The 72,089-nt window shown below is 36.0% G+C and overlaps 4 protein-coding genes across 7 annotated transcripts in view; 2 read left to right on the top strand and 2 right to left on the bottom strand.

The window, feature by feature from the left end:
* Positions 1 to 17,464: 17,464 nt before the first annotated feature.
* On the top strand, positions 17,465 to 19,243 carry LOC136220325 (chitinase 10). The gene is made up of 2 exons (XM_066008135.1): positions 17,465 to 17,941; positions 18,732 to 19,243. Exons 1-2 carry the CDS (start codon positions 17,493 to 17,495, stop codon positions 19,099 to 19,101), a joined length of 819 nt encoding a protein of 272 aa, XP_065864207.1. The 5' UTR covers positions 17,465 to 17,492; the 3' UTR covers positions 19,102 to 19,243.
* A 7,250-nt stretch (positions 19,244 to 26,493) lies between these two features.
* LOC136220519 (auxin-responsive protein IAA30) lies at positions 26,494 to 27,566 on the bottom strand. Its single transcript, XM_066008338.1, has 4 exons — positions 27,362 to 27,566; positions 27,022 to 27,197; positions 26,833 to 26,929; positions 26,494 to 26,718 (listed from the first exon to the last, which is right to left on the bottom strand). The coding sequence occupies exons 1-4, from the start codon at positions 27,523 to 27,525 to the stop codon at positions 26,667 to 26,669; spliced, it is 489 nt and encodes a 162-aa protein (XP_065864410.1). The 5' UTR covers positions 27,526 to 27,566; the 3' UTR covers positions 26,494 to 26,666.
* Positions 27,567 to 33,569: 6,003 nt separating this feature from the next.
* LOC136217228 (protoporphyrinogen oxidase 1, chloroplastic) lies at positions 33,570 to 38,392 on the bottom strand. The gene is made up of 9 exons (XM_066003823.1): positions 37,826 to 38,392; positions 37,530 to 37,715; positions 37,345 to 37,429; positions 36,223 to 36,370; positions 36,060 to 36,140; positions 35,770 to 35,941; positions 34,404 to 34,563; positions 34,175 to 34,278; positions 33,570 to 34,033 (listed from the first exon to the last, which is right to left on the bottom strand). The coding sequence occupies exons 1-9, from the start codon at positions 38,228 to 38,230 to the stop codon at positions 33,734 to 33,736; spliced, it is 1,641 nt and encodes a 546-aa protein (XP_065859895.1). The 5' UTR covers positions 38,231 to 38,392; the 3' UTR covers positions 33,570 to 33,733.
* Positions 38,393 to 71,065: 32,673 nt separating this feature from the next.
* Positions 71,066 to 72,089, top strand: part of LOC136217229 (meiosis-specific protein ASY3) — an 8,127-nt gene continuing 7,103 nt past the window's right edge. For 2 of the 4 annotated variants that reach the window (XM_066003824.1, XM_066003828.1), the window contains exons 1-2: positions 71,066 to 71,236; positions 71,853 to 71,933. In XM_066003824.1, the coding sequence (XP_065859896.1) occupies positions 71,901 to 71,933 (33 nt within the window). In that variant the 5' untranslated portion in view covers positions 71,066 to 71,236; positions 71,853 to 71,900. Of the gene's footprint in view, positions 71,237 to 71,363; positions 71,525 to 71,852; positions 71,934 to 72,089 lie in introns of all 4 variants that reach the window. The other 2 variants (XM_066003826.1, XM_066003827.1) reach the window with 2 other exon arrangements.

Raw genomic sequence — 72,089 nt, forward strand, 5'->3', positions numbered from 1 at the left:
AAAACCTAATCTAAGTCACTTGTATTCAAGGCGATTAACACTACTTACCCTCCTGAAGTTCCTAGTGCGTGATTCCCTTGTAAGGCCGAAACTATGTCTAAGGCTCAGCAATTTGGGCTTAATCAACTAAGAGGTCGTCAATCTCCTAGGCTCTGACTAGGTCAGATTCAGCTCACAATATGTGCCTACTCGATTTTGGGGCTTTTGAATGAGTTAAACCAATTGAATAAAGCGTAAGACAAAGATTAAACAATTAATCATAGAACAAAATAAGAGCTAAAATATTATTAAAGATGAATGATAATGTCACAGGATACAATTAGCCTAGGATTCATAGACTGTATCAAAGAGTAAAAACAAGGAAAAGTAAAAGGAGATACGAAAATCCCTTTCAAGGAACATGTCTACTCTGCAATCGGCTTCCTAGGTCTTAAGGACCGACCTTGAATATTCCTCGAGAACAGCTTTGAAGGAGCTTCAATGGAGGTTGATGAAGATGGAGGAGATGGAGAGGAAATTCAAGGGGAAAGCTAAGATAATTTACAAATAATGAAAGATGCTAATTTACATTGGAAAAACTCTATTTATAGGCGTGGCTCGGCCCTCTTTTTGACCTATTTTCGTGTCCTTATCCAGGTAGGAAGTCGTGGGGTCCGTCGTGGCATCGTGGGGGCGGAATTGGTCTTTTTGACCAATTCCCGCAGGTCTGCTCGCCGAGCAGGGCGAGCTGCTCGGCGAGCAGGCGCTACTCGCGATGAGCAGCGCCCTGCTCGGTGAGCAGGCCTCTGGTGGCCTGCTCGACGAGCAGGCCTCTGGTGGCCTGCTCGACGAGCAGGCATCCTGCTCGCCCGAGCAGGCCTCTGGTGGCCTGCTCGGTGAGCAGGCATCCTGCTCGCCCGAGCAGGCCTCTGGTGGTCTGCTCGACGAGCAGGCCTCTGGTGGCCTGCTCGGCGAGCAGGCATGGCGTACGGAGGCCCGCTCGTCGAGCATTCTTGCCCGGTGTGCTTTCCGACTGCCGTCGATGCCTTTTTCGTCCAAACTTATACCTGCGCATGTACAGAAACTCCAGATAACATTAGTCCAAAGGCTAAATTGACCCGCCAATCGCTTATTTTGAGCAAACGCTTCATTTGGTGCGACTTTTGACGGACCAATTAGCTTCAAAAGATAACGAAATTATACTATGCATGCTATTTTGGCCGTAATTGCCTAAATTGGTCATAAAACGAGCCTAAACAACGGAAAATAAATAAAACGTTTCCAATTCCTAACTAACTCACACAAAAGCATTTAAATGCGAGAAATGCTCGCTTATTAACTAAATAATGCTAAAACCCGTCCTAAAACCGTACCCAAAGATAGGGGTTTTTGACCCCTATCAATGGTGCATGCATCAAAGACAGCAAAATGCCAACTTAAGGAGAGGAAGGAAGCTAGAACCTACAATGGGGGTTCCTCATCTACCAACTCTAATTGGAAGAACCGATGGGGAAGTCAAGAGAGGGGAAGCAGAAATCCATCCAAGTTTGATAAACCCACACCTAAGACAGATTCCACTGACAAGAATAAGCAGAAGGTAGAGGAAAAGCCGAGAGCAAGTAAAATTCAATGTTTCAAATGCTTAGGCTTCGGGCACATAGCTTCTGAATGCACGAATAAAAGAGCTATGGTGATGAGAGGAGGTGCAGTGGTCACTGATAGTGAGAGTGAGTGTGAGGTAGATGAAGATGAAGGGGAATTTGATTCTGATGAGGCAGACGGCTACACTAAAGCCGAGAGGGGAGAATCACTAGTCATCTTACGACTATTGAGTGCTCAAATGAAGATTGCCGAGGACAAGAAACAACGGGAAAATATTTTCCACACTCGATGTCTCGTGCAAAATAAGGTATGTAGTGTGATTATTGATAGTGGTAGTTGTGCTAATGTAGCTAGTACTACTTTGGTAGAGAAGTTAGGATTGCCAGTAACAAAGCACCCACATCCTTATAAATTGCAATGGTTAAATGATTGTGGGGAAATAAAGGTTAATAAGCAAGTTTTAGTGTCACTCAAGATTGGGCAATACCAAGATGATTTGCTTTGTGATGTAGTTCCTATGCAAGCCGGTCATATTTTGCTAGGTAGACCATGGCAGTTTGATAAAAAAAAATGTTATGCATTTAGGGAGAAAGAATCAATATAGTTTTATGCATGATGGAAGGAAAATTATTCTCGCTCCCTTGACACCAGAAGAGGTCTATGAGGACCAAATTAAGCTCAGAGACCGCAGTGGGGCTGTTTCTAACAAGGCACCTGAGTCCATTGATAAACAGAGAGATTTGAGAGAAAAGCATAATCAGAAGAGTGATGGTAAGGGGGACTTGGGGAGAGAAAAGCCAAATCTGGGAAAAAGAGAGATAATTGATATTGATGTGGCCAAGGAGCGAGAGAGTCGAGGTAAAAATAGTTCTGAGAGTATAAAAGGAGAGGGGCCACATGCAAAAGGAGAGTCAAGAGAGAATAACAGTGTGGGGCGGAGTAAGGTCAATTTCTTTGCAAAAACCAGTGAGGTTAAGTATGCTCTTTCTATGAATAAGCCTGTGTTATTACTTATTTATAAAGACGCGTATGTAAATCAAGCTGACAATGTCTTGCCTAGTTCTTGTGTTTCTCTTTTGCAGGAGTATCAAGATGTGATGCCTGAAGACTTGCCTGAAGGGTTGCCACCCATTCGAGGCATCGAACACCAGATCGACTTAGTACCTGGAGCAGTTATCCCTAACCGTCCAGCTTACCGGTGTAACCCTGAGGAGACTAAGGAATTACAATGCCAAGTGGAAAAGTTGCTTGCTAAGGGATACGTGAGAGAGTCGATGAGTCCATGTGATGTTCCTATGCTTCTTGTGCCTAAGAAAGACGGGAGCTGGAGAATATGTGTTGATTGTCGAGCTGTCAACAACATAACGGTAAAGTATCGTCATCCTATCCCTAGGTTAGATGATATGTTGGATGAATTACATGGAGTTGTAGTGTTTAGTAAGATAGATTTAAAAAGCGGATACCATCATATTAGAATGAGAGAAGGGGATGAATGGAAAACTGCTTTTAAAACTAAACACGGTTTGTATGAATGGCTCGTTATGCCTTTTGGTCTAACTAATTCACCATCAACTTTTATGCGCTTAATGAATCATGTGTTGCATGCATTTATAGGCAAGTTTGTGGTAGTTTACTTTGATGACATATTGGTGTATAGCAAGTCATTAGAAGACATATAGTTCACTTGAAGAGTGTCTTTGATGTGCTTAGAAAGGAAAAATTGTATGCTAACATGTCTAAGTGTTCTTTTTGCACGGATCGAATTATTTTTCTTGGTTATATTGTGACTGATAAGGGAATTGAAGTAGATGAGGAAAAGGTAAGGGCAATTCGTGATTGGCTTGCACCTAGTAATGTGTCTGAGGTCCGGAGCTTTCATGGCTTAGCATCATTTTACAGACGATTCGTGAGGGACTTTAGCACTTTAGCTGCTCCCCTCACAGAGGTGATTAAAAAAACAGTTGGATTTTCATGGGGGGTAGCACAAGAGAATGATTTTAATATTCTGAAAGATAAGTTATGTTCTGCTCCTGTCCTTGCATTACCTAACTTTGAGAAAGCGTTTGAGATTGAATGTGATGCCTCCGGCATAGGTATTGGTGCTGTTTTGATGCAGGATAAACGACCGATCGCTTTCTTTAGTGAAAAGCTGAGTGGGGCTGCACTTAATTACCCTACATATGACAAAGAGCTATACGCTCTAGTGCGGGCATTGGAGACATGGCAACACTACCTCTGGCCCAAAGAGTTTGTCATTCATTCTGACCATGAGTCCCTGAAGCATCTCAAGGGACAAGGGAAATTAAACAGGCGGCATGCTCGGTGGATGGAATTCATTGAGACTTTTCCTTATACCATCCAGTACAAGCAAGGTAAGGAAAATGTGGTGGCCGATGCACTATCGCGCAGGTATGTTCTTTTAACTTCATTAACTATTAAACTCTTGGGTTTTGAACAAATTAAAGAGTTGTATCATGGTGATGTTGATTTTGGTGACATTTACTCTTTGTGTGGTAAGTCTGCTATGGACAAGTTCTATATACTTGATGGATTTTTGTTTCGTGAGAATAGACTTTGTGTCCCACAATGTTCATATAGAGAATTACTTGTTAGGGAAGCTCACAGTGGTGGTTTAATGGGGCATTTTGGGGTTAGAAAAACTTTAGATATTCTGCATGAACATTTCTTTTGGCCAAAAATGCGTAGGGATGTCAATAGGTTTTGTTCTAGGTGAATCACTTGTAAAAGGGCCAAATCTAAGGTTTTGTCTCAAGGTCTTTACACACCATTACATGTACCCAAGGAACCCTGGGTAGATATTTCCATGGATTTTATTGTAGGGTTACCTAAGACAAAGAAAGGTCACGATTCTATCTTTGTCATAGTTGATAGGTTTAGTAAGATGGCACATTTCATTCCTTATCATAAAACCGATGATGCTACTAATGTTGCCGATCTTTTCTTTCGTGAGGTTGTTAAGTTACATGGAGTCCCTAAGACTATAGTATCCGATCGCGATGCCAAGTTTTTGAGTCATTTTTGGTGTGTTTTATGGAGTCGACTATGTACTAAGCTTTTAAACTCTACTGCTTGTCTTCCCCAAACGGATGGACAGACTGAGGTCGTTAATCGAACCCTTGGTCAAATATTGCGTACGGTAGTTGGTAAAAATCTTAAGAGTTGGGAAGAGTGTTTGCCTATGGTTGAATTTGCATATAATCGTAGCATTCATTCATCTACTTTGTTTTCTCCATTTGAGATTGTTTACGGACTTAACCCTCTTACTCATATGGATTTGTTACCTTTACCAGTGGATGCAAGGTCTAGTACAGATGGCGTTGAAAAGGCTGAGTTAGTGAAATCCATTCATGAGAAGGTTCGCAAGCATATTGAAGAGAAGAATCGACGGGTTGCTTCAAAAGTGAATCGACATTGTAAACGAGTTGTGTTTGCTCCCGGTGATTTAGTGTGGGTGCATTTTCGAAAGGAGCGATTTCCTGGACTTTGTAAAAATAAGCTCCAACCTCGAGGAGATGGACCATTTCGAGTTTTGGAGCAAGTGAATGATAATGCCTACAAAATAGACCTACCTGGTGATTATAATGTTTCTGCTACTTTTAATGTTTCTGATCTATCCTTCTATGATGCAGATAGTGATTCGTGGGCGAATCCTCTTGAAGATGGAGGGAATGATGAGAATGGAAATCAGAGTTCAAACTTGGGATCTCACAACACTCAATTAAAGCTTCCCAATGGACCCGTTACTCGAGCAAGAGCCAAGCAGTTCCCAGGGGTTTTCTTCCGTCTCAATTTATCATTCGGGTTTTATTCTTGGTTGTTGGAGATTGGAATTGGGTCTTTGCAACTCCGTTTTACAAAGGTTCTTTTCTATCCAACCATGATTCGTTAGCTTTCTTGGGGATCAAATCTAGTTGTTGGGTTTTCGAGGCACCGTTCCTCATGGGTTCGCATCAGTTCCAATGTTGCAAATTTTTATAATGTAAGATATATAATACTTGAATTTTTCTAAAGTTTTAATTTGATATTTTCTTGAAATCTAACTGTTACTACACTATATGTAGGGCTCTCTATGATGAAAATGCCGACAATTTAAGTTTTCAAAATTTCTTCGGATTCATGTGCCCGAATAGGATTTCAGCATATATGCAAACAAATAAGTTTAATGATAGTATGTCATAAATGACAAAAGCGATGCAAGAACACAGCTCCAAACGATTCATCTTCTGCCCGTACCATGAAAGGTATAAATATTTTATTTATGTTTTATTTGAGTTGTTTCAGTTGATTATAATATTAATTTGATCGTACATCTAGGAATCATTGGCTTCTTCTAGTCCTTTGTAATAGCACAAGTGAGGTCTATGTATTTAGTGGCGAATACAGAACTGCTCGGTTGGGGGTGCCAATTTAACACCAAGCCGAGCCGCCCAAATACGGATGACTTGAGGCAGCCCAAAGCTGGGCGCCTCAAGTCTGGGGGTGCTAATTCAGCACCCCCAACCTTAAACAATGGAGACAGGGGAGCCGGAAACCACCCCTATTTAGAGTGGTTCCGGCGACCGGAGCCGCCCCTGTATGTATTTGATTCTAAGCGGCCACCTCCGACAAAGAAGCAGTCTCTAATGATTAGGTTGACACTCTCCAATGCTTTCCGAATCTACAAATCATTAGGAGCCGGAAGTACATTGACATGGAATGACGCAGATGTATGTATAATTTTCCTTATAAGTGATATTTAGCATCTGCGTGTATCATGTGATATTTAATTATTTATTTATTTTTACAATTGAAATACATGCAGTGCACTCAACAGAAAGCGTCAACTGAGTGCGGATACTATGTCATGCGGTACAATTTGGAAATAGTTAATTCTTACCATAATAGTGAAAAACTAACTAAGGTATTTGTTGATGTTGTCATTTCTAATTTATCAAAATACTTTTAATTGTATGTGCTAAACCATCTTAAGTATTTACACTTCACTTTTTGCTTTTGTTAAGGTTCTTAAAAGAAGCACACCTTATTCCATGGAAGAGATAAATGTCGTTAGAGCTATTTGGGCGACGTATTTTATAACCAATGCGCCAATTTAAGATTCAGTGAGGTTAGAGACTTTATTTTTCATAATTCAGTGAGATATTATTTAGGAATGGCTTTTGCTTATATATTGTTCTTGTTTCATGATTTTTGATTGACAGGTCGTAGAAATGGACTGTATTTGATTGATGAACACCAAGTCAAAATGTTACGAGCGAAACTTGACTCTAATGATTTCTCATCCAAATAGAGGTGAGTTGGAAATTTTTTACACGATTTTACAAAAACAGCTAGACTCACATGACACGGTTATAGTTTTTCTTGCTTTATACTCCCTCCGGTTTCAAATAAGTGTCGTTTTAAAGTTTTTCACACAAATTAAGAAACACAATTAATATGCACTTAAATTAATAAATTTACATGGATTAACTAAATAAAAATTCTCTCTCCTATAATGGTTGGAGAAAAAACTTTGAAAACTTAAAAAACACATAAATCAAGACAAAAGTTAAATGCTTGGACCAAAAAACTATACTAAATTTTATTGAAAAACGAAAACGACACTTAAAAAAGAACAAAAACAATTATCTAAAACGACACTTATTTGAAACCGGAGGGAGTATCATATAATATAAGAACATGATTTTGACATGATAACATGATAACATAAATGAAACTTGAATATTCACAAGGAAAATTAGTCAATAAGATAATTGCAGTGTAGATGAAGAGATACTAACTACATTTATATGCAGTTGAAGATTTCAACTATCTACCCTTCAAAACAATCTAGGGGGAAATCATAAGAAAAAAACAAGTACCAACAAATTGACCAAAAAAACTTAATACTGAATGAAACATGTTCACGAGCTGTGTTAGGCCGAGTCTGTACAAGCCAGGTTCTAAACATGCTCGACCCAAACTCGGACCTTATGATATAGCATCTTGTATTTTCTTTAGGACCCAAATTCAATGAACTTGGGATGATTTTCAATATTGTTTCTGTTGCAGATGTTAATTTTTCAATTTTCACATGATAAGGGCTCGTATGGAGCAAACCCCTCAAATGTTAACTTCCCTGAAAAATATTTACTTGTCATTCATTGGATTTCGTCCAAAATAAATAATATGGACTTGTATTTTTTGCCTAGTGCTGACTACATATGTAACTGCTGCCTAAAAGCATCAACTTTGGCCTGCAAAACTAATTGCAAGCCAATTGCAAATGCTTATGTGGTGTTTTTTGGGTATAATTTATTATGTTTTATTTAGGAATGGCTTTCCTTATATTAATTGTTCTTGTTTCATGATTTTTGATTGACATGTCGTAGGATTTTGCTGCAATTTGAAGGGTTGATTGTGCATTCTGTGTTTTTGTTTCATGTTAAAGCTAGAGTGAAGTCATTCTCCTTTTTTGTAAATATAACAAATTTCGTAGCATTTTGCTGCACTAGAATGAAGTGGTTTTGTTTTTTTGTACCAAAAACATGGAAATAAATAGTAACCTTTTTGTTCTTATGAAACTATATTAATTTGTTAAAGAGTACTGAAATGATGCAATATATTGATTTAGTATATTTTTTCTTCAAATTGAACAACTGAATACAGGATAATGAAAGGCATGATATTAAAATTAAATTCTGGATAAATAAATTTATTTGTGCAAATAAATTAATTATTTGCGTCGGCCCTTAAATATGGCCGATGCAAATGATTGTGTCATTTAATGTGGCTGACATATCATTTGCATCGGCCCCTTACAAAGTGTCGATGCAATAGAGGTGGCCATTTGTGTCGACCTCTTTAAGGGGCCGACGTAAATGACCACCTCATTTGCATCGGCCAGCGGCCGACGCAATTGCATTTTCATTGAGGGCTTTTGCATCGCGTTGCGGCCGATGCAAAAGTGTTGGTCCCTGGTAATTAGTTTCAAGGGGGGGTTAGGAACTAATATAACTTTTTCGCGTTTTAATTAAGCTGACTGGAAGTAATTTTGAGAGTTTATTAACTCAGCTTTTGGTCAGCTTGGTGAGATATATTTCAAGACAGCTTTAGTCAGATGTTGACTAAGGTTGTTTTCTTGTGAGTTAAGAATTGACACTCTTGGAGGTCAGCTTCTAACTCAGCACCACTTATTTACTCAAGATCAGCTTAGGCAATTTATATGCTGAGTAAATATAGCAAACAACACATACAATATAAGAGAGAGTTCAGAGATTACTCAGTATCACTTATCTTGGTTCGGCCTCTCTGCCTACGTCCAGTCCCCAGAGTCCTTCGGGCTTTTTGAATCCAATAATGAGCTCTTTAAAGGTAGAGCACAAACCGATTACAAGGCAGTTGAATATGCAAGAGTACCTTCCTCTATTCGTCTACTCAACTCCTACTAAGTGCTACAACCCAGCACCTAGATTTCTCTACCACTGAAATGCTTACAACCAAGCACTCAGCTTAACACTCTCAATATTCCTATTGATCACAAACTTGTTCTTTTTATGCTAAAGAACACTTTAGATGATTATACAATAATCAATCTAGCATTTACACAGAGAATGAAAAGTTGGTGTAAGATCTTTTTGTATTTGAGTGCTTTCAAGATTTTCTCTCTTTGTATTTTTCTCTTTATGCTTCAGTGATGATCCAAGGTTCTTCATTGTCCTTTTATAGAAGGAAATTACAGATTTGGATCTTGAATTGTTGTTACCGTTAACACCAAAACGGCTCTTTTGGGGAACAATTTCTGGTCAGCTACATACTGCTCCGCCATTCCCTTTCTCTGTTTTCTTCAGGCGTCAGATTTGTCTTCTTGCGTCTGGCTTGTCTGTTTGTGCCAGTTGTCTGTTTCCAATAATCCAATGACCCATGACTCTTGGAATTAGTCTTTTATGTGTCTTCGAGGTTCCAATTATTGGTGCAGAAGATTTGCAGACTTTGTCCTTTAGTGAACGGATCCTTCATGCTGTCCTGACTGTCATTCAGCTTTCTTCGTAATCTTCGGATGTTCAACTTCTAAGCTGAGTTCATTCTTGGTCAGCTCTGCTCTGTGTAACCGCTTCTGAAGAAATCTTTAACTTTAGTCAGCTTCGTTTTGCTTCTAAGTTCTACTCTACTCCGCTTACATTCTGTCATGCTGAGTTCCGTTCTACTCAGCTTTGCTTGTGCTGACTTTTGTCCTGTCTTTACTTTATATATATATTTTTGCACTCAATATTGAACAAACACATTAGTACAATTAAATCAAAGCATTTAAATTTAATTGCCTCTTAATCATGGATGATTTTGTCAAATCAAAATCTTGTGGAAAGGTGTTTCAACAAAAAGGCCCTAAACGGTCGATGCAAATGGCCATTTTTCCACTAGTGCAAGTTGTTGAAATTCCCAAATGGATATGTTTCGAATTTGGCTAGATGTGTTGATGAAAGAAAATATAGATTGTTTGGGATGAGTGTCATGTTTTTATGCAACGTTTACTACCAATTGCATTTCGTGAACTAATTCCAAATAAGGCGGGAATCTATTACAGAATTGAGTTTGTTCTTTAAAAGCATAAATGCATCTGTTATAACTATTGAGGATATGGAGCGGCTTGAAAAAGAAATTACAGTTATCCTATGCAAATTGGAGTGTATATTCCCACCAGCCTTTTTTGATTTGATGGAGCATCTTCCAATTCGCTTACCATATGTGGCTAAAGTTACTGGTCATGTTCAATATAGATGGATGTATCCTTTCGAGAGGTAATCTTTCTAGTACCTCTATATTTTATCCTATTTTTTATATACATACATTGTTCGTGTTAAACATCCTAAAAGTAAATTCTTGTTCATTGTGTGCAACAATATATCTTCGACATTTAAAGATGAATTTAAAGAATAAAGCAAGAGTTGAAGGCTTTATTTGCAATACTTATTTAGTTGAAGAAGCGACAACCTTCTGCTCACATTACTTTGAGCCACGTGTTCACACTCGTGATAGAACATTTCCTCGAAATGATGATGGGGGAGATGTAGATTATGTGGAATGGAATCTGTCTATATTTACTCATCCTATACGATTATATGGGCCTTCAAAATCTAGATGGTTGACCGATCAGGAATTGAAAGCAGCTCACATATACGTATTTTTAATTTGTGATGAAGTCAAACCCTTTATCAAGTAAGTCCATTTATAATCAACCTTGAGACAATATATTTCCATTACTACAGTTACCATAAAAAACTTAGAAATTTATGATGTAATCCACCATATGGAATATATGGATTACTTGGAAGTAATTTCTCCTGGACTAAGTGTGGCGGAAATGAATTCACAAGTTGAAAAACATTTTCCAACATGGTTCCTCCAATACGTAAGTGTTGCATTCAATTTGTAGTATGAGTTATATATTTATTATATTCGAATCACAATAATGGGTTTATATTAATTTTTCAATGTATACAGGTAATGCTTGATGGGTTTCAAAATCAATTTTTACGTGATTTAGCACAAGGACCGCTTAAACGTGTGAAGTCTTATCCGGTTTATTTTACAAATGGATATAAATTTCACACTAAATCTCATGGTCAAAATAAGGCAACATCAAATAGTGGAGTCTGTATCACAGGGCCTAGTATTGATTACTATGGGGTGATAAATGAGATAATTGAGATTGAGTTTCCCGTGTTACCGATTAAGAGGATTGTTCTATTCAAGTGTGAATGGTTTGATCCGAGTAGTGTTGGGATAAGGGTCCACGAACAATACAAGTTAGTTGATGTTAATCAACAACGAAGATTCAACAAGTTTGAACCATTTGTTTTAGCAATGCAAGTAACCCAAGTATATTATATGTCACATCTGAGTTTGAAGCGAAATATGATCAATTGGATGGATTTTTGTAAGGTCAAGGCAAAAGGTGTTTTTAAAGTGTCTGAAGATAAGGCCTTATAAGAAGATGAATTCCAGGTTGATTTTGCAAACAATGATCAGACAATGGATGACCTTGTTGATCTTTCTAATCCAAGTCATGACCTTGATGATTTACCAGATGATGATGAAGAATTTGATGTAGATGAACCCAAATTTGAAACTGATGATGAAGAAGAAATTGAGGAAGATGATGATTTGATTGATTTAGAAGATAGCGATTTAAAGTCAATTTGTAGACTTAATTTGTCAAACTTTTTCATTTTGTTGACTTAATTTGTACACTTTTTCATTTCGTTTTATTATTGGAACTAGTGGACTTGAGTTATAAACATTTTCAATGTGTTATTTTAAGAATAATTTTGTATGTATATTGCCAACTATTATGATTCATGTTACTAGTATGGTTGTTTGTGTCAGGTATGAGATGTTAGGAAACAGAAAACGACCACCTCCACCACCATCCCCTCGTGGTAAGAAAAAGGTCAGCCTTCCGAAGTGGTTGATACAGTCAAAATTCCGCAACAAACATCTAGTGGAGAAGCAGATGTGGAATTAGAAGATTTCATCATGGATGATGGATCAACTGATTCAAATTCTCAACCCGCATCAAATCCACCCATGGATGAAGTAGCTGCATCTGACCAAGCAGTAGCTCCGATTTCCCAACCAGCAACTCCAATTTCCCGACCAGCAGCTCCAGTTTTTCAACCAGCATCTCTAATTTTTCAACTGGCAGCTCCGATTTCCCGACCAGCAACTCCTATTTCTCGACTAACAGCTCTGGAAACTCCGATTTCCCGACTAGCAACTCCAATTTCCTGACCAGCTGCTTCAATTTCCCAACTAGCAGCTCCACAAGGTCTGATTTCCCGACCAACAGCTCCAATAGGTCAGACTACCCAGGCAGCAGATCAAACTGCCCCGTCATCAGCTCCAATAACAATTCCACAACGATTAGATCCACAAAGCTCAAATTCACCCTCATCATCCTCTACTCCAATGGATTTTTCAAGTGAGAAATGATTAACTATATGGGTTGAGGGAAAAAAGTAACTTACAAGCATTAATTTGTCAACTTGTTGAATTTTAACATTAATCTCATGATTCATCTTGTTTGATTACAAAACATGATATGTCAGCATTAATTTGTTATTTTATTGAATTTCAACATCAATTGCATATCTTCATTGATTTCAAAATAGGATATTGTTGGTCCCGTGTAACGTGACATAGTTAGTTCTAAGGGGGGGGGGTTAGGAACTATTTAAAATTTGCACGTAAGGCTGACTTATATTTTTTGCAAAGACTTTTACTAAGTCTTTTAGCACAACGATACTGAGTAAGGCTAGAGGCAAGCTTAGTTAACTGCTGACTAAGACTACTTCTATCGTGAGTCAGGAGATAGCACTTAAAGTCTATTCCTGAACTCAACTCTCATATCACTCAACTTAGCGTATGTTCTTTTTAGCGTTTTACTAGGCAGTACACAGCAAGCAATATATAAAGGAGTAAAGGGTTAGAGATATGTTACTCAGCAGACTTATCCTGGTTCGGCCTCCTTGCCTACGTCCAGTCCCCTGAATCCTTCCGAGCTTTTTGAATCCTCTACTGAGCTCTTTAAAGGTAGAGCACAAACCATTTACAAATAACTACTGAGTATACAAGAGTACCTTCCTCTTCTTCTACTCAATACTATAACTACTGCTGAGTGCTATAACCGAGCAACTCAACTTCTCATTTCTATTCTCTAGAAATGATAAAGTGTTTGTTCTAAACAAATATAAAGAACACTTTAGATGAATGAATCACTCTAGACTTTTACACAAAAATAAGAATTGGTGTAAGAATTTGCTTTCCTTTTCAAGACAGAACTTCGAGTTGGTATTTGGTCAGCGTTTCGACTTAATGAAGATCTGCATAAAATGAAGCATTTGAGAGACCTATTTATAGTGACATCTGAGGCACCGGTCATTTCGAATTTCGAAATAACCGTTGGAGGGAAACGGCTTCCTGTCGCTTTCACTCGGTCAGTGCTCAGCGTCTTCGGCCAATGAGAACGTTGCATCTTCTGTCTTCGTCAGGGATCAGTTGTTTTTGCGCAGGCTGGTCAGAGTGTCTCCACATTTGAGGAAAAGTCTTTCAGACAGCTTTCTGCCTCGTCTGAATATTTCCTTAAGTGGAAATACTTTGTCTCCAAGTTGTCCAGGCCAGCTGCTGACCTGACCTCCTTGTCGCTTGTCTCAGCAGCTTCGTCTTGAAGCAATTTAGAAGGCTTCTCGATCCTTCTCCCTGCTGGGCTCCGTTTACTTCCGTTGGGCCGTGTGGCTTTCAACTGTTGACTTGGGCTTAACTTTCTCTTGTGGGCTTTTGGGCCTTAAACTTTTAATGTCTTGATTCTTATAAATCAATTAGCTCAACATTGAACAAACATAATAGTATTAATAAATCAAAGCATTTAAATTTAATGTGTTGGAATATTTTATCATGGGAATTAACTATACTTTAAATAATTTTGTCAAATCAAAATCATGTGGAAAGGTGTTTCAACAGATATGTCCTTCAGATCAAGCATCTAGGATTTTAAGAGAATCTTTCCAGATGAAACTTGAATCGAAGGGATACAAAAGTAAATTGGTATCAAAACAAACACTTGAATTTTATTGGCGGCAATTTCAGGTATTATACTCTATGTAGCTTTAATGATTTATGATATGAGGCAATTACTAGTAATTTAAAGTTAGAGATTTAGTGATTCAGTTCACATACATTAATTACATATAATAGTGTCTTTGTAGAAGCATTGCCAATAGGAAGAAGTTATGGATTCATTGGTAAAGTTGGCTTACCCTAGCTTTATGAGAGAGACTTGTAGAAAAATGGTACACAGATTAAAAAAGAAAGGTAATGTATGCTGGTTATATTAGCTAATTATAAATATTAAAATCAATTTCAATTGATTTAACATGTAAATTCTAATTCTATGAAGAACGCAAACAATTCATGACTAAAGAGGTGTATGATAGTTGGGCTAGATATTGAAGGACAAAAGCTGCAAAGCAAATATCCGCGAAAGCTAAACTTTCACGACATGAAGCATATTGGTTGTATTCATATATCATATTCACAAAACTCAGATATGTCATTCATACAATTGGACCTTCTTTCACGTTTTTATTATTATCTACTTTAATTTAATTTTCACTTAGCAAACGACCATCATCCAAGTTACCTGTTTTATCATGATTAACATCTTCATCCATATTCATATGGATATATGTTTTAGTATCATCTTTGTTTGACAATAGACCATCTTCAATGTATTCCTAGGGCTGTAAATGAGTCGAGCCGCTCATGAGCGGTTCGGTGGTCGGCTCAATAAAAGCTCTGTCACACCCGACCCTAGACGACCTCAATCGGCATCGGGTGTGAAATAGAAAGATCATAATCAATACTTAGGAGTCTCCAATTTAACCAAATATCATTATATTACAATTGCAATACCAAAGTTCTAACCATAATTCTAACAATAAGCAGCCAACTTCCAAACTTCGCCTAAACGGTCGGTAACCTTCTCTATATCCTGTACTTTCTCACCTAAAAACATTAAAACATTTAAAAACGTGAGACAAAAATCTCAGTAAGAAACTATCAGCTACAAAAACCAACTTTACTTAACATAGCTACACATATACATTAATAAAGGGATTTAATCAAAACCTTATAAAATATACTCAAAACTTAAGTTCATATATAGTCAAAGTAGTAAACCAAAACCATAAAAATATATAATCTTATATCCATTCTTGCGTTCAAAACCTTATAAAATATTGTAATCAAATAAGTGTTTTATCAAACCAACTCGTATTTAATCAAACATAAAACCTTATATCAAAATCAATCATAACCGAAAACATAAGCCAAATGAACTTAAAACATTGTATCCATCCTCGAGTTTCTTCCCTTAAGTATCAATCCATAACCACATATATAGTCGAGACGTCTCTTAACATTGCCTATCCCATATGGTCTTACCCAACACTTCGCTGCCATACCGAATAGGTCTTCAGACTGTGTACACAGGCCATGTCCCTCACTGAACATGGTCTTCAAATATAAAACCACCGATCCGGATAACTCTCGATGGATATAAAATCATAACGTGCTCAAATTTCCTTTCACAATCAAATTTCAAACTATTTCATAATCATAAATCATTTGGCTTCAATTAGCCCTTTTGTATCATAAGAATCATATTTGGACTTCAAACCAAAATAATAACAACAATAACCGCAACAGATTTCTCAATCCACAAACAATTCGTAAGAAATCTTCAAATTCATTTTGTTCAATATAGATATATATTGAAACCAAAAACATATATGTATATATGTAAATCAACCAAATTAAGCCTTAAATCAACATAATCAAGTAAAATCTGAAATTCACATAGAAGCATAATCAATAGCTTCATTTGAACCTTAATTTCACAATAAAAAGCAAAATCATGAAAAACCCTAATTTTACAAAATTCCTGCATAACCCTAAAATATCAATTTCTGAAAAATCTTTGATATATATTTATCTTTATACATAAAACTCAAAATATAGTTGATAGTTACTTACCTTGGTCACTAATTGAACAAAATACACCCGATCGATTCGTCGTAAATTCTGTCCCCATTTTTACCTGGGTCCATTTTTATATAATCTTTAAAAATTACCCTAAACTTTTTATTTACACTTAAAACCACCGAATTAACCCCAAACTTTTTCTATAACACCAAATTAATATCACACACCTAATAATTATAATATATATTAATATCAAAGTATAAATTTTAGAAATTTAGACACGGACATGACAAGCTCGGCTCGACTTGGCACGATTTGTAAACGAACCGCTCGTGAGCATGATTTACTGGCTCGGTTCGTAAATGAGCCGAGTTTGAGCATGCCAAAGCTCGGCTCGAAAGCTCGCGAGTAGGCTCGATTAGGACATTTATGAATAAATTTTAGTTTTGTAGAAAACTATATAGTTTTGTGTTAGTTCACAAATATCTAAATGTAATATTATTTCATTTGCTATTAGATGGGTTTGTTTCCAAACATAATAAATAAGTAATAGACGAACTATTTGTGAACTATTTGTAAATATCTTGTTTGTTTATTCACGAACTTTGCTTGTGAGCTTGTTTGTGTACACAATTAAAAAAACTATTTGCGAGCAAACTTCATAAATATAATTAACAACTTACGTACTCACAAACAATTCATGGTTAGATAATTTTCTTAAGGAACCAAGTTCAAAGAGGATTTTGGGCTCGAAACAAGCTCGAAACTTGGTCCGAGCTCGTTTATTTCTAATGAGCTGAGCCGAGCTTTAGCAAGTCAAAACTCGGCTCGGACTCAGACTCGTTTATTTTATAGCGAGCCAAACTTAATCAGGCCAAAGCTTGACTCGATTACAGCCCAATCATAACTTCTTCGTGCAACTTCATCTCTTTCTTCATCATTAGTAAAATCTCCATTGACATCTCTTGATAATGTTACAAACAACTGTTGCATTAAAAAATTTCTTGAAAAAACACATGGATCATTAATTAGTTAAGTATATATAAATAGATATTCCATAAAGGAAGCTTCTTCTATAGTTAGAAACACAATTCTGAATGCAAAACATAAGATATTGGTGTCCAATCACTTATTTAGTGCCTTAAAACCCTCCCCCAAACATTAATTGTGCTGTGTGTCTCCACATTTCCACTTTCATTATAATCATATCATAATATCCCAATTCACGAACCTTGCGGCCGGCCAAGTCAACTCTTCTTAACTAGTCAAAGTAGTTAAATCAACCCATAATATTAATCCAAATTACTAATTTGATCTCAAACTTATATATATAATCAAACAATTGTTTGTTTCAAACACATCCAATTACTAAAATGGCAACTCCATCTCCTTCCTTAACCTTGCTAATTTTCTCATTGTTCATCCTAATTTCCTACACAGAATCCAGGAGATTAACCTCCATCTCTTCTCTCATTTGCAACAACTTATTTGACTCTATATTTCTACACAAAGACGACGTCGCATGCCCAGCTAATCATTTTTACACCTACGATTCTTTCATTCAGGCTACGAGATTTTTCCCTAAATTCGGGAGGAGTGGTTGCGTTGAGACGAGAAAGAGAGAGATTGCTGCTTTTCTGGCTCAGATATCTCATGAAACTACAGGTGGATGGGCTACTGCTCCTGATGGTCCATTTTCTTGGGGTTTATGTTTCAAAGAGGAAGTGAGTCCTCAATCTAATTATTGTGATCCAAACAACACTCAATGGCCTTGTTTCCCTGGCAAATCCTACAAAGGAAGAGGACCCATTCAACTTTCTTGGTGAGTAAATCCTATCTTTCAATATTATTCATTCATGTTTTGGATATACAGTCCTAAAAATTCGTTTTAGGGTTTCGTTGTCCTAATTCCACATCGGAAACGGGCAGTGGCGAATACAGGATTACTCGATTGGGGGCCGATTTTACAGTTCGTAACAAAAAAAAAATTTACTAAATCGAACTTGCTCAATTTTTTTTTATATATATTCGTGTTATAATTTGAATGGTCAAGAATCAATTTTTCAGAATTAATGTACAATTTCTCAAAATTAAGCTAGATTTCGTTTAATAGTCCTAACATGTAAAAAAAAAATTGGATTTAGGAAGAGCTGAACAGGTAAAAAAATTAGAAATTGGTATCTAGAGATATCTGACAGGCCAAAAAATTAGAAATTTAGATTTAGAGAGATGTAACATGTGAAAAAAATAGAAATTTGGATTTAGAGAGTACCTAATAGGCCCAAAATATTGAAATTTTAAATTTTGAACAAGTCTAACATGTAATGTGCCATTTTGGAAGGGTTAATTCAATATTCGATAAAAAAAAAAAAAATTGCGGCAGGGGGGCGTGGCTCGGTTGGTCGGAGGGGCCGGAGTCCTAGACCCCCTCCCTGTCTACGCCTCTGGAAACGGGTCAACAGTCAAAACTCACAGTTTGGCCATTTAGGAATTCAAAAATATAATTTAGTGATTTTCATGCTGTTTTTATTGAATTAACCCTATATTTTTATTCCAATTTATACCTGTTGTAAAAGTGTTTGATATTTTGCATATATGTGAATAAAATGCAGGAATTTCAACTACGGACCAGCAGGAAAGGCACTGGGGTTTGATGGGTTAAGAAATCCTGAAATAGTATCGAATAACTCCGTAATTGCATTCAAAACAGCACTTTGGTTTTGGATGACTGAGCAGAAGCCGAAGCCTTCTTGCCATAATGTTATGACAGGAAAATACGTGCCAAAAAAAGCTGATACGGCAGCGAATCGAACTGCTGGATTTGGGTTGGTGACGAACATTATTAACGGAGGTTTGGAGTGTGGAATTCGTAACGATGCTCGAGTTAATGATCGGATTGGGTATTTTCAGAGATATGCAAAGTTGTTTAATGTATCAACTGGGCCTAATTTGGATTGTGAAAATCAGAAACCTTTTAGTTGATTAATTAGTACTAGCTTTTTGTGTTTAGGGTAGTTGTAGAATAAATAAATATGCATGACAGTAGCTTTTGTCTTTGCTTTGATTGAAAAATGATTATGTGTTTAGAAAGAAAGAAGTAATGGAACTTTGTAGTTTGTCTTAATGTTAATTGGATTCCCTAATCAGATTTAGCTTTAATTACTTTAAAATAGTATTGTTGTGGGGTGGCTTAACTTATTTTTAATTTGGAATTGCATTGAGATTAGTTTAAAAGAAAGGGTCAAAAGCAAGAGACAATATTATCAAAGAAAATAGGGAGATGAAGAAACTGTTTGATCCCTCTCACCATTTATTTTAGGGTAAAATTCAAATAAAACCCTTGTGGTTTCACTAATTTTCAGATAAAGGACTGTAGTTTACTTTTTGTCAAAACGAGGATTGAGGTTTTCAACTTTAGCAAAATAAGAACTTTTTCGATTGATACTATTAAAATCACCCTTAACAACTTCAAAAATGACATATTTTAAGAACTACTAATATTCTAAGCAACTTTAATTCTTTATCTTTTTTATTTCGAGGTAATTTAGATGATGTTTGGTAAAGAGAGAGAAAGTTAATGTTTAGAGAGAAAAAGTTCTAAAAAAGATGATTTTCTAAAATCGAAAATGTAGTTCCATAGAAAATATGAAATTGAACAATTTTAATTCTTGAAAATTTTCATTTTCAGGTTGTTAAAGATAGTTTTAATAGCATTATTAAAAGTGTGAAACTTCAGTCCTTATTTTGACAAAAAGTAAACCACAGTCCTTTATCTGAAAACTAGTGAAACCACATGGGTTTTATTTGAACTTCCCCTTTATTTTAACGATCACTAACTACTTCTGTCACATATTGATTAGTTTATAATTGCATTACAGTCTCTTTAATTTAACTTTTCACTAATTTTTGAATTTTCAAATAATTTTAATTTTTCATAGTTAGTATCATGGTTAATATATAAGGGCTTAAAGCATTATTTGGCATATGATCTATCCAAAATTATGTCATTTAGCTCCTGGCCTATTATTTGATCACATTTGGTCCTTGACCTATCCCATTTGATGAAATTTCACCCAATTTATATGGATACTTAACGGAATCATTATCTCATTGATAAGTAACAATATTTTGACACTTAAACTTGAAATATGATATTTCTTAAAGTTTTTTTTCCACATTATGTGGAAATAATTAATTAGATTAAAAAAATGAAAAAACAAAAAACAAATCATAAACTAAAATCTATTAAGTTCAAGTGTCAAAATATCGTTACTTATCAATTAGATAATAATTCGGTTAAGTTTGAACCTAAATTGGGTGAAAGTTCACCAATTTAGGATAGAACATGGACCAAATGTGACCAAATAATAAATCAGGGGCCAAATGATAAAATTTTGGATAAATCAGGGGCCAAATAGTGCTTTAAGCCATATATAAGCCATGGTTAATATAAGTCTGCTCGTTTTCATTGTTCGAAACTACTTTTTGCTTTTCAATTATAAATAGGAGATAAAATATTGGAATCATATCTTTTTTTCTGCTTTTCATCCATTCCGGCTGAACCCTTATTGATAAATTCAAAATCTCTTTGCACCATAACATGATCATTTTGTTGTGGCACTACCCTCGACGCTGCAATTTTTTCATTATACATTTTTTCAACTAGTGACATATCATAACTGTTGGCAGACGATGTTGCCTTCTGTTTGCCTTTGCTTTAGCCGCCGCCTTAATTCTCGGTGGTCGTTCACGTTTCTCTTCTACTTCGGCAATCTCTTCACCTCTAAAGGTTTCCCCATTTGAAAGAATATAGTCCCGCCATTTAGGTTTCTGGCATAAAATCCGCCAACAATGGATATAGTTGAATGTCGTGTTCCACTTCGCTCGGTATAGAGTTCGCGCATGTTCAACGCGTTCTGAATCCCCTTTTCCACTCAATTGCAAATTCTGCACTTTCATAAATGGCCCAACAATCTATTGGGTTCTCCACTTATTTGTAAAAATTTATTCTTACCCTTACCGTCTGTGATTGGTTCGGAATTTCTGGGTCTCCCTTCGTTGAACACATTGCTTACTCGATTCCAGAATCATCTTTCCTTCTGAGCCGAACCAATAATATTATCTGTAGAAATTGATAAAAAAAAACATTTACATAATAAGTCTTCTAATTTATGCGTCCATTTGTAATGTTTCTGCCTTTGTTTTGGCTCGGCAGCAGGTTCATCAATAAGTGATTCGTCAATCTCTTCTCTTGCTTCTTCTTCGTCGTGGTCGTCTTCATCTTCAAGCTCAACAGCACCCCCATTTGGCGAGTCAAGATTTTGCGACTGTGATACAGAAAATGAACTTCTTGAACTATTGAATGAAAGATACGGATCATTATAACCCGAATTTTGAAGGTGAAAGTTCATCGGTTGACTATCGTTATATTGGGTCATATTGGCGTAATGGACATCGGATGGAAGAAGTTGTGGAGGTTTGGCATAAAATGTCCGTAATTTTGATAAAATACGGGTTGTGGAGATCCACTCATGGGAGATATTTGCATATTCGACGTATTTCGGTTTGGTATTTGGAAAGGATTAGGGTGTTGCGAATCGGAATACTTATTTTTTGAGAGGATTTTTTTGCTATGTTGGCGTTTATCTATATCTCGGAATATATTTGGCGTTAAAATTTATAAGATATAGATGTGTTTTTGTATGTGAAAATGAATTTGGATATTTATAAAGAAATTTTTAAAAATATAGTTGTTATAAATATTAACGGTAACTATATATATATATACTTTTTTTTTTAAATCAATAGTCTAACAGCTATGTGGATTTAATAAAAAAATACTAACCCTACATGTATATGTCCAACGTCTTTTTCAATTTTAAACAAAAAAACTATGCACAGCAGACACGCCAGAAGCTGAGACACGTCTCAAGCGTGCGTGTATCACACGCGCCTGCTGAGGCGCGATTTCAGCCACCAATATGTGCGTGTTCCACAATCAGAAATATCATTCCTCTTTCACCCTCCGCATCACTTTTGTGATGTAATTTCTCTCTCTCTTCATTTGATACTCACTCCTCCAATGTAAAGATCCACTATTTTGTATCACTTTTAAGAAGTAATTCAATGTATTGGGGGTGCTCTTATAATTAGTTAAGTACTCAATATACTTAATTAAAATATAAAAAATTGGTTTTCAAAAAAATATAAAAGATTTAATGTATAAAAAAATTTGAAAAAATTAAGGGCATGTAGGTGCTATTTTTGCCATAGACTATGATCAACTGATTGGAAGGTACTTTTGTTACCAAAACAAAAAAGGGCCTAGCCTATCCCTGGAACGGACCCAACCTGTCAAGTCTTTTATCAGGCCTCGTCTATGCAAGTTTTAAAACGTAGAAAGCAAAAGGCCCGTGTAACTTTGGGATACCCTTATTATACAGAAATTTACATGGAAATCAGATTTGAAAAATTATTGGGTTAAGGTGTAAAAATACCTAACGTTTTGGGCCAGGAGTAATTTTACCCCTAACGTCTAAAATTATGCAATTTTACCTCTAACGTTGGAAGCCAAGAGCAATTTTACCCCTAACGTTAATAAATTGTATCAATTTGAGAAATAATTTATCAAACTGTCCTCTCGGTCATGAACCTTGTTATCTACACTTCATACGTGTGTCATTTTATCAGTAACAAATCACAAACATTCGTTGAGATGTGAAAAAAATAAAAAAATAAAAAATATATTGTCTTTTTGTACGGATTAGACAAAATCCACCGAATTTATAAATATTAATCTCAATTTCTACTTTTAAATTATAAAAAACATGAAATCCTTTTTTTAGAACGAATTATTATGCAATTGGTGCAGAATAATGAACAAAAATATCTATGTTTTATAATAGTGTTTGAAATTGACCAAATTTATCAACGTTAGGGGTAAAATTGCTCTTGGCTTCCAACGTTAGGGGTAAAATTGTACCATTTTAGACGTTAAGGGTAAAATTGCTCCTGGCCCAAAACGTTAAGGGTATTTTTGCACCTTAACCCAAAATTATTTAACAAATCATTATTTTTAATATATTTTAAGAACCAGGTTTTATAAATTAGGAGTTTAAAATATATTTTTTATGGTTTAGAATTTTATAAAATCATACTTTACTTGTGATATATAAAAATAGTGACATATTGAGAATTAAATTTTATAGTATGATTTAATTGTAATTATAATTAAATATGAGTTTCATGTAAAAAGCTCTATTTAGTATGCGGTTTGGAAACTTCTTCTCCACTATGGCTAGGGTTCCCAACAAGATGGAGATTCGCCGAAACGAAAATAGAAAATTCCCATTTATTTATCTCATAGGATGAGAAAGGAGAAAATAAATTCCACAGAAATGGAGACGAGCTATGAGGATCCTCACCATCATCTCCATATAGTTTATACAAATTTTTAGATGTTTATTATTTATAGTTGGAATCCTAAATATGTCTAGAAATAGTACGACAGTTTCCATTCTCTCTATAAAATAAATGTTAGAATTAAAATTTAAAAATTGATTTGAATGAAAATTGAGTTGAAACCTGAGACTAACTTTAACAAGTTCTATGATTAGAGTGTGCACAAGAAGAAGAAAAAGAAGTGAAGGTCAAGTTGTGAAAGAGACAACATTGATAGACGTTGATGCATAGAAATTAGAAAAGGAAAAGAAAGAATGAAATCTCTAGGAAACAGGTACTACTTTTTATGCTGCTCAATCTTTAAAATCAGGAAAAAGGAATTAATTGTCGAGGGAGGAATTAGCTACATTCCTCAATATAACTTTCACTTTTGTCAATAAAAAAGACACCAAAACAGAAAGACATCATCAACATCAAATGTTGCTTGCTTATTCCAAAAGCATTACAAACATTCTATTCTTAGATCTACTCCACCCAATTTAACATTCATACTCTTTAATCAATACTATCAATCAACTCTGCCTTATTTATCTCTATTTTTATTTTACACTTCACATCAATCCAAATTCTAACCCATTATTTTTTAGAAGGCAAAACTCTTTCATAAAATGGGAAGATAAGCTTCTTATATCTTATTAGGGATTCATATAAGATCTACCATTGGACCTTAACTATCAGTTTAAGTTGTTAATTAAAACGGTTCCATGACATATCTCAAATCTTATAATAAGAGGGTTGGTATGAGCTACTCTAATTTTAATATGATGGAAAATTTCATTTTCTCCATCTCTTTTGAATGACATTTTTACCTCTGACTACTAGTCTTTAACCCCAAATAAATGTTTATCATATTCTTATTTGTTATTTTACACAAACTATTAGTAATCAATTAAGTTTTATCAAACAAGTTTACACAATCAGTCAATTAAATCAGCTAACCAAAAAGGTAATCATCTAAAACATGATCATTAATCTGCCCTCAATTTAAGTAAGGTTAATATAGTAAAATGTATTATCTTATCGCTATCACTATTCAACATGACTGTTTCAAATAGTTAAATTAAAAAAAATAATAAATATAACTTTCTTTTCTGTCATATGATTGTCATAGCATATGTTAAAATTAATCATTTTCAATGTAGTTATTTCTTCAATGCGATTAGTTCGGCCTTCTTTCAGCTTTGTGCGCTATTGCTGCTAGTAATGTGTGGCGTTGCTTTGGTCCTTTGGACAATTTGGCAACATAGGACTAATGTCCTGTTTTTGCTCTTTTTCACACAAGTTGGGTTAATAATAAGGACATCTCTACCACCATGGGCACCAAGAGAGCTGAAGAGTTCCAAAATTCGAGCAATGAAATTCTATCTGTTAACCAAAAGGAAGTTCCGCTTCCATTCCCCAAACTGTTAAAAAACAAAAATCCCTTTCCTTCAAGCCAGTAAGCTAACAGCCAAGCAGCAACCCTGTCAGCCAGTAGTGACAATTTGGGACTCATTATACCCTCTCTTCCTTGCATGAGTCATCCAATCCCCGGTAATAGATCTTTAAAGGAGCAATATAGCACGTCGAGCCATATACCACATGGTGTGCCGCAAAATGAGCCATGACGAGTAAAGTCCAAGAGCAGCCTGGCACAACATGTCACATCTCACATGGCATGCCACTAGACGTGACAGAGAGCTCGGCGTACGATTGAATGGCGATGAATCGAAGAAGATCTAGAACTTGATTCGCACAATGTGTGAGTCCATTTTAGTTACCTTCTCTGCCAAGTTCATTAAGGGGAGACAATTATTGCCACCAACTATTTACTGTTTTGCGATTCTATTTATTTCCACTGTATCATTCACTCTATTAACATCACTACCCTCGTCTTTTATCTTTCTTATCTTATCCCTATTAGTTATGTCTATACTTATAGTCCTAATGAGGCATTTTCTCTTTTTAACTAGAATTAGGGAGGGGTATATATGCTCATTAATTTGTAAGGAAACTCAATTTTATCATATCAAACGTTTTAGCCTAGCTTTGGTTTTATCTAATTTGGGATTACTCATCCTTCAGGTTCATCTTGAGAAGATTGCACTCTTTATTGGTTTAAGATTAAAACCTTAATTTCGATTTTATCTACATCAGTTAATGGCTAGAAAGCTCATCAAGACAATTTGAAGTTGAGGTAGCTACTCATAGATAAAAAAACCTATTTGGGAGAAGCATCTGGATGGTGCGGTTAAGCGTAATGTAGATGCTGCTATTTTTCAAGATGTTAGAAAGAGTGGTTTTGGTGTTGTTTTGTGTAATGAAGCCCAAAATTTTTTGGTATTTCAGATTGTGCCGAAGGAATTTTTTAGGTTCTTGTAGTTGAAGTAGTGACACTTAGGAGGGTAATAGGATGGATTTTATGGATCAATGTGCATAATTTTTCTGAAACCAATGCAAAATCAGTTGGTGATGGTTTTAATTCTTTTCAAGTTGATGTTTCTGAATTCAGCGTTATTATCCAAAAGTGTAATGACTTGCTTCGTGATAAAAAAAAATAATAATGTTTCAGTCTCTTATATTATTTCTAGTTTGTTAGATTCTTTTTGTAAAAATTTGTTTGTTTGTCATGAAAGTTTTTTTCTCTAAAAAATACAAATATTGATCTTTTTAAAACTAATTTCAAAACTGGAGTTACTTACTATTGCTGCAATTAACCCCTGAAAAGCTTTGGGTTCTCAATTAATTTGAGTATTCAATTACCAATCAATTTCTTTTGCATTTCAGAAAATATATAAAATCTAACTTTTCAAATTAATTCTTAATTCCTCAGTGATTAACTCCATTCTTGATTTTTTCAAGTCATGCTGGATTTTTTATTAATCATGTTCGTTAAATGATCAGAAATTTAACTCAATTTATGTTTAGCAGCTCTTGACATCAATTATAAAAGCATTTGAAAAAATATATGTAAATAATTTACAAGAGAACCCAAAATTTTCTATCATATCTGTTTTAGTAAATAACGAATGTACAGCTATGATTTTCAACCATTTCCACTGCTACAAATCTTCCTGCAAATGCCTAATCCAGCTGATCAAGAAATCTCAAATCTCTGCTCTTGTGATCTTCAATCTCTTGACACAACATAAAAACATCCTATTTTTACAAAAAAAAAAGTCAGATTAATCATAAATTAGTATTCGTAAATTGAACAAGATTATTACTACTAATTACTAATTAATTAACATCAAAAATCATAAATTAGCTTACTCCCAAGGAACATCCCCAACCATCAACCAATCTCCTTCTTTGTCTTCATAAGTTAACACATGACATTGTTCAGTATGTTCGCCATCCATTTCAGACCCTGCAACATTAATTAATTAAACATAAAAAATCATGACCTGATTAAACTGAAATTAAGAGAAAATTAAGGAATAATTAAGAAAGATACTTAACAGATAATATTAGTGCAAAACATATGATCAAGAGTTGTAATTAATTCATGATAACCATCATGAGCTAATAGATCAAGTTTTCTTCCAATTGGGATTCCTTCCATGTATACTTTCACGAAGAATGTTGCACTGCTGCACTCGTTTTCTTCCTTCTTTAATTCTGTGCAATCCGAATCCCTATCAAAATATATAAACACTCCAGGATCAATGGATGAAAAATTATTAAAAAATAAAGATTTTTTAGGGACTAGTTATGGAAAATCCAAATTACCGACGGAAATTACATGTCTACCGAAAGAAAGTTCCGTCGGTGCTGTTTCTCTAGTGTTATTTATACATACCATGGCATGGAAGAATCGGAGGTGGAGATGGTGAGTCCGAGCCTGAGATCAGTGGTAAGATGAGTGGTTTGGTGAAAAAGAGGAGGCTTAGGGATGGATAGAGATTGATAGTTACAGGTGCTTTCATGTGAGGAAGGTGAGCTAGCGGAACCAAATCTGCCCATTTTGGTTTGGTTTGGTTTGGGATCGAAAAATTGAAATTTAGGCTAGGGTAGCCGCCATCTTAATCAGCTTCTCATACTTATAAATAGGGAATAAATAGAGTGTACGTTTCATTTGGAAAATTAAAGGGGGTCCACTAATTTCTTTGTTGTATCTGTTTGCCCCCGACATATACACGTGTCCTGTACAAACTGGCTATTATGCTGTTATGATTTTATTTTGTTTTTTTATTATACCCTCTCTTCATTATGCTTCATATGTGCTTATTACATAAATAACCCTCTGAACTTATTTAAATGTTGCAACTTATCTTTCAATTTTCAATTGTAACAATTTACTCGTTCAATTGTAAAACATAACCCTAAATTGAGATTTTTTTTACCTCATACTTGAAGCAACCGTAAAAACGTTTCTCCGAAATCGTATCACGCCAAAAATCTGATTATCACACTCCACGAGCGTTGCAACTTTTGTATTTCACGTGTTTTTTCAATCACAGTCCATGTCAATAATTTGGGATTATGTTTTATAATTGAACAAGTTTGAGGGGTTATGTTTTACAATTAGACAAGTTTGAGAGGTAAGTTGTTACAATTGAAATTTCGTGTGGCAGTTACAATACTTGGACAAGTTCAGGAGATTATTTATGTATTAAGCCTTATTCAAATGTTTAAACTTCAAAAAAAAAATCATTGATTATCATTCAGATGAATGAGTGAGGAATACATGACTATTCGCGTTGGCTGATTTTTTTATTTTGCTAAATTAAATTCATTCAAATAAAATTTGAATGTACATGTTATCATATTTTAATTGTTGAGGATTTACTTTTTCATATTACTGTAAAAAAATTCTAACATTAAGCTAGATTAGAGTACAACAGTGGATTGGATAGTTTTAAAAATGTATTATTTAACGAGAGTTTTAAGTATTGGTTAGGTAATCTAGTGTTTGCATTTTATACATATTAGGAAATCTCATATTTTGAAAAACAGACAGCAAACCATAGATAAACCAAACGGACCTGAATAATTAAACCTAAGAATGAGATTTAGTTGAGTGGAGGATAGAGGTGGCAAAATGACACACGACCCGATTACACGACACGGATTTTTAGTGTTAGTGTTGAGCTTAATAGGTAATGGGTCATTTTTGGGTTGACACGAAACTGACACGCTAATTTTTGGGTTGGGTTAGTGTTGATATTTGAACCCGAAAACGACACGAAATGACACGGATATTGTAAAATTCTTTCATGTTTTTTTATGTCACTTTATTAATAAAGATAATAAAATTTTAAGTATTAATTGCAAATATTGATTTGAATTTCCTAAATTGTTATAAACACATTACATGACCCTCTAACATGATATTATCGAACTTTTCGATAATTTTTGTTAACATATTAATCTAAAAATGATATAAAATGTTTAAAAACAGCACCATATCTTCTTATATTTTTAAGAGTTATTATTAATATATATGCATAACAAAATTACATGTAACCCGAAAACACGACACGAAATCGACACTAACCCGAACAGGTTAACACGACTTTGACACGAAAGTTTTTGGGTTGGGTTTGGGTTTACTCTTTTTGACACGAACCCGAAATGACACGACACGAACACGACACGAACACGATAATTGCCAGGTCTAGTGGAGGAGTAGTAAGTAATTAATAAAAGAAATGAACATAGACAAGTAATGAATGTGGAATTAGCTAAGACAAAAGAGCATTGGTACTAGGGACCCCTTCTCTACATCAGAAACAATGAAGTACTAATTAAATCAAACACAATTAATTAAAACGGTTCAATGAATTAGATTATCGTGTTGCGCATTGGGTACACTTAATTACACATTATTATCTGCTGTTCTATATAGTAATTGTCTGATTGATACCTTTCTTTATTTTTAATTTTTCTCATACCAATAACTTTTTTTGCATTAAAATTATTATTATTATATGCTTTCCGGAATAGAGAATTATGGCAAAACTGGTTACATTTGAAAAACCTGATAAAAGTCATAATTTTGTTGGCTGCAATAAGGCTAAAGTTAGAAATGTTAAAATGCAGAGAAGATCTGAAGAAAGTAATTATGAAATGAGTAGTACAATGTTCTTTATACAATTAATAAGCTCAAAGTCGATAACATATTAAAATGGAGACATGCAATCATCAACTCAATTTAAGAACACAAGGAAAAGGATTAAACGACACAAAGCTATTATTTATTTATTTATTTAATATAATATATTACAAATATATTTGATTCAGCCCACGTGTATATCCAAGTGTTAAAAGGAAAAAATATGCCTATTTCTATGCTATGAAATTTTACAAATTAAGGGTCAGCTAAAGTTATCGATACGCATTTTCATCTTTCGTTTTTAGGTGTTTGTTAACGATCTAGTGTGTTGCCTTTTATATATAAAACTAGGCTTTTTTTTTAAAAGTAAAGAGTTTCTTCTTTTCCACCAAATAGCAAACCATAAGCCAAACAGTTCTTAAATTGAGTTTAGGTATCAATTACATTATGAAATTTATAATATTTGAAAAATTAATTCAAAATACAATCAATTTTAATACCTTCAAATTTGCCTTATCTGTACTAATTTATCATATATATCTAACTCTAAGGCTTAGTTACCTAAACTTCAATATGTGTTAAACTGAACAAGTTTTGTTAACTTCAAGAGCTAAATTGACTCTTAATTCAAAATTATAGTGGAGAATACATCATCATTAATTCAACTAATTAGATATCAATAAATCTATTATTTCAATCGGTTAATTTATATTTCGTCAAGGTAACTATTAATAATTTTTATTAAAAATTAATATAAAATTCAATTAAAAATCACTTAAACAAATAAATTAAAGTTTTTCAATATTTTTAATTTAAAAATTAATTTTTTTTTGTAAGAAGGGAAGAAAAAAACAAACAAACAAAAACTTAACCCGGGATCAGTCTAGGAAGACTGATCCCAATCATATCCTCAAGAAGAGAAGGTAACAGAAAAGAAGGAGGAACGGAAAGGGTAGAAACACCTAACATCCCCCATGCCCAGCAGCTGCCAAGCGATCCGCCACGCGGTTTTGCTCCCTATAAATATGGGAGAAGGTAAGAGAATCGAAGGCAGGACGAAGCCTCAAGATGGCTTTAATGAGATTCTGACTCTTAAGACAAACAGCCTGTCTATCCGAAATCATGTTGATAGCCTCCAAATTGTCAGACTCCACCGAAAGTCTTTTAACACCTATGCGAATGGCGAGTTTAATGCCAGACAAGATCCCCCAGAGCTCCGCAGTAAAGGAGGAGCCCGTACCTAAGTTATGGGTAAACCCAGCCAGCCAAGCGCCACCAGCATCCCGAAAAACTCCACCAGCAGCAATTATGCCATTACTAAGGCAGGAGCCATCCGTATTCAACTTGACAACCCCTTCCCTGGGCTTCCTCCAACCAACTAACTGGACCTCTTTAACCGGGGAGGGGTGAACCAATTCTGCCATTATTTAAAAATTAATAATAAATATTTATATTTATATATAAATAATTGAAATTATATATTTTTTATTGTTATTGAAATTTTATATTTATTTATTATTAATTATATATATATAATGAGTTTATATCTCAATTTTGCTTTTTTAAAACAAAGATAAACTTACTTTAACAAGAATCAAGATATAAAATACTAAGAAATGAATTAGGAGATCCATGGGGTCAAAATATAAACCTTAAAGCATCTCTAATAGGGTGACATGGCTCTCTAAATTGTCAAATTTAACTAGTCATTTAGAGAATGATCACTCCAACAAGGTGACATGGCTCTCTAAAATAAATAGAGAGCCATTTTCACTAGCTAAATTTGGCTAGTCTCTTTGGATAGCTATTTTTATTTTTTATTTATTCTTTCTCTTTCCTCTTTATATTTTTTTCTACTTTTTCTTTTTCTTCTTTAAATTTAATCACTTTTAATGATAAAATAATCAAATAGAGAGTCATATAGCTAGCATGATTGGAGCAAAACATAATTTTGGCTAGTTAAATTTGGCTAAACTAATATTTTATATTATTTTAGAGAGTCAAATAGCTAGTTAGTGTTGGAGATGCTCTAATATAGAATAGGTTATGCTAGTCAGCTGGTGAGCAATTCTATTCACAAAACGACTAACATAAGAGACAACAACATCATTAAAAGAACTAAGACGACCTTTACAATTATCCAAAATAAAACCATAAGAAAAAATAAAAAAAGACTAATGCAGATTATCCACAACAGTAAAAACGTCTAATTCTACCATACAATTATCTAAACCAAAAATTTCCATCTACCTGAGCACTTCTCGAATCCCTAAAATTCCACCATATCTCAATTTTATTTAACTATCCGTTTTCAAAATAAAAAACCAAAATTTTAGTGTATCAATTTGGGTTTGAGAAATGAGTTTACTAGTTTTGTAGCGGGCTAAATTCTTAAATTATAGAGTAGTCCTCCCTTGTTTTATTTAACGTGGAGAGGGAGGGAACAAGAAATCTTTGCTTGGACCTAAAGATACGACAAATGCTTAAGTGAAAAAGAGAGTCATGATTTTGCATTGAAACACAAAGAAAAGTAAATGTTCCCTACCACCCCTACCATTATGTTTTTTTCCACTTTCTCTCTTTTTCCTCTTTTACCCTCTCCTTCCCACTTCTTCTTTTCATTTTCTCACTTGCCTTGTAATTCAACTAGTGATTTGTGAGCTAAAAGTTTTACAATTATCCGAGACTAAACTAATATTAGACTATTCAAATGATGACACGTTAATAAATATAATTATTTACATGTCGCTATCGGAACGTTAATGGCCAATTGTTATTGAAGCACATTAAATATTTCTATTTCCTTAAAAGTTAAAGTTGGTAATGGGTCAAATATTTGATTGAGATTTGGCTTTTTATGTTTCCACGCAATGTTGTCTCTCTAATTAGGTAGTATTGAGGGGCACAAGTCCCCTGTTTATGGACCTTTTTTCTCTAACCGTGGTAATTGACTGAGGACTTTTGAGGAAATGTAGACAATTGGCCGCCTGGATAATTTCACTTTTACCTAGCCTTAGCCTTTTTTACTAAAAGGCACATTTACAAGTCCATTCTCCATCAAGTGCCTATGCCTTCGCCTAACACAAGATCTCAATTGATTTTCTTCAATTGTTTATTGATAACTTTCCAAATTGTCCCACCAAGGACACGGTTAGAAATCATGGAATTCCAAGTGCCTACCAGGCTGCTTCAACGCTCCTACCTATGACTCACTTTTAATTGTTTTACCATTCTCCAGATTTTGTTACATCCAAGTTTTCATATTATTGAGGGCTAATACATTCCTAGTGCATGTCCCATATATATTAAAAACTGCCTATTTACCCTCTCAATTGTATCTTATATTTTGGAAACGTCTATTTACCTTCTTAACTTGCTTTCTAAGTCCGCGGAGAAATCTTAGATCACTTTAAACAAATTCAAAATATTAGTAATTCAATATAAGCAGAATGTCACTTCAAAAAATCAGGAAGTCAATAAAACATTTTCAGAAAGTAAATAAAACGTTTAGTCAATTTCTTTTATTTATTTATTTTTACAAATACATATAACTAGAGATGTATCAAGCTTTAAAGTCAAACCATGTCCTACACAATAAAACAAGTGAAGATGAAAAACATGACTAATAAAATCCAAGTACTAATAAAGGTTGGTTTTAGTAATTAAAATGAAACCCCGAATTCAATACACAATAAACAATAAACTTTATTTTAGAGATATCAACCAAAAGAGTGTCTAATCAGTCTAGAAATAGGTAATGGACCAACTTAGCAAAACAAAAAAAAAGGTCTAGGTGGGCCTTTAAGGCCACTTCACAGCGGATCATGTAGCTCGAGATCTTAGACCCTTGTGGCTTCCGGAACATGGTTTATCAGTGCCATTTCACTAGCAACGTACTTTGTAAGCACATCAAACACGTTTTGCCAGATAAATGCATACGAAAGAATACAAATAGCGAAATTATTACTGCTATTGAAGAACACCCAGAAAGAACTATTACAAATACAAGAGACCTAAAACTCTGATTAAACACACTACTAAACAACTTCACAGGAACTAGACGAAGCGAAATTGAACCCTTAAAATTGATTTCATTACACAATCTGGAATCTAATGCTACTTATAAGCATACTGGGAAAGGAAATTGGTAACACTGGATGCAGTTTCATAAGCTCCTTCAACGCATCGGCCCAAAGCTACACCCGATACATAGTTTCCCCCCAGAAATAACCCTTCCAATCCTTTTTCCCTAAGAGCATCTTTTGCTGTATCTAGGATATCAAAATGACCAATCAGAAACTGTGGAATGGATTGAGGCCACACTCTAACACCAAGTACAAGTGGATCCTTTGCATTGGGTTTTATGAGCATCTTCCGCAAATCACGGTCAACTGCTTCAACAAGTTCACTATCTTTCTGTCAAGAGTAAAAAAAGAAATGTGAAAATCAAAAAACGGAGTTATACAACAAGAGAGCTGGGAGCAATAACCGGAAGAGCTAGATCTATGTCTAGCATCATGCCTGACAGAAATCTTTTTCTTTTACATGTCATCTTACCTTGGCCAATATTCCAGGATTGGTAGCCCCCCCAATGTAGTTCAAGAGCAAAATTCTCCCATCTGGTGCTCGGTTGGGGAAAAGCGATGAGCTGTATATAGTTCCTGAGACGTCAACAAAAAAATAAGAGTGAAGTTTGGCACTGATTTGTTCATGGTCTTTAGGTACAGGTTGATGTTCAAGATAAACCACATTGATTTAAATAAGGATTATGCTACAAGAACCTCACCTAAAGTTTCCACCCCTTGAGTACGGGGATGTAACTGACCAAACCCCTTAAGCTCACCATCTATTAAACGTTCTGTCCGAATTGCATCTTTTGGGTATGAAATGGATACAGCAGCAACTGGTGGGTAGTAAAATTTTGATAGCGCTTCTCCAGCAGCAGTCTGTAACCAGAAGTGTACACGGAATATATAATATATATCTGTAAAATTTTCATTTGCAAACACACACCAAAAGAAGGACGAAACACCAAAGAGAGATAACCAATCAACCATCGAACCAAATTATTGATTGATAACGCATGGCCACTTTATAGATAATTTGGCCTGAGAAGGTGATAGAAAATACAGATACACAACCTCACAACAAGTAAGTATTTCTCAATGACAGTTCACACAAACACTTATAGAGCAACTGATGCTGATATTCTTTGATATAAAAAGGTAGGAAACAAATAGAAGAAGAAAAGCAGGAAAGATAAATGAATTGAGAACTCTCAATTCCCCTCTCTACCCAAAAGTAGAGCCTCTGCACTAAGCAGCCATTACCGATAACAATATTCTCAATACCCTAAAGGATCCCTGACACATGCTCTTATACTCCCTATTCCCTTTACAGCTCATCAATTCCAAAATAACTAACTCCTACTGTTAATTACCAATATGCCCTGTATTACCCTTGCTCCTCCTTGTGTATACTCTCCACACTTTGGGCTTCCCTTGATTAAGGTCCAGCACATTAGCCCTGTTAGCCCGATCTCTATCAGAAGGTCAAGGGCCTTTTTAATAAGTGCCAACAAAAAACTTCAAATTAAATGCTGACGATAAACATCACGAAAACCAGGTTCTTCTGGATTATTTAAAAGAACAAAGGCTTTAGAAATCATCTAGCACAGATTCATCAGTGGACTCAACAAAGTATAAGCTATCACCTCATTGAAACTAATTGGCCGCAAACCATTTGTTTCGATGATAACACGAGGCACGCGCAGCAATGCCCTACAACAAATGTCCAACTTAATACATTCGCATGCTAACAATGGGAAGGTATCAGGAGATTGCCAGACAAAAATTAATGTTGCCTCGTGTTTCCCCATCAGAATCTGCTGAATTTAGAGCATCAGCTTGAATCCATGTTTTCCCATAAAACCCAGTCAATAATAAAAAGGACAAGGGTCTAATCACTACCAATATAGATTAATTCTTTTTCCTTGGCATTATAAACTAGCAACCTCCATAAACTACATTATAAAAGAGGTCTGCTAAATTAAATAATAAAATAACAAAAACATGACCATAATGCACCATTGAACTTTCGACTGACGACGAGTAGCAAGGAAGGTCAAAATCGGATATGGTTAAAAAACATACAGAAAGAGGATTCAAGAGACTGCTTGCAATATGGGATGGAATTGTCAGTACAACACTTTTGGTCTGCAAAGAAACTGATCCTTCAGGTGTTTCATATGTTAAACTATACTCCCCACTGTCCAATTTAGTGATACTTAGAAGCTTCCAAGATAATTTGACATTGCTACCCAACCTGCAACACCAACACAGATGATCAGGCAATTACTTTAGCGATGGTCTAAATGATACATAACCATGTAAAGTGACCCTTCGTTTTTCATGAAATTCAATTCCAATAAAAGAAATGTTACCTTGATGCAATTGCCTCGGGCAACATAATAAGTCCCTTCCTAAAAGACCCTACTGTTTGGCCCTTTGGTTTTGGTAGACGCCTGCAAGGACTTACTATTTTTGTTAAGAAATCCAACGAAAATAGATAGAATAAGATTTTCTCAAGGCAAAGAGATGGTTTACGGGTCCCGAGGAGGCTTTTGTGTTTTCTTCCTCTCCTGGATTGTTTTAAAAGCACCACCAATGATACTACCTCCATTTTGCTCTAGCATCCAGACTTTTCCGAATGCAGCTTTCATGCTTAGTTTTGAAGGATCACCTGCATAAACACCTGCACATAACAAATATATATAAGTCCCAGTAAACATAATCTTGTCAAGACATACAGAAAATTAAAATCTTTTGAACTTGGCAAAAATTTCCACTCGGGAACTAATAAGTTTGAGAAACATAGATCATGCCTGGGGTGATCAACTGACTTTTATTTGGATGGTGCCATTATATAATTTTTGGCAGCAACAACATAGACAACTAACCCATTTTGCTGTCTTCTTGTAAGGCATGTAACAAGAAAACCATGGCCATGAAAGAAGTTACATTATATAACAAAACTAATTCACTAGATGCATGCTAAAGGACTAAAATAAATGAACCAAACAACAAATTGATGAATAAGCCATAAATGATACCAATAACAATAATCATAACACATCATAAGGAAACATTTTAAGATTTGTTCATGGCATGGATTGACAATGACATAGATATCAAATGAATTCATGATAAGTGCAAGATAAAAATGTGCTAGATATCTCACATTGTTTAATTAGAGATCTATATGATTCCTAGATATGTGAGGCAATCCCTCATCATTTGAGATGCTTTTGGGGTGAATTAGGCCTTTGGTTACATTGTATAAGAGCCTTGTACTCAATGTTGTGTCACCCATAGATATTTGTTTCATGCTCTAGATGGTTCTGGACGTAAGGGGGTGTGTTAGATACCACACATTGCTTAATTAGGGAGTTATATGACTCCTTATATATGTGAGGCAATCCTCCTCCATTGAGGTACATTATACATATCGTAATTAGGAGAGAAGAACCAAAGAGGACTTGAGCTAAGCATGAAGTGTAATTACAATAAATTGCATTCATCATTTTGAGATATGCTGCATCAGTTAGATTTTACACCGGAATCAAAAATAAGTTATGTGAACTTATGTTAGATACTATATTATGTCTGGTACCAGAACTTTATGAGATTGTGACAAGTACACTGAAAGATAAGAATAAAATAGCTTACCAGAACAAAATGGCTCTATCAAACGCTCAAAAACTTCATCACCAAGGTTACGACGCACAAACTCTTCAACTGATTCCTCACGTCCCTGTCACTTTGAAGAATTGTAAGGTTACGAGAAGATAAAATTGTTTAATACCATTTCTAATTACATTATACTTATAATAAGAAAGTTTAAGAGGACAAACTGGTGGTGGAGGCCGAAGTCCAAGTGCACCAAAACCAGCTCTGAGTTTTCCACCAATGCTCATCAAATTAAAGAACGGCAAGTCAGCTGGCTTGGATGGAACTGGCCTCAATTGTTCATCCCACAATACAAAACGGGGCGCATTAGGATCCCCCAAAACTAGATCATCCTTTAAACCACTATCCACCTATAATACAATCAAATCAACGAATTCAACAAATACGCTTCAATTACGGAAAACTTTCATCACAGATCGTTTACTTAATCATGAAAATGAAAAGGAAATTGGATGCATACCACCATGGTCAGCATAGGATCGGAGGGCTGGAAACTGTTGGGACCCTCTTCCCAGAGATAACCGTCCCTTTCGATGGTTGTGATGTTGCCACCGAGACGGTCTTTGGCCTCGGTGACAATAACGTTGGGAGCAACATTTCGATGCTTGGTGGCGAGAGCCTGAGCAATGCAGAGACCACTAATTCCACCTCCTACAATCACGCAATCCAGTGAGGAAGAATTTCCTTCGCCGTTTTTGGATTTTCCGCCAGAATTAGATGGGGAAATTGTGGAAGGCTGCTCTGTGATTGAGCACCGGAGTTTGAATGGTCTGTGGAGGATAGTGTTATTTACATAGTGTTTGGAGAGTGAAGGAATGAGAGAAGGTGCTGACCGGAAAAGAGACAAGTCTGAAATAGTGGTCATGGCGGCAAAAATTGAGAAAAAGCGGCAAGCGTTTCGCCGTTCAGTGGCGTGAACGCTTTCTGAATGAGTAGGCAAACGATGCTATCGGATGTTATCTTCAATTGAGAAACGCCGGAGTCAATCTGCTCGGATGAAGGGTATGGAAGTCCTTTACAGTATGCTGAGAATGATAGAGAAAAATGTATTCTTAGGCCCATGATCTTTTTTATTTTTCTTGATTAAGTCATGAGTTTTAATTTGATTTTTTTTTTTATTATTATTATTTTTTTTTTATGAAAATGCATACATCTTCATTAGATACGAAAAGAACAAGTACAACAAGAAACGGAAAATGTAAAAACCTTACAAAATCCACAATGAGACGAAAATTACTACAAATAGCATAAAAAATCATAAAAGGTACAAAACAAACATAAAAACAATAAAACATATACTTCATTGAAATCCAAATCCGTAGAAAAACACTGCAATCGAATCTTCATCATTTAAATCATTCTGAACATTCAGATCTGAGTCATTTCTTTTGTTGCAACCACGTAGACAGGGCTGGCCCTCGGCATAGGCCCAGGGTGCGCCTGCCTAGGGCCCAGGGCTCGAGGGGCCCAAATTTTTTTTTAGCCTTTACATGTATATATGAAATTTATTTTTTTTAATATAAATAATGATAAAATTATATAGTAGGGTCTATTTCTTTCCGAAACCCCATTGATAAAAAAATTTAAAAGACCTATTTTGTTATATATAAATTTTTTATTATTAAAGGGGTCTTTATTACTTATTTTGCCTATGGCCCTTAAATTGTCAGGACCGGTCTTGCACGTAGATATATTGATCCATGTATAAAATAAATCGTTTCCGCTCTTCCTAAATCCGAAAAAGGTATAAATAGTAGAATAATGGAGAACGGATACAATTCAAACAGATAAAAAGATCCAATAAAATATATAAACACTGACTGAAAAGAAATATAATAAAGAAAACTTACAGTAAACCTAATCTGTTGAGAGGAGGAAGAATGAACTTTCTTCTTCCTCCTTAAACAATATATAAAATATCTTGATGTTGGGTTAAATTAAGTTTTAATATTTGAAAGTTGGTCTAATGAAATCCTTATTAACAAAAGAATCTACACGGTCATGAATCTCATTATCTTCATTTATACGTATACATACGTAACAAAAATTTATTTATTGTTCCACACCATATCAAACACATGTGTACATATAAGATATTTTTCCTACACCATATCAAACAAATGTGTACATATAAGATATTTTTCTCAACTTAAAAAAAAATATTCACGTGTTTTTAATATGTTACCGATTAGTTATAACATGACATACAAGTAAAGTGAAGTAATAGTAATGAAATTTATGATTACGTAAAATAAAATTATAGTTAGAAATAAAATTGATCTAACTTATAAATATTATAAATAAAATTGCCTAATGTGAAAATATTTTTACAATTTATCCCTAATCATTATAATTGAATACTCTATTACTAAATGATAGTAGGACTTTCATTTGAAATTAGCATGTTTTTTAGAATATAAATTAACATTTTTAAATGTTACAAATATTATATGTCTATATATATAATGTGGTTATATCAGAAATTACAAAAACAAACTACCTTTAATATGTAAAAATTAAATTTTGAGGCGTTCTTACGGATCTAATCTATGAAACACAGTCTGCTTTTGTTCCGGGGAGAGCAATCACTGATAATGCTATAATTGCCTTTGAGGCGTTCCACAGTATGAAAACCCGGTTGAAAGGGGCCCGAGGAAACTTTGCTTTGAAACTCGATATGAGTAAAGCATATGATCGAATTGAATGGGAGTTTCTTCGCCAGGCTCTTGAAGCGATGCACTTCCCTCCTCGGTTTGTCAACCTTTTAATGCTCTCTGTTAGTTCGGTATCAATGTCTTTCCTAATTAACGGTCAACCAAAGGGGGTTATTAAACCGTCAAGGGGATTAAGACAAGGGGACCCCATTTCTCCTTATCTTTTCCTTATCTGTGCTGAAGCTCTATCATCCAAAATTAGGAAAGCAGAGTCAGAGGGAATTATTCACGGCATTAAGGTTAACAAATTTGCACCTCCTGTGTCACATCTTTTCTTTGCAGATGATTCTTTAATCTTTGGAAGAGCAAATTTCGCTTGGAGTGATTAAAGCAATCATAAAGGCATATGAGGATGCTTCTGGTCAGATGATCAACTTTGAAAAATCTGAGATCTTCTTTAGCTGTGGAGTTCCAGTTCAAAGAAGGTTGGATATCACTAACTTTCTTAATGTAGTGGAGACGGGAGCTCTACCTCGCTACTTGGGGCTTCCAACTATAATTGGCAAATCTAAGAAAGTTGTTTTTTCAACCTTAAGGGATCGGATTAAAAGGAGGCTACAGGGTTTTGAGGAACATTGTTTATCAGCCGAGGGAAAAGAGGTGATGATAAAAACTGTGGTACAAACCATACCTCAGTACGTGATGTCCTGTTTTTTAATTCCAGAGTCCTTCTATATAGAGATACAAAGTCTTATCAGCAGATATTGGTGGGGTGGAAACAAGGGGAAACACCCAGTATACTGGTTAGCTTGGGATGTGGTATGCAAATCAAAATCGGAGGGCGGCTTAGGCTTCCGATGGTTTCGATCCTTCAACATTGCGATGTTAGCTAAACAGTACTGGAGACTATTAAAAAATCCCGAATCGCTGTGCAGTAGAATAATTAGGGAAAAATACTTTCGAGACTCTAATCTATTCGATGCACCAGTGAAGCTAGCATCGAGTTTTTTCTGGCAAGGTATCCGGGAAATTGAGAAAGTGGTCCGAAAGGGGCTGTTTTGGAGAGTGGGGAATGGGGAAAACATCAGAGTGTGGGAAGATAACTGGATCCCCTCCTTGAACTTCAAAAAACCCCTCCTCGCCCTTACCAATCCGAAACCATCCACGGTTGCGAAATTAATTGATCACGCTTCGTGTTCTTAGGACCGTGGGAAACTACATACAAGCTTTATGCAAAGCGATGTTGATGAAATAATTAAACTGCAGATCAGTCCTAGATTACCAAGCGATGAGATTTACTGGGGCCTAACTCGGTCCAGACACTTCTCTGTTAAATCATGTTATTACCTAACCGAAAATCTTCATTTTGCAGGCAAATCATCCCCATCAAGTTCAGCAGACCCTTCACTCTTCAAACTCGCCTGGGCATTGTCGCTACCGCCTAAAATCTTGCACTTCCTTTGGCGAGTCATCCGCTCCCTACTGCCTACCATGTCAACGCTGGCTCACTGCGGCATTGATGTGGAGACCAACTGCCCATGCTGTGGCCTGTAGGGAGAAGATACACTACACGCCTTGTTCTACTGCTCCTGGGCTGCTGAGATTTGGAAACAGGTAAGCTTGCCAGTCCGTATGGATAAGCTGATCCTAATGAATCCCATGGACTGGTTAGCAAGATGCAACAGCTTACTGTCTAAGGATGAACTGGAATTTACAATTGTGCTGTTATGGTGGATTTGGTACAGGAGAAACAAAATGGTTCATGAAAAACAATGGTTTGATTCTTCTTTTATTCTGGAAAAAGTGCAGCGATTTATAGCCGAGTACAAACAAGCTAATATGCCAAGGGAGGCTAGCCCGGCCATTCATGGCTCGAATAATTCTTTCCTTGATCCTAAAAAAGTCTGGCATCCTCCCCCCTGGTGTTGTAAAAATTAATTGTGATGCCTCTTGGGGGGATAATAGTCGTTCTTGCAGGGTCGGAATTATTATTCGAGACGATAGTGGTCTTGTTCTAGCCTCGGCTGGAATTTCGTTGGGGCCAAGTGTGTCAGTTGAGGAAGCAAAAGCCCAAGCAATTATTCAGGGTATGATTTTTGCGAATGATTGTTCCTTCACAACTGTTATTGTAGAATCCGATGCTAAACTGGTGGTGGATACAATTGCTTCAAAACTCTACCCGACCTCCTCTATTTACCACTCATATGCCGAAATTGAAAACCTCAAGACGGGGTTTCTTAATTGTGATTTTACTTTTGTAAGTAGAGAAGGAAATAAGGTTGCCCATAGCCTTGCTTCCTAGGCTAATGAACTGACGGCTCCTATCTTTATGATGGAGGACTGTCCCTCAGTCGTTTGGCCAGCTGTTTGTAATGATCTTGCTGCCTTTTGAGCTAATATATTTACACTTCTATCGAAAAAAAATTAAATTTTGATATGCATATTAGATAAATAATAATCTTTTAACTGAATTTGATTTCTACAAATAATTTGGTTAATAAAGATTTAAATATTATAGTTTAAAATTTAAAAATTAAGTGATAACAAAAGGAGCATTGAAATGTTAAATATTGAATATTATAAATATTGAAAGTATAAAATTAAATACTGAATTAAAAAATATTAGTAATTGAATTTAGGGTTAGGGTTCATTCCTTGAGAGTTTATAGGGCACTAGCCTCTTTATATCAAATTGAAACCCATATATTGTTAACATATATATGTTATAAATGGATAAAAAAAAAAAAATTGTTTACTTAACTTGGTTTAAAAAATTGATTCATAAGCGGAGACAGGATAAAACGTCATAATAAAGAGTTTATTATTCTTTCTTGATTCAATACATTTCCATCGCAGTTTCCGAATAGATATTGTTAGTTTCTCTCGAACCATAATAATATTATTATCAACCCTTTAAATTTACAGAGATCTTATTTATAAATTTATTAAAGTTACATGATCAATTTTCTTAGTTCATATATATATAAATCAAAATATAATTTAGACAAATCAAAGTCTATACCATTTTAAATAATACAGACAATACATCACTTTAAATAAATTCAAAATCACGTATCACTTTAAATAATTTAAAGTGGGGATTTGTTTTAAGCCTAATTTTCTCATGGTTGATGTGATAGGGCCTCAATTTGACACTAAGATCCAACTCTTCTATTATTTCTCCCATTTATATTCAATAATAATAAAATTATCTCCAAAATTCATTAAATGCCCTCATATTTTTAAATTATTACTACATTTAATTTTTTTTTTGGTAGAAAAGGAAAAGAAAAACGAATAACAACAAACTACCCAGGAATTAGCCTAGGGAAGCTAACCCCAATCCTATCTTCTAAGAGAAGATGAGAGATGAAACTAGGGGAAACAGGAAGGGTAGTAACGCCTAACGTCCCTTCATGGCCCGCCGCCGCCAAGCGATCAGCAACACGATTCTGCTCTCTAAAAATGTGTCTGAACTCTACGAACTCAAAGGAGGAGCAAAGCCTTATAATAGCTTTGATGAGGTTGCGACTGTTAAGACCCATAGAATGATTCTCAGAAATCATTTTGATTGCTTCCAAATTATCAGACTCCACAGAGAGCCTCTTAACACCCAGCCTTTTAGCAAGATTGATTCCAGTAAGAATAGCCCAGAGCTCCGCAGAAAAGGAAGAACCCAACCCTAAATTCTGGGAGAACCCAGAAAGCCAGACGCCCCCTACATCTCTAAGCACACCTCCAGCCGCAATCTTACCGTTACTGAGGCAGGAACCATCAGTATTCAGCTTCACAACCCCCTCTCTTGACCTGCTCCATCCCACGAGATGGACATCACAACACTGAGAGGCTCTGGCAAGTTTTATTGTATCTAGACAAATTAATTATTTTTAGAAACTGATCAAGTTTTATTTTCCAACAGTTTCCTTAAGAACATTTTAAGAGTTCTTGAAGTTTTTAAACATTAAAATAAAGAGTAATACAGTAAAACCTCTATATAGGAATACACTTGGGACCGAACTATTTATATAACAATTGGGAGGTTATTACTAAATAGAGGTTGGTATAATTATGCCTATAATTATGTCTATAATCAATACCCAAAAGTTTACAAAATCAAGCCTTATAATTATGCCTAAGTTTACAATATCAAGCCTTATAATTATGCCTATAATCAAGCCCTATAATTATGCCTAATACAAATCAATCAATAATATATTTCCTAAATAATAATAGGGTGTTTCCCACTCATAGATAATTTCAATAGTTTTTTTTTTAATATTTTATAATTTAGTTTGAATTCTTAATATATATAGTACTATATAGAGGCATAGTTTCTAAAGGTGGGACTTGAAAAGTGTATAACAAATAACATTTGGGAGTTTATTCCTATTTATAACCGGACCCAAGTTGGGACCGAGTTTTTTTATAACAAAATAGAGGTTATTCCTATATAAAGTATTTCTATATAGAGGTTTTACTGTAGTAAATTTTAAGTTTGTAGACGTGGGGAAAAAAAATACAAGAAAACATTTATGAGATACAAAGAAAGCAAGCACTGGCACAACCAGTCAGCGGGAAGGATATAGAGGCTGCAAAATAGGCCCAGCCAATAAGGGCTCAGTTTAAAATTTTATGGTCCCTTCTTCTCACGATAAAATGGTCGTAAAGAGAGGAAAAAGTATAAAAATAAACCTTGTAGTTACACTCATTTTCGAACAACACCAATGTGGTTTGAAAGGTTGCAAAGTGGTACCATGTACTTCATTCCGTTAGCAAACACATACCAAATTGACTAACGGTGTTAAAAGTCAAAGGAAAAAGAGTTAATTTGGTCATTGTATTTATTTATTTTTATAAATTGACTCATTATTATCTAATTATCACAAAAAAAAACCGTAAAATAAAAATTAAAAATCAAATATACCATCTTCTTCGTCTCTCTTTAATTTCTTTTTTTTTTTCTTCTTTCTCTCTCATCTTTGTTAATTTCTCTCACTAAAATCAAATGAATTTCCATGTTTTCAATTTAATGACACTTATACTCTCTCTTCTTCTCTCTAGCCTGACCATTTTCAAGATGAACAATGGCTTTCTTCGATTATAATTACTCTTTACTCCGATTATACATTGACTTCTTCGATTTTGATGCCATGAAAGAGAAAACACACCTACTTCCATTTCATGGTTCAATCACCTTCCCACCTTAACAAAGCTTTTTCGTTGTGCTGCTTCTTTCTTGTATCTTCAATCACCTTCTCTTTCTCCTTAGAATTTCTGGCGACTACTTCAGTCAAATTGCTGGAGTTATCGCTTGTCCGCTACCGCTCTTTACTTTCTTGCTCTGCAACGCTATCATTCTTACTCTCATCGTCAAATCTGACAGATTCTCCGGAGAGAATCCCGCCGCAGACAGTGCTGAGACTCAACTGCCATTGTCCTCGGAAGAGGATTCTTCTACTCCTCTGCCTAAGGAGGTTGAATTCCAAGACAAGGAAATAATCTCTCAACTGAATAATGTCGCCGTCGTAGGTGATGATGACAATCTTATAGTAATGGAGAAGTCCTTGGTTTCAGATTCAGAATCTGATACTCCCCCGAAAGTTTATCCGAGGTGGAAATCGGAAAAGGTAGAATGGTAGGAGAAAGAGACGATGAAGCTGCGGCGATCGGAGACAGAGAAGTTCATGGACAAGGCTAAGAGCAGAGTAGAGAACGGTGACGTTTCATGTCGAGGTGAAAAACTGAGTGTTGAAGAATTTCAGAGAGCGGTAGACGATTTCATTGCCAAGCATTTGAAGCTTCGTCGCCAAAAGTCTTTAGATGTTTTTGTTCAACCTTCAAATCCAGACCCCAATGTCCAAAATTGAGAAAAAATAGATAACTTTTTTTTTTCTTTTTAAGTTTAGTAATTTTTCTGGAATAGTTTATGCACAGGTACTGAAGTGGGTATTGAAAATGGTTAGGCCAGAGAGGGGAAGAGACAGTATAAGTGTCATTAATTGAAAATAAGGAAATTCATTTGATTTTAGAGAGAGAAATTAACAAAGATGAGAGTGAAAGAAGAAAAAAAATAAGAAATTAAAGAGATAGGGAGAAGATGGTATATTTGATTTTTATTTTTTATTTTAGAGTTTGTTTTTAATAATTAGATAATAATGAGGTCAATTTATAAAAATAAATAAATATAAGGACCAAATTAACTCTTTTCCCTTTGACTTTTAACACCGTTAGTCAATTTGGTATGTGTTTGCTAACGGAATGAAGTACATGGTACCACTTTGCAAACTTTCAAACCACATGGGTGTTGTTCGAAAATGAGTGTAACCACAAGGTTTATTTTTATACTTTTCCCAAAAATATATATATATATATATATTCATTCAAAAAAAAAAAGGTTGGGGAAAAAATATAAAAATAACTAAACCCGAGGCTTACCATTTTTTTGCTCAGCTGAAGTAAAAAACAAAAAATTAAGGGATATTTCATCTAAACGCTAACTGTGTTTCAATTTAAAAAATGTTAAATAACATGGATTATATTTTAAATACCATAAAATCAAAACTAATAACATCATATTTTTTATTATTTAATTTTAGTAATAATCAGTTCAGTTCAGTTCAATTCAATTTAGTTCAGTTCAGTAGCAATCAGTTTAGTTAATTCTTCAATTTCAGTATCCAGTTTCAGTATTCAGTAATTTATCATTGTTTATTATAATTATAATTATTTATATATAATTTATTATTATTATTATTTATCATTATTTATTATCATTATTATTATTATTATTATTTATAGTTTATCATTATCTATAAATTATATAAAAGTCAAGAAATTATAGTTTATTAAAGTATATATCGTTTAATAAAATAAAATAAAATTAAAGTATGCATCCATATTTGAAAATCAGGAATTGCATCCATATTATGAATTATTTCTCAAATTTATCAATGTTAGGGATAAAATTGCATCATTTTAGCCGTTAGAGGTAAAATTACTCCTGACCCAAAACGTTAGGGGTATTTTTGCACCTTAACCCTTAATTGTAATAAAAAGTTAAGAGTTTGTATTCATATGAAAATTTATATTTAATTTGATGGGCTTTAAATTATATGTAAATTTGTATTTGTATTAATTTAAATTAAACTCGTTTTTATTTAATTTTATAGGCTTTTATAGAGCCAAGATTTTATCAAGCCGAACTTTTATTTGATATTCAATTTAGTTTTATATTTAATAATATATTTATTTATTATTGATATGATTATTATTATTATAAGCTTATCAATGTCCAATATTATCGTTAAAATTATTTTAAAGTCTAATATCATCATTATTGTTAAGTTCGGTAGCATTCAGTTAAGTTCAGTAGCATTCAGTTAAACTCAATTCAGCTCAGTTTAGTATCCAGTAGCATTCAGTTCAATTAAGTTCAGTTCAGTTCAGTAGTATTCAGTTCAGTTCAATTCAGTTCAGTTCAGTTTTTTTCAACAATAAAAAAACAGAGCCTAGCTGTGTTTCAATTTAAAAAATGTTAAATAACATGGATTATATTTTAAATACTATAAAATCAAAACTAATATTGTTTTCAGTATTTTTAAATTACCAAACAATGTATAAAGGTTTAGTAACCAAACTAATCTTCAACATTACTTCCATAACAAAATTCTAGCTCCCAACAAACTCTCGATAAAATACACAAAAACATCATGTCAAACACCGATCTTCCATTACAACTTCTATATATATTCCGATAACGATATAACTTCTTCAACCGGTTTTAATTTTGATACGGACTAATCACCAACTTGTTGATTTTAATCATCAATCAACGAAAAGTTTCTTCTCTACTTGAAGGAGTTAATCCCAAGAAAGGTAGAACTTTGCTCCAATGGAGGCTTGAATATTCTGATTTGATTTCATAAAGGTTCATCTTTACAAATAAATAGACTTAACTCCCTCTCTCAATTAACATGTAAAAGACTTAAACACCCTAGCTAGGGTTACAAAACATAAAGAAAAGGATAGGAGTAATGAGGGAATAAGTGGTTAAAAGACTTTTAGGTTAATAAACCTAAATGACAATATAGTAAATAAGAACAGTGGCAAAATAATAATTAAAGGGAGTGAATAGTAAAGCCGACAGTCTTGTCTCATTGTCAGTTTGCTGGAAAAGTCACCCTACACGGTATGTGAGTATGTCACAAGACGTGTGGCCCTAAATCTCTGACAGCCAAGCTTCGACGACGCTTCCTCCATGCCCCCTATTCACAAGTTCACACGACGTATGGGTATAGTCACATGTCGTGTGAATTACACTCTGAGTTCCAAGGGTTCAGTAGCTACTCTACACGGCATGTGCCCATGGTGACACATCGTATGGGAGTAATTTCCCACAATCCTCATTCGCCTCTCATCTCACACGCCGTGTGGCGGAGGGCACACGCCGTGTGAGGCCTTCCTTCGTTTTGGCTTGAGTTCTTGAGGAAGATGTCTGTATCATACTCCCTTTCTCGAAAAGATTTGGACGCCAAGTCTATTATAGGGTAAGAAATAACGCGCCCCCCTACATGCGTTATTCGCTCCGTGCTCCCAATAACTCTTTTGCCCACCTTGAGCTCGATGGAACCACTCCCGGCCACTGATAACTTATCGAGGCTTAAGGTGATCGTCGAATACACTATCTCACAAACTCGAGTTATTGAAACTTCATGCTCATTTCTCCATCAAGGCTCTTTGCCATGGTTCAAGGGTGATACCATACATAGGGGTGTTCATCGGTCGGTTCGGTCTGAAAACCGAACCGAACTAACTAAAAACCGAATAGCTTCAAAAATAAAAACTGAACCGAACCAAATAATAATAAATAACCGAACCGAACTGATCAAATTATTTTGGTAGGTTCTGTTCGGTTATTTGGTTTCCTTATATTAAAAAATTTCATCAACAATTATTTTTATGTAAGGTTAATATTACACTGTTAATGATATTGTTGAATATTTACTTATATATACAATAATTTTTTTTTCTTTTTCTTTTTGGATTGAAAGAAAAAAAAAGAATAGAAAGAAAAAACATATAAATTTTATATAGAAATAAAATCATTCTTAATTTCAAATATAATTGTAATAAAATGGTAGACAAACATTAAATAATAGACCAATAATATAATCAGTTACAGACAATCCAAAAACTATCATGCTTAACAAAGATTCTAATAATATAATTCTAAATCAAATATAACTGAGAACAATAAATTACATACACTAATTATATAATAAATCTAATTTCTAATTATATTTAATTTATTTCGGTTTGTTCGGTTAATTCGGTAATTTTGATTTAAAAACCAAACCGATCGAAATTATCGAAATATTATAAAAAAAAACTGAAACCGAACCTAATAGACCGAAAATCGAACCAAAAAAACCGAAATTCATCGGTTCGGTCGGTTATTTCAGGCCGGTTCGGTTTTTGAACACCCCTAACCATACGCTTATAGGGGGTGCACTTTGCTTTGAAGTCCTCCATAATCCCAATATGGTTTGGAGTCAACTGATTTCGGGCATCCTGATAGTCCCCCTACTGGCTCCGTATATCGAGGTCATTTTTGGCATACTTCCCGACCCTGAATCTCCTCCTTATAAGCTGATGCTCTGTAGTAAGAACATATAACGTATGTCTTCCTAACAAATATGTCATAACTCTCAATTTGAGTGAGTGAACAAAATATACAACAATGAGTGTGGAAATTACATGATAGGATGCTTGACTTAATAATTGCTTGCTTGGGTTAGGGCCAATGTTCGGCCTGTGGGGTAACATCGGTATAAAACTAGTGGATCCAATCCCCGGAATCAACGGAACATGGCATGCCTTGATCACTCCATCAAAACTAACTTCACTTTGAAATGGATTACTCTTCACCACTAGGTCAAAGACTTGACAAGTCATTGCATTCCCTTTAGGCAGTGGTTCCCGGGTTGGACAAATAATCAAGATGGATTTGTTTTCCCCACTAGAAAAGCTCCTCAAGGGTGTAAGAATGTACTTGACTCCATCTTTGAATATGGTGTACATGTTGTCCCTTCCCGCATGCGAGGCATCCTAATCGAATTGCCAATGCATCCCTAGGAGCAAATGGTACACGTCCATCTCAACTACATCACACATAACCTCATCTTTGTATGCCTCAATGGAAATAACAACCTTACACTGATGAGCGACATTAAGCTTCTCCCCATCTTTGATCCAACCAATTGGATACGGATTCAGATGTGGCTTGGGTCAATGTTATCAGAACCGGACCGGACATCAAACCAGATTGATGACTGGATCACGGGTCACTTGGTCAGACCGGATGGCTCGGATTGGTCGAACCGGATGACGTAATAAATAAATAAATAATACTTATATACATTAAATATATACAATTAATTTAAAATTATTTTTATACATTATATATATCCAAAATAAATTATAAACAACTTTTGGTTTGTTATTTTTTTTTTGTTAATTTGAGGCTTAAATATATAACGAATAAATTAAATTCAGAATAAATTGAAATATATCAAAGTATTTATTAGGCACGAATTTGACTACATTTTAACGTATTAAATATGATAAATTAAGGGTGTTTTTATGTTTTATTACAAGAAAGAAGGTCTTACAGGTGCTTTTGTGCATATAAGAAAGATTAAGCCGAACAGTCTGGAAGCAGCCTGTTTCGCACATGCCATAAGGAGATTGAGCCATTCTTTGATCCAGCGGTCAAACGCCGGAACTTCTGATGATGGACAGCGACAGGACGGGAAGTAGGTGTGGCAGTAGCTGCAGGCAGAAAGGCGGATAAGAGCAATCCGGAAGCAACAAGATGACATGAAAGTTCGACCCTTGAGTGTTCAAGGGTCAAAAGGATCTTCACTACTCTTAACAATTTAGATTTATGAACAATTGACTTGGGATTGTAATATTTTGTTCGGATACTTTTGGTACCGTATTGACCCTGGCCTTTCCTTTAAATAGATAGAGTGAAGGAAGGAAAATGGGCATCTTTTTATTAAACTAAATATAGACTTTTGCACCGGGAGGAGTACCGGAAGAAAGATAGCTCCATAGATTGAGTTTCAGAGCTTTGAACCAGCAGATTGCTCACTCGCCTGTATGAGTGAGTAGACCTTTTGAATAGGCTCGGCCAGTTGGGGCCGGTGATGTAAGTTTCTTAAGTCTATTAATGAATGAATGGTGTTAACTTATGATGTGTTTGATGAGGATTTATATTTCAGTGCTTATGCATATATGCTTGTGTTAGATGAATGATAGGACACTGCTTTCATCTTCACCGAACTCTCTATCAAACATCCAACCCCGAAGCAGACATGTTAGGTTGTTGTATCAAGGGTTTTCTCATTTGAAATGCTGCTTCGATCTTAATGCAAGAAAGAACAAACCTTTAGGACGCTGTGGGTTTTAGTAAGTCTTAGAATCTTAAGAACACACGAGAGTTGACTTAAGTGAGCATTAAAGCAGAAACATTGACTTCATTTGCATCATTCATGACTGATTAGGCTGTTTAGGAACTTAAGGTAACCTGTTCCGCTGTGCTTAGCCTGTTCTGCTTGTTTATCATCATCAAGTAGTCATTTTTCTATACTTAGAAGTGGTACGTAGTGCTGTTGCCAACAAATCTTAACAAACGTCAATATAAAGAAGTCACACATAACAAACACCTTATTCTGCAACGTTTTTCTAGTAAGTTTTGATCTTCAATCCCTGTGGACGCGATGTTGGTCCCGTGTAATTAGTTCCAAGGGGGGGGGGGTTAGGAACTAATGTAACTATTTCTTTTTGAATTATGCTGACTTAATACAATTCTTTAAGTTTTACAACTCAGTTTTGGTCAGCACGATCGAGTGAGGCGTAAGACGGCTTTAGTCAGATACTGACTAGAACTGTTTTATTTGCGAGTTGGGAAATGACACTTTTGTGGTCAGCTTCCAACTCAACACTCTGATTAACTCAGTGTCAGCTTAAACAATTTATATACTTAGTAAATATATCAACCAACACATACATATATATATTGAGAGAGAGTTAGAAATTACTCAGCGCGACTTATCCTGGTTCGGCCTCTCCGCCTATGTCCAGTCCCCAGAATTTCTCTGGGCATTTTCAATCCAATACTGAGCTCTTTAAAGGTAGAGCACAAACCGTTCACAAGGCAGTTGAATATGCAAGAGTACCTTCCTCTATTCGTCTACTCAACTCCTACTAAGTGCTATAACCGAACACCTAGATTTCTCTACCACTGAGTACTTAAAACCGAGTACTCAGCACCACTCTCTCAATTTTACAATTGATACAAACTTGTTCTTTTTCAGACAAAGAACACTTTAGATGATTACAAAATCAAACTAGCTTTTACACAGAGGTAGAAATTTGGTGTAAGATCTTTTTCTTGTTTTGATGTGCTTTGTATGTGTATACTTTTTCTCTTGTATTTCGGCAAAGGATCCAAGAAGTGTACTTGTCCTTTTATAGATGAAATCTGAAGACACAATCATTTGAATTCGGATCTATCCATTGAATTCAAACGGCTCTTTGCTTGCGTCATTGTTCTGGTCAGCTTCTGATTTGCAGGCCAATCCCGTCGTTTGAATTCGGCAGGCAGCAGGCTTGTCTTCTTCTCGTAGGTTTTTCTTCTAGCACAGATTTCGTCTTTTAGCTAGCGGACAGTTGACCCATGCATCTCGAAACTGTATCCATGCATATTTCTAAAGCTTTCTGATTTAGCGCAGATCTCTGTCGGATCTTGTCTTTTAGCAAACGGATCATTGGTGCTGTCCTGAAAAACACACAGTTTGACTTTGATAGCCGTTGTTGCTATTTCCGATACTGAGTTGCTTTTTCACTCAGCTTCCAAGGTCAGCTTCATTTTGCAAGATATAGTTCCGAAGAAGACTTCTCTTCTTTCATGCTGAGTTGCTTTTTACTCAGCTTCTTTGATCAGCTTCATTTGTAAGCTTCGATACTTAGGAAATATTTTCTTCTTTCGTACTGAGTTATTCTTTTCTGAGCCCGTGCTATGTTATCATGCTGACTGAATTCTGTCTTACTTAATTCCTGTTCTTATAAATACTTTTATACTTAGCATTGAACAAACACATTAGTATAATTAAATCAAAGCACTTAAATTTAATTGTCTTAATCATGGATCATGTGATCAAATCAAAATTATGTGGAAAGGTGCTTCAATAAACTCCCCCATTTTGATGTTGGCAAAATATTTAGTTATGGAACTCAGTTTTGAAATTCCCCATGATTGAATTATCTTTCATTCTTCTGAAATTACTCCCCCGTAAGGGTTGCATCCATTATCTTAACTCTAAACTTTTTAAGATTTAATCGAGTAAAAGGTAAGACATGCCTATACTGACTTAGTTTGATTCTAGACCTTCTAAGATCTAATTCAGATGAGCCTAGGTTAGTTTTCAGAAGAGTTTAATACTTGGAACATTTATTTACTCAGTTTGATACATGATCAGTTTAGGTATCAGAAAGATTACATGTGTGGATTCATGTATTAGAGCAAATGTATTCATGTATCAGAGCTAGTGTGTGTTGAGCATTTTTCTCATGCATATTCCTTTTTAATGTTAGTGTGTTTGTTCTGATAGTTCAGCATATAGCATAAATAAGCATCACGTGTAGATAAGTCAGTTTGAAACAAATGCATAAGGATAGATAGTTAGTCAGCATACAAGAAAGGATAGACTGTGCCAAATAAACATTACAAACCAAGTTCTATGATTTAACTAATCTATTTCCTCCTGTTGACTTGGGCTTGGTTAGCAATGCCTTTTCCTTTGGCATTTCGTTGTTGCTGACTACCGGATGCTTCCCCCAAGTTTTGCTGAGTTCCATCAGCTCGGTCTGTCTCCCCCGTTTTGCCAGCATCGGGCTGAGGAGGAGCGAATGTGTCATTCAGAACAGCACGAGTCAATCTCACTGAGTACGCCTTAAGCTGTTTCGTGCTCTCCCTGAGACCGTCGAAAACAGGAACGCCATCATCTCTAATGGATCCGGGGACTCGAATAGATGCACTAAGCATACTGAGAATATATTCCTGTGATTTTCCAATCTAGGTCAGCGTGTCAGTCAGCCTGGCATAAGCTTGATGATACATTTTGATCAAGGCCGAATCGTAGAACTAACATTGAGCATTGGTATAGCGGACGTGTTTGAATGTGGCTTGCGAGTATTGCAGAATTTCATTAGTGTTCACCATATCAGTATCCATCTCTTCTTTACTCAAGTTGATTAGATGGACGGCTTCGCTAATTTGCTCGATGGAACACTGGGAAGAGGAGGAAATTAACTCACTAGCATGGGTTAGCTCAGAGTTCAGCTTAGTGAAGTGTTGATTTAACTCAACAGAAGTTACATATTCCGAGTTCACAGCTGAAAGATTGTTGATTTGTCCTTGGAGGGAATCCATGTGGTTGACCATCATTAACTGGAGTTCAGCCAGCTTCTTTATTGAGTCTTGCTTAGGTTGTTGAGATTGAAAGGTGGTCATGACACTCACAAGATCTTTGAGACCCTTGATCTCGTTCAGGAGCTGAGTGACGGAAGTAAGTTGTGTTGACTCAACGTTAACGGACCCAGCAGCATCGGCATGAGATTGGTTAATATCCTGGAGTAGGGATTGAGCTGAGTTAATGATTCAGGTACGTATAAGTTTCATCAGGATGATGCTCAGCGGCCGGAATTAGAATAGTACCAGATGGTGGAGGAGTAGGTTGTTTACCAGAACCAGATGGGCCAGCGTGGTCAACGGCTGGACTTTTGTTTAAGTCAGCACCAGGAACTGACTGTTCAACATTCTGTGAAACTGGGTTAGGAAGAGGTGGATCGGCAGAGATGTTGACCTGCTCAGTATCAGTCTGAAGTTGAGTTGGTGCAGGAGGAGTTACTTCAGAACTTATATGGACAGGATTTTCCTTTGCTCGCTCACCTTCTTGAGCAGCTTGAACTTCGAGCTCTTGCTCGGCAGAGATTGGATTTTTAGGAGTCTTGGCTTGTTCCTCAGTATGAGTAACAGAGGCTTGCTTTTGTGTGAATTGATCCGGAGTTGGCTCTATGACGGAGGAGAAGAATTCGTACTGAAGTCCAGTTAGGTCAGTAATTGGTTCTCTAAGTGGAGAATCAGCCAATAGGTCTAGGGAGTTGGACTTATAAGCTTTGCGTTTAAAACGCTTTTCAGAATTGACCGTTCTGGTTGGAGGTGAGGGGTCAGCAGTAATTGAGTTAAGAGACTCAGATGAAGAATTGAGCTCTAGGGCAGCATTAAGGCTTCTCACAGTTTGAACTCTTACTGTTTGGTCAACTTGTAGTTTAGTTGGCTCAGCATCAACTGACTTAGTTTGCTCAGCAGCATCCTTATCTTGCTCATCATCAACATTGGCTGTTCGCTCAGCTTCAAACTGTCCTCCAAAATCTCCCAATTCTTCTTCCTGTTCAGAGGGTGTTTTCTCAAGATCAATCTCTTGACTTCTCACAAAGAGTGAATCTTCAGAGATTACACAATCAAGAGGCAGGGCATCGATCGAGGTTAGACCAGACACTTTCTTCTTCTTCCTTAGAGGTGTCTCTAGAATTTCCTCACTTTCGACTTCCTCAGGCTCAACTGGCCTTTTCTCTGCCGACTTAGGTACCTGCTGTCCTTGCTCAGCATCAACTTTCTTAGCACTGGAGATTATTCTCAGCTTCTTAGGAGCTGTGTTGACATCCTTTGCTGACTGATCAGCTTTTCTCTTTTTATCCTCCTTAGCGCGGTCAGTGCGGGCTTGGTTTACTTTCTTTCCCTTTCTAGTCAGCATGCCCTTTGTCCCTTCATCCACATCATCTGCTTCCTCTGTTACCGCCCCTTTTCCTTTCTTGGGTTTAATGGGTTGGTCATAGGCCAAACCGAACAGTACGGCTGCAGTAATTTCTGTACCCCAAACATTTATTTTCTCAACCAAGTTCACTCTGTAGTCTTTGAGTATCTTGGTGATTAGTGAACCTAACCTGAGTGTGCCCGTACTTCGTTGGAAAGCACCGATGAGGAACACAGGCATGTTGAGTGGCTGGTAGGTCAGCATGTGCCAAATGAAGCACTACTCGAAATTGGACGCTGAGGATGTGGAATTGACCTTTGGGAAAATGAAATTCGTCAGAATATAATGGGCCATCTTCTGATTATGACCCATAGAAGTGCTAGTGATTTCTCCTTTGTGATCTTTCGGTTTACAGAACTCCACGGGATAGTCAATTTCAGTGTGGTCATTCGTGGTTCTGAGTTTGGTGCCTTCAGTGGTCAGTTTGAGGAGTTTAGCGAGATAGGGAGGATTGACGAAGATTTCCTTCCCTTGGACCTTGGTGACCATGTAGTCACGGTCATCATTGGCAACCCGTAGATTTGAGTAAAATTCCCTTACCAGTTCTGGATAGGTGGCTTCACGAAGGGAAAATAGTCCGGTCCAGCCATTTTTAGAGATCCATTCACAGAAGGGTTTTTCAGCTTCAACAAACCCCTTTGAGAACCAGCGGGAGTGGTCGATCTTGTATCCCCTCACGCTGTTGTAAACTGGAGAGTAGGTTCTTTCCAATGGTTTCTTGCCCTTCTCCTTTTTCTGTTGTTTCTTTGATGGTGTTGCGTGGTCAACGTGAGTGTCTTTTCCTTTTCCGGAGTTGCTGACCTTAGCCTGGTCATGCTGACCATGTCCTTGAGACTTGGTGGGAGTCTCGACGTATTCCTACTGAGCAGGAGATGGGGTATTTTTGTCAGAGCGATTTTGATCATAATCGCCACCGGAGATATTCTGAGAGTCCGACATGATCTTCTCAGGGATTTTTGAAAGAGTTTGAAGATTTAGGGATTTAGAAAGAGAGAGATGGAAATCAAATGCCAGAGATTTCAAATGTAAAGAGATGTGAGTGGGAATTCGTCCACTATATATAGGGATGTCGAGTTGATCTGATACGTTGGAGTAGCCGTTTTACCTCGAGATGATCAAATGACAATAATCAGGCATTTATGACATGTTTGGCGCATTTGTTTTCTAATTATTGCGCTTACATCATCCTAGGTGGCTATTTATGGCGTGTGTGCTAGCATTTAATGTGAAATGGATTTTACTCAGTGTTTGGAATTCTAAACGTTTTAAGATACTGAGTGCTCAGTTTTACGTAGAGAAATTTTCATACAAAAGTAACTCAGCCTATAGTAATCACATAGCATGTATGTCTAGTCAGCATAGGGTGATTCTATGTTATACAATTTAGCTCAGTTTGAGTGAGTTACTTAGCATGCAATTGTTGGAAATTAGGCTAAGGTATAGCAGCGGAAATATAAAATTTTTAACCTATTTCCATTAACCCTAGGATCCGTTAATCGTTATTTCATATAAAGAGGGATAAGAAGAATTACCTTTTGATGATCAATATACCGTTGTTAATGAAGTGCCCACAACTCTTCTCCGAGTTCCCAAGCACAAAATAAAACACGGGAAGATTAAGCTAGAATCAACCGTTGAATAGCAACCAAAATAGATTACCTCTAATTAATCAACACAAGATCAAGGATAAAAGAAATAGATGAAATCAATTGATTGGAAGGAAGCCGTAGAAAATCTCGTCCTCGAACTGGGGGTCGAAAATTTTCTTTCTTTCTTTAGGGTAGGTTTCGAAAATCACTAGCCTTGGATTAGAGTTCAAGCAATTCGAAAATCACATAGTGGGGGGTATTTATAATCTCTTGTATCTAATCCCTAGTTAGATAGAATTAGGTTACTGAATAGGAATTCAATTCGGAATAGAATTCCTAATTATTATCTCATTATATATCTAACATATTAAGGATAATAATAATAACCTTATTGGATAATAATAGGAGTATTATAATCTAATTAAAACTCCTAACTTATTTATCTCTTAATTAATTTAATTCATAATCCTAATCTAATTAGGATTGATTAAAATCAAATTAATTATTCATGTACCATACATGAATTTCGACCCCCCTATGGTCCATGGGCCTCATTGGGCTCAATTGGGCTTCCATCAATTAATTAACATCTATCTCTTTTTTAGGTTCCAAGTCTTATGTGTGACCCATTAGGTTCCTATTACTACTGGCCGTATGCAACTATTAAATTAATTTTCAAAGAATTATATTTAATCTTTGCATAACGGAATGATGTACAGAGTATGTGATTAGCAAGTCCGTAATCATTCCCCCAGAGCCATAAGAAGACAGGTTGATTCTGTCGTTAACCTTTCCGTATTAGTTACAGTATAATTCGATCCTTTATCAACTACATCCTTGAACTGAATCTTATGACTATAGATGATGTCAAGTCACATATAGCGAGACGTTCGTTTTACTTGTACAGGCCGAGTCAACTCAAATAGATAGGTTAAGTGAAATCTGTATTTCAAGTCTTAAGCTATCACCTTGCAAGGATTTAGAGTCGAGTCTTCCACAAGCGATCCTTGGATGTATCTCCCATTTATCGGGAGTGATAAATGCTCAATCCAATATATAACGATCCCGCAATCACTTCCTGTGATACTCAACGTCTACTGTTCACACCCCAGAGTCATCTCTGTTAAGGATCGTGTTACACCAGAGTCAAAGCGTCACATTCCATAATCTAGAATACCAATTAATATTCCTTTGAGTCTGAGGATTAGTTATACCTATTAATACCAATGAGATGAACAGGTGACAAGGATGAATCTACCCATCCTGTTATCTCAAATCGGATCCCCAATCCTAATGAACTACTTTTCATCGGATCCATGTAACTGTCCAGATATCTGTATATATGAAGCTTGTGAGATCAGCTTTCTGTCGGACAGAAGACATTGTTACATGCAAGTCTCAACAGTGATATATCAATCCTAAACATATCACTTGACTTGGGGTGGTTTTAAGTTTATTAGTTTATTATAAAGTTTTGTCTCACTTCATGCTTGTATGAACACTTTATAATCACTTTAAAACAAACTTACGGATTTCCTTTTATTAGACTTTATTTAGTGCTTAAAAGAGATTGCCTTTATATAGTTATAAAACATATATCTCATTAAAACAAATGATATAAAGAATAATTCATTTATATTAAGTTTGTATCCTAGAACAATTGTCTATAGGACACTAAACCCCAACATCAATAACTATTCGACATATAGTATAATCATTCAACATTTGATCAAGAATTTATTAAACAAGATTACATACCGATAGCTTCCCTTAGTATGCTGAATTGCTCACGAGCCAGAGGCTTAGTGAAGATATCCGCAAGCTGTTCATCTGTTGGTACGTAGGTCAACTTGATTTCACCCTTGAGTACATGGTCTCTTATGAAGTGATGCCTTATGCTGACATGCTTCATCCTGCTATGTTGGATTGGATTTTTGGATAGGTCAATAGCACTTTTGTTATCGCACTTGACTTCAATTGTTTCTGTTTTGACTCCGTAATCCTCAAGCTGTTGCTTAATCCATAAGACTTGGGCCACGCAGCTTCCAGCAGCAATGCACTCAGCTTCAGTTGTAGACAGGGCAACTGATGATTGTTTCTTGCTGAACCAAGACACTAGACAGCTTCCAAGGAAATGACATCCTCCAGAAGTACTCTTACGCTCTAGCTTGTCCCGTCCGTAGTCAGCGTCAGTGTATCCAATGAGTGTGAAGTCATTTGAGTTTGGATACCACAAACCTGCATTAACTAAGCTCTGCAAATATCTAAAAATTCTTTTCACAGCTATAAGGTGTGATTCTCTAGGGTCAGCTTGGTATCTAGCGCAATAGCATACTGAGTACTGAATATCAGGTCTACTTGCAGTAAGATAGAGTAGAGAGCTAATCATACCTTGATATAACTTACTGTCTATTGACTTACCTTTCTCATCCGTGAACAGGACAGTATCAGTACCCATTGGGGTTGATATGGGCTTACAATCTTCCATATCGAATATCTTTAACATTTCTTTAGCGTACTTAGACTGGCTAATGAAGATGTCGTTCTTCCCTTGCTTGATTTGAAGTCCAAGGAAGAAGTTGAGTTCGCCCATCATAGACATTTCGAACTCAGTTTGCATCTGTTTACTAAATTCTTTGCACATAGATTCGTCAGTAGCACCAAATATTATATCATCTACGTAAATTTGTGCAAGCAGGGTATTTTTACCCTTCTTCTTAATGAATAAGGTTGTGTCAGCTTTGCCTCTGACATAGTTCCTGGTCAGCAGGAAATTGGTCAACCTCTCATACCAAGCACGAGGTGCTTGTTTCAGGCCGTACAAGGCCTTCTTGAGTTTATAAACGTGGTTTGGACACTTTGGATCTTCAAACCCAGGAGGCTGACTAACATATACCTCTTCGTTTATAAATCCATTAAGAAAAGCACTTTTGACATCCATTTGATATAGTTTGAAGTTCATGAAACTAGCATATGCACACAATATACATATAGCCTCTAACCTAGCAACGAGTGCAAAGGTTTCACCATAGTCAATGCCCTCTTGCTGACTATAGCCTTGGGCTACAAGTCGGGCTTTATTTCTGACTACATTGCCTTGCTCATCTAGCTTATTTCTAAAGACCCACTTAGTTCCTATGGTCTTTTGATTCCTAGGTTTTGGTACTAAATCTCATACCTCATTTCTTTTGAACTGATCAAGCTCCTCTTGCATAACATTGATCCAATGTTCGTCATGCTCAGCTTCAGCAAAATTCTTTGGCTCATGAACTGAGACGAATGCAACGTTGCAGAGATATTTTCTAAGCTGATCTCTTGTCATCAGCTTGTTGTCAGCAGCATCAAGAATGGACTTCTCTGAATGTCCTATTGGAATTTTTATTTCTTTGGGTAATGTTGAGTTGTCTGGAATAGGTGTTTCTATAATATCTGCAGGAGTAGATTGGTCAGCGAAGGTAATGTCTGTTTCGTGTTTACCTTTGGTCAGCCCTTGTTCTGATGACTCAACGGCTCCAATTTGGTTAGCGGAAGCTGAGCTTGGTTCATCTTCGGCAGATTGAGTTGTCTTTCCTGCAGGGTCAGTTTCATCGAACTCGATATGGACAGACTCTTCTACAACTTGAGTTCGTTTATTATACACCCTATATGCTTTACTGTTAGTTGAGTACCCTAAAAAGATCGCTTCGTCAGCTTTAGCATCAAATTTAGCAAGATTATCTTTTGTGTTGAGTATAAAGCATTTACACCCAAAGGCACGAAAGTAGCCAATGTTGGGCTTTCGTCCTTTCCAAAGTTCATAAGGAGTTTTCTTGAGTGTAGGTCTAACTAAAGCCCTATTCAGTATATAACATGCTGTGTGGACAGCTTCACCCCAGAAATACTTTGGAAGCCTATTTTCGCTCAGCATTGTCCTAGCAATTTCGACTATTGTTCTGTTCTTCCTTTCAACAACCCCATTTTGTTGAGGCGTCCTAGGAGCATAAAAGTTATGATCAATGCCACTGACTTCACAGAATTCATCAAACAGTTGGTTTTTGAATTCTCCGCCATTATCACTTCTAATATGAGCTACTTTTAGGTCTTTGTCATTTTCAAGCTTTTTAATCAATGTTGTAAACATCTCAAATGTTTCATCCTTGCTACTCAGCAAGATGATCCAAGTATACTGAGAGAAATCATCTATAATGACTAAGGAAAATTTCTTACCACCCAAGATGAGTGGCTGGACAGGTCCGAAAAGATCCAAATGTAGTAATTCCAATGGTCGCTTGGTTGAGACAATGTTTTTACTTTGAAAATATTTTTTCGTTTGTTTACCTTGCTGACAAGCATTGCATAATTGATCTTTTTCAAACTTCAATTTGAGCAATCCCTCAACTAGTTGCTTTCTAGCTAATTTGGCGAGGAGGTCCATGCTTACATGACCAAGTCTCCTATGCCATAGCCAGGAGTTGTCCTCTTTAGATACTAAGCATATATTTTTGGAAAACTGTTTTTCTAAACTCAACATATATACATTGTCAACACGAGGGGCAGTTAAAATCAAATTGTTTGTTTTTCCCTAGAGTATCCGACACTGAGTGGCATCAAATACAACCTTTCTACCACTGTCACACAGCTGAGCTACGCTCAATAGGTTATATTTGAGACCTTTAACTAAGGAGACTGACTCAATAATAGGGTTACCTCCGATAATACTTGAGCCTACTATCTTACCCTTTTTATTGTCTCCAAAGCTTATGTTTCCACCTCGTTTAAGCTCAAGTATGATGAACTGAGTTTCATCACCACTCATGTGCCTCGAGCATGCGCTGTCAATGTACCACAGTTTTGATTTTTCCACGCATCTCAGGCTCACCTGCATTTTAAACTATTCATCTTTAGGTACCCAATTCTTTTTGGGTCCTCGTTGGTTAGCATAAACAGGTGCTATATCACGTTTTAACTTGTGACGGCATACATTTATGGTGTGGCCTTGTTTACCATAGAAGTCATAATGAGTTGCCCTTTTTGGGTGACTTTATCTTTGGTCAGCACCATTGTGCTGAGCATGCCAACATACCTTAGTGGTATGACCTTTCTTTCCGCAGAAGTCACATTGGACAGTCCGCTTATTATACCAACATACATCTTTTGTGTGTCCTCTTTTCCCACAACAGTCACACTAAGTGAACTGTCTACGCTGACCTGTACCTGAATACTTAGCGTGGGATTTAATTTTAGTTGAACCTTTTATTTGGTTCTGTAGGGTTGTGACATCATTTCTCAGTTTCTTTGAATCTGATTGGACTTCCGAGACAAACTTGTGCATGATTTCCATGTTGTCATGCAAAGTTGAGTTGTCTTGGAGAAGATATCGGAGGTCACTTAGTTTGACCTATTCAATCTCGTCACACCGCCTGCTAAGTGCTTTTATTTTTTTGTTACACTTTTTAGTCAGTGTATATAAATCACTCAGGGCGTTAACCATTTCATTTCTAAGTAAGTGTAGAGATGTTAACTCATTAGAATGTTCCTCTTGGTCAGAGCCGTCAGAGAGATCAGCTTGCTCAGATTGACTTTGGTCAGCAGCGTCATCGGCCATGAAGCATATATTTGTTGTCTCATTTGCATCAGCTTCTGATGATGTTGAGTCATTGTTGTCACTCCATGTAGCGACCATAGCCTTTTTGCTTCCCTTCTTTTCTTTCTTCAGATTAGGGCAGCTTGACTTAATGTGCCCAGTTTGATGGCACTCAAAGCACGTGACAAGCTTGGAGCTGTCCTTTTTGTATTTGTCACTGGACTCAGCTTTGTACCTATCGCCTCTTCTGAATGGCCTCTTACTGTTCTTTTTGTTCTTTCTGAACAGCTTCTTCATCTTCCTTGTGAACATGGCCATTTCCTCATCGTCTGATGAGTCAGCTTCGGTTGAGTCAGCTTTCATGACAAGTGATTTTTTTTTCTTGTCCTCTGACTTTTCTTTTGCTTCGAAGTTTTTCATAAAGATCTCATCAGTCAGCAGAGATCCGATCAGCTCGTCGTATTTGTACGTGGTCAAGTCCTGAGCTTCTTCTACAACTGTCTTCTTCGCTTGCCAGCTTTTGGGAAGACTTCTCAGTATTTTCTTCACCTGTTCCTCTTCGGTGAAGTTCTTTCCGAGCCTCTTGAGCTCATTTATGATATTGGTGAACCTTGAGTTCATCTCCGAGATGTCTTCGTTTTCGTTCATTTCGAACAGCTCGTACAGTCTCATATGTTGGTTCACTTTGGACTCCTTGACTTTGCTTGTGCCTTCATAGGTCACCTCGAGCTTTTTCCATATCTCATGCGCTGACTCACAACCTGAAATTTTGTTGTACTCTGCAGCATCTAGCGCACAGTGAAGCATATTAATAGCCGAAGTATTATTTTGTAATTTTTTAAGGTCATCTTCTGACCACTCAGTTTCACTTTTAACAACCTTTTCGTTGTCAACAGTATTGTACGACACATATGGGCCTTGAACTATTGCAAGCCACGCACTCATGTTTGTAGCTTGAATAAAGTTCTTCATCCTGTTTTTCCAAAATGTATAATTTGATCCGAAAAACAAGGGAGGCCGACTAATTGATAATCCCTCAGGGAGTATCTGTGTTGTTTGGTTCCCTGGAAGGAAACGAGTGCTGTTCTCGGCCATTTATCGGGATCAACTCAAGATAGTTATATCTTTGAGTAGTGAGCTATTAGGCTTTGATACCACTTGTTGGTCCCGTGTAATTAGTTCCAGGGGGGTTAGGAACTAATGTAACTTTTTCTTTTTGAATTATGCTGACTTAATATAATTCTTTAAGTTTTACAACTCAGTTTTGGTCAGCATGGCCGAGTGAGGCGTAAGACGGCTTTAGTCAGATACTGACTATAACTGTTTTACTTGCGAGTTGGGAAATGACACTTTTATGGTCAGCTTCCAACTCATCATTCTGATTTACTCAGTGTCAGCTTAAACAATTTATATACTGAGTAAATATATCAACCAACACATACAGATATATATTGAGAGAGAGTTAGAAATTACTCAGTGCGATATATCCTGGTTCGACCTCTCCGCCTACGTCCAGTCCCCAGAATTCCTCCGAGCTTTTTCAATCCAATACTGAGCTCTTTAAAGGTAGAGCACAAACCGTTTACAAGGCAGTTGAATATGCAAGAGTACCTTCCTCTATTCGTCTACTCAACTCCTACTAAGTGCTATAACCGAACACCTAGATTTCTCTACCGCTGAGTACTTAAAACCGAGTACTCAACACCACTCTCTCAATTTTACAATTGATACAAACTTGTTCTTTTTCAGACAAAGAACACTTTAGATGATTACAAAATCAAACTAGCTTTTACACAGAGATAGAAATTTGGTGTAAGATCTTTTTCTTGTTTTGATGTGCTTTGTATGTGTATACTTTTTCTCTTATATTTCGGTAAAGGATCCAAGAAGTGTACTTGTCCTTTTATAGATGAAATCTGAAGACACAATCATTTGAATTCAGATCTATCCGTTGAATTCAAATGACTCTTTGCTTGCGTCATTGTTCTGGTTAGCTTCAGATTTGCAGGCCAATCCCGTCGTCTGAATTCGGCAGGCAGTAGGCTTGTCTTCTTCTCGCAGGTTTGTCTTCTAGCACAAATTTCGTCTTTTAGCTAGCGGACAGTTGACCCATGCGTCTTGAAACTGTATCCATGCATATTTCCAAAGCTTTCTGATTTAGCACAGATCTCTGTCGGATTTTGTCTTTTAGCAAACGGATCATTGGTGCTGTCATAAAAAACACACAGTTTGACTTTGATAGCCGTTGTTGCTATTTTCGATACTGAGTTGCTTTTTCACTCAGATTCCAAGGTCAGCTTCATTTTGCAAGATATAGTTCCGAAGAAGACTTCTCTTCTTTCATGCTGAGTTGCTTTTTACTCAGCTTCTTTGATCAGCTTCATTTGTAAGCTTCGATACTTAGGAAATCTTTTCTTCTTTCGTACTGAGTTATTCTTTACTCAACCCGTGCTATGTTATCATGCTGACTAAATTCTGTCTTACTTAATTCATGTTCTTATAAATACTTTTATACTTAACATTGAACAAACACATTAGTACAATTAAATCAAAGCACTTAAATTTAATTGTCTTAATCATGGATCATTTTGTCAAATCAAAATTATGTGGAAAGGTGTTTCAACAGACGATACTTGACTTATCACTTTATTACTTGTATCTAGTGCACTTGCTAGAGTCTATTAATAGGACAACATTATTCTATGCCATAAGATATTTTTAAAAATATATTATAAACTCAAAACGAACAAATAATAAATGAGAAATTGATGCTCAAAGTGAACCACTTGAAATGGTTTGGAAGAAGATAAAATGAAATTAAACATTTACATCCTAATTAGGAAAGAAATGAGAACCTTAACTAGTTTATAAGTAAATGGGCTTTACAAGCCTTTAATCAATTACTAGGGAAAAGGCTCTCTCACGCGTAGGGGGAGGGGTGCAATCGATTAACCATCGGGTTAGGGGCGCACGACGTGGGCGACGCGAATGCCGCACCAAAATTAGGCCCCATGACTTGACACACCTTTTGTTATTAATTATAGCCATATTTTATTTTTAATCCCACCTAGTGTTGAAATTCGCCGCCGGATCCCGCCCAAATATTTCATTTCATGTTCAAATTCGCCCGCCCAACAAATTAAAATCGCTGAATTTTTTTTTATACCAGACCCGGGGTCACTCCGGTTCCTGGGCGGCCCGTCGGGTTCCGGTCCAACCCCGGGTCCCGTCGGTTATTTCAATATTGAAATAACCGGCCTGGCTCGGACCGGTTTCCTTACCGGTTCTCGGGTCGACCAGTCGGACCGGTCGGTCCGGTCCGAGCCTGACAACATTGGTTCGGGTAACAAGCCAAATTTTCTCAAAGAGGCTTTACTAAGGATGTTCTTTTGACTTCCCCCCATCAATGATCACTTCACATTTCATTCCATGGATTAAACATCGAGTTCTAAACAATTGGTGTCTCGGATTATGTTTTTGTTCAATCATTGTTACAATAAGCTCTCTAGCTGTAACGACTCGGTCCGGAGTGGGTGGCGCCGGGGTAAGAAGGCCTGAGCAAGGAGCGGCCCTAAGGGATGGCGATGGGGGCAGGAATGAACTGAATCCCACATCGGAAATGGAGAGGGAGTGATTGGGGCTTATTAGTAAGATGTGAATCCAATACATGCAGACGCGTTTTAAAGCCGTGAGGCCCAATGTGTTGGAATTGGGCCAGAGCGGACAATATCTACATGGTATTGGACCAGGGTGTTACAATTGGTATCAGAGCCAGGTTCTCCACGTACGATGTGTGGTTCGGGGACGAACCAGGCGGAAGCTGGTGGGCCTGTAACGACCCGGTCCGGAGTGGGTGGCGCCAGGGTAAGAAGGCCTGAGCAAGGAGCGGCCCTAAGGGATGGCGATGGGGGCAGGAATGAACTGAATCCCACATCGGAAATGGAGAGGGAGTGATTGGGGCTTATTAGTAAGATGTGAATCCAATACATGCAGACGCGTTTTAAAGCCGTGAGGCCCAATGTGTTGGAATTGGGCCAGAGCGGACAATATCTACATGGTATTGGACCAGGGTGTTACACTAGCGATAATCAACAGTGATAGTCAATCTGCTATTGCTTTTTCTAAGGATAAAAGATTTCATAGTAAAGCAAAACATGTTGAGATTAAGTATCATTTTGTTAGAGAATTAGTTGCACACAAGGAAGTTTGTATGAAATATATTTCGACTCATGACATGGTTGCTGACCCTCTAACGAAACCTCTCAAGAGAGATGTTTTTGTGTTAGGTCCCAGGGATTACTTAGGATCTAAACATATTTCTATGATATGTAACTTTTGTGACATGTATTTCAAATCAATAAAGTGTATTTTTGAATCATCTATAATACACGTATATGTAAATATTGTATGTTAATGTTTGCAATTGAGCATATCAGACAGAGTAACAGCTCAGTCACACGAGCACTCACCCTAATTTTGTTAATTGTGGTGACAAAGAAAAAGATGAGGCAAATTTTTGAGTAAACGAGAACTTGCTCAATAATTGACCGTCTTGCAGTAACAATGGATCTAGGTTCATTAGCATGCAAGGTAGAAATACATATATGAGTGGATAATATATGTATATAAGAGATTATTTATAATCTCATATTTCAATCAGAGTTGCTTGAATGGAATCTTCTGTCAAAGATAACCGAATGTAATCCTATAATAAGATAGACTAAAGTTAGATGGTATGGCACATCGAAACTGAAACCTTCGTATGCTGTTGCTTTGAGCATAGACATGCGCTTTCTTCAGATGGAAGGATTAGAACACCATAACACATGTTTTCTATACCATGTGTGCTTTGTGACCAAAAGCTGGAAAAAATGACAATCTCACTTGTTCCCAACGTGAGACTCTTTACGTGAAAAATAAGTTTTTTCTCAAAACATTATCCTTGATACCCTTAACTAGTTCAAGAAGTGTAATTCATTTTGGCTACTTTGGAAGGATGCCCTCAAGAGCTAGGTACTAATTCAGCTCAGACAAGGGCTAAATGGGCAAGTAAAATGAATTATTATGGAAGGAACATAGTAAGAGGGAAAAACTTTATCAAGTTCACATCTAGTAGTCCTATATTTCACAAATTTGGATAGTTGTGCATATGTGCACGCTTGTGAATATAGATGAACTACTGAAATAATGACAATTACAATGGATGTGATATAAAGTCTATGATAAAGCATACCATTTTTTAATTACACACGTAATTCGAGAGGTTGTATATCTCCAACGAGTATACAACGTTTGAGTTCCGAATTGTATGTCGATCGCATGAACTATTTGCGAGTATGAAAAAGACAAAGTGATGGAATATGTTTCTGTTACGTGCGAGTGGAAGATATAGGGATAAATGGAGTAAACAGGCTTTGGCCCATTTACGACCCGCCCGTAACAGTATGTTCAAAACACCTGTTTTTGGTAGAAAAGTCAACTAATATCTGTTACCTATCAGCAATAATAAACAATAAATATCTAACAACAACAACAAACAGTAACATGTGAACTAAACAGTCACTCAATGTGAGTTACTAAAAGCTCAAAATTAGAGTTGTAGAATAAAATATCCATTGTGCAATAACTTTTTTTTGAGATATCTGAGAATTATATCAGTAATTTGCGGATGAATATTTATAGAATAGTTAAGAAATTGAGTCAAAGGTGTCGATTACTTGTCCAATGTGTAGAGCTGATGCAGAACACGAATGACACATATTTTTTGATTGTTCGTATGCTGCGGCTTGCTGGGAATGTGTAGGAAGTACGTCTGCAGGACAGACTGCTGGAAGCCGAAAACTGGCTGCTGCACCATATGGGATCAATTGACAGAAAGCAGGTTGTAGATTTGGCATTGGTTATTTGGACAGTGTGGACTTAGCAAAACCTCATGGCTTGGGATGGGACATGTTGTTATCCTCAAACTGCGGTTTCATCTACTCGGTACGTCTTTGAGGCTTGGAAACTGGCAAAATTAAGCTTGCAACCTAGCCTGAATGTTGATATGAGACCTGGTGGGTAAAGCCAGCTCTGGGTTGGTGGAAATGTAATGTGGATGGATCAGTCTTTGCTGGGGACAGTAAGTGTGGCTCAGGTGCGATTATCTAGGATTCTGAAGGGATGTTTGTATCGCTATTCAGTTCATACTATGGAGGCGTCTTTGATCTGGGCATTGTAGAAGCAATCTCTCTTAGACATAGCTTACTCTGACTTAGTTCTTTGGACCTTGGTCGGGTTGTGATTGAGATAGACACGAAATTGGTGGTGGACAAGCTCTATTCGGGGAAGCAGGACATCATGAAAATGAGAGGTATTATTCAGGAATGTCGGGATATTTTCGTACAAATTATAGACTTCAAAGTCATCTTTGTTTCTAGGCTCGCGAACGAGGTTGTCCATGCTATTGCTCGGCACGCCTGGTCTTATGCAGGGCCGATCCTGAGATTTTAGGGGCCTAAGGGCGAAATACCAGTTGAGGCCCTAATAAATAAAGTACAAGTAATAAATAAAGTGTGAAATTCAATTGTATGGAAAAAAATTCTTCAAAATGATACTTATTATATTATACTTACATACGATCTAAAAAAACATTTCATATAAAAGAAAAATATTTTATATCACTTTAATTATCCAGTTTCCCATGAAAAAAAATGTATATGAGTATTTTTAGATGTAAAATCACTAATAATATTGTGTACATTAGTATGTTCTAAAACACTTCTCTCAATGCATAAAATGGCTAGAGCATTTAACCTACATCGAGTCTCAAATAACTTTTCAATAATTTTAACATTTCAATGAAAGACCAAGTTTGGAAAATTGATAATTAAATTTCGATTAAGATGAAGAAAAGAAAAGCATGATAAACAGAAAATTGAAAAAATAAATCTCAAAATTGCTTCTCTTTGTGGGCTTTAGCTGGTAAGTTCTTGAAATTTGAAGATTTTATTTGGTTATTCCAAATCACATCTGAAGACCAAAGTAAATCAGAATTTTATAAATTTCTCAAAGAAAAAAAAGTCTATTGACAATGACAAGTTTCACCGTTATAGTGGTGATGGGAGAAAAATTGATTATATAGTTGATGAATTTAAGATGAAGATTAACGAAAATATTATCGTTTAGTCGTTGGGATTGATGGGTAATTGAAGAAAATAAGAGTTTGAGAATTTGGAAAGACTCAAATTGAAAATTGGTATTTTACACCCATTTATGGCTTAATAATCATTATTTTATTAATTTTTTTTAATCAAGTATAAAACTAAAAATCTATTACTATATTTGGGCTCTCCCTCATCACTAGGTCCTGGGCAGGCGCCCCTCCTGCCTAGGCTCAGGGACGGACCTGGTCTTATACTAGCTATTTTTATTTTGTCTCTATTCCGTTTTGGTTAGAGGATACTTTTTGTGAGGATTCTACATTCCTTGATCAATAAATTGTTCTTTCATTGTAAAAAAAAAAAGTTGAGTCAAAGAATTGATATATTTTGTTGAGTATCGAATATATAAATCAATTTGCAAACAAGTTTTTCTGCAGTGTTACTTGTTTTTTTCTAAAAAAGAAAAATTTGCTTTTTGACAACTTGAAAGATGAATACAATCTGATTTTTGGAAATAGGTGAAACCATATAGTTTTTTTTTTTTTATATCTGCCAATAAATCTAATTAATTGTTAAACAACCCTTTGTTTGCATATAAGGTTGGAAGTTTTGTAATATTGATATCAAAAAAAAAAAAAGTATATAATTATACTGTTTAATAGACGAATCTAAAACCATTAATTTCAGAGTAAAATTAAAATTGAAAATCCTTAAAAAAATAAAATAATTGAAAACAACATATACAAAAATTAAAATCCATAAATAACTTGAAAAGTTTCCTTTTCTTTAGTGCTCGTACGGCTACGTTACAGAATCAAATTTTTATTCCCGCCTCTTTTCTCCATCTCAGTATTTCGTACTCTCTTTTCGAAAAAAGACATTCTCCCTTTTACTGGGCTGATTTGCTTCGATTTCCACATTGAAATTCTTGCGGGATTATAATAATGAGCTGATTATCAGTGGGCATCTGACCAAATAACTGGTAAGCGATTTCGCTTTTGATAGACGGCATAAATCTCCCTTTTGAATGCTTTTGTTGTTCGATAAGTTCCCTTGGATCTCCTCCTCAAATCTGTTTTATTATATCATTTTTTCTTTTTCTCTTCAAGATCATGCGCCTTTTTAAGGGATGGGTGAAATTGGAAACAACGATTCGATCCAGAATTTGGAAGCTCGAACTCGAATTGATGGATTTGTATTTTACGCTTTTTATTCTTAATTTGAGGAGTAGATTGCTGAAGCTACGAGAAATTGTAATTGAGCAAATCAGGTCTTTGTTACTAGGGTTTGGGGCGGATTTGATTTTTTGTTTTTATCAAGTTCTTAATATAATTGGATATATATGTTAGTTTTCAACTGTGCGTATCAAGTATATATCTATCACTTTGAATTTCATGGATTTTGGCATACACTGAATCTTAGATATTAAGGTTGCATGTTATGGTGATAAGTTTCGGAACAAGAGAGTGTCATTTTCTAATCCTAACATGTTGGATGGCTGATTAGACTGGTGGATCGCTGCCTTTTCCTTCACAATCTTAACTGAACTTTATAGTATTACCAACGAGTTAAACTTCTGTTGTTGTTTTTGGTTACAGCTTCTAGTCGCGTCAATTGTTTAGCTCTTCAGCAGAAACCGCAGAAAAATGGAGGTTGGTAGACGACAGATTTTACTAGATGTAAGTTTCGGACATGGACGTCTTTCCTCTTCTCAGCTAACTGTATAAGAAGTGAAAATTTCTTGTGCATGTTTAGAGTATACCGTTGGCTCTGTTGCTGAGTGCTGTCTTCTTTTTCTTATGTCTATCAAATACATGCTACACTGTTTGGCTTAG

Source organism: Euphorbia lathyris, chromosome 2 (assembly GCF_963576675.1).
Source record: "Euphorbia lathyris chromosome 2, ddEupLath1.1, whole genome shotgun sequence".
Taxonomy (NCBI): Eukaryota; Viridiplantae; Streptophyta; class Magnoliopsida; order Malpighiales; family Euphorbiaceae; genus Euphorbia; species Euphorbia lathyris.

What these genes read in the sequence shown, in the direction of transcription:
- LOC136220325 (XM_066008135.1), top strand. Translation starts at nt 17,493, where the DNA reads ATGGCAACTCCATCTCCTTCCTTAACCTTGCTAATTTTCTCATTGTTC. An exon ending in GGACCCATTCAACTTTCTTG is followed by an intron (nt 17,942 to 18,731) that starts GTGAGTAAATCC and finishes AATAAAATGCAG; the next exon opens with GAATTTCAACTACGGACCAG.
- LOC136220519 (XM_066008338.1), bottom strand. Translation starts at nt 27,525, where the DNA reads ATGGGCAGATTTGGTTCCGCTAGCTCACCTTCCTCACATGAAAGCACC. An exon ending in TCCGATTCTTCCATGCCATG is followed by an intron (nt 27,198 to 27,361) that starts GTATGTATAAAT and finishes ATATTTTGATAG; the next exon opens with GGATTCGGATTGCACAGAAT. An exon ending in GTTTTGCACTAATATTATCT is followed by an intron (nt 26,930 to 27,021) that starts GTTAAGTATCTT and finishes TTAATGTTGCAG; the next exon opens with GGTCTGAAATGGATGGCGAA.
- LOC136217228 (XM_066003823.1), bottom strand. Translation starts at nt 38,230, where the DNA reads ATGACCACTATTTCAGACTTGTCTCTTTTCCGGTCAGCACCTTCTCTC. An exon ending in ATCCTATGCTGACCATGGTG is followed by an intron (nt 37,716 to 37,825) that starts GTATGCATCCAA and finishes ATTGTATTATAG; the next exon opens with GTGGATAGTGGTTTAAAGGA. An exon ending in CAAAAGCCTCCTCGGGACCC is followed by an intron (nt 36,141 to 36,222) that starts GTAAACCATCTC and finishes AAGTCCTTGCAG; the next exon opens with GCGTCTACCAAAACCAAAGG.